The following is a 72089-nucleotide window of genomic DNA, read 5'->3' on the forward strand; positions in this document are numbered from 1 at the left end:
AGAGGACTTCTAATGGGATAGAGACCTTCTCCCATCTAGGCTTCTAGCTGAAATCTTACCCTGGTATATATTAACTAAAGGAAGGAGGGCCAATTTCTAGAGGTCAAGCATGCCCATCACATTCAGCACTAACAGGTAACTCTTGTTGGCATTATCAGCAGAAAAGCTAAGGATCTGAATCATCATGAACTCTCCTATCATCTTTCAGAATAGTTCTTCTCCAGGTAAGGGCTGTGATACAGTGGTGGGGCAATGTGGGGAAAATATACAGCCACTGCCTTGCCACAAAATAAGTATTATGACTCTATCATTATAATTGTAATAAAAATGCACACAAGTCTTTAACATGTTCAAAACTTGCAGCTTTGCGTATTCAGAGTAAAAACATCATATGCAACAAACATCCCTTTGCCTGCTTGTGTCAGATACAGCAAGAAGGAAAAAGTATGCACAATGTAGTAGTTTTTATTTCATTTAATACAAACAGGTCCATAACTGCTATGTGTTTACATTAGAGAAGGCAAGGCTGAAGCAGTGCTTCTTGTACTTGAGAAGGCAGTCAGCTTTGTGGTAGTTCTTAATTCCTAGGGGAGACTTGTTCCACGCTCAGGGACCAGCCTTCAAGAAAGTTGAGTCCACTCAACAGACTATTTTTACCCTTGTGGTAGAAGTTCCATTGTGCCAGAGGAACAGAGATGCCAACCACAGTCCTGATCTTGGAATAGCAAGGAATCTTTTAGAGATCATAGGCTGAGGCCATTGAGTGCCTTGAAGATAAACTCTTATAATTACACAGAAATACCGTGATATATCAGATTGCACAGTGTGGGAACTTGGTAAATGCAGACCTCTTGATGGTGATCACTCTCTTATATAATCTAATTAGCTCAGTCATGTGCAGGATTGTTCCCTATGGTTTCTAATGATTGGTCTGTTTATTTTTAAACACCTCAAATAGTTGAGTTTTCTCCCTTGGAAGACTATTATAGTCTAATATTACTATTAGGAAGTTACTTCCTCTATATTTTATGTTTCTCAGTTAAATCCCATCACTCCTCATTCTACTATACTAAAACAATTCTCATAATTTTGCTCAATACCTTTCAGGGACTTTAGATAGCAGAAAGAAAAAATAATAGCCATAGCTCCAATTTATGTACTATTTAAAAAAAACAAAACTCTCATTTCATTTCACAAATACAGTATTACAGACCTTCTGACCTTCACAGTATCTGAACCCAGATTTAATCATATTAAATTCTCAAATCTTTTAAACCATGAATTAAATTGTATTGGTAGCAGATATAAACAGGCAAAAGTATATGACGTCCTTTAAAAGGTACTGAAAGTCTTGAAGAGGTGGTGTCAGTAGTCTTGGAAAGGCTAATGAACTGTATTAGAAGTTTGTTTTTGAAGGCTTACTAAATTCTGTGCACATATTAGCTCGCCCGTTTGGTTTTTTAAAATTCAAATAGATCCTAGTTGTAGACATGGCAGAACACATTTGAGTAAATTTGAAAGCTGTTAAATATTCATGAGTTTAAAATTCATACACAAACCTGTTCCTTTTAAAAGGTTTTTGATCATGGCTCTTTTTGGCTGCAATCATGCACCACGATTAGGAAGTAAATTCATACTACTGAGCCTGTTAAAAACCAGGAAGCCCCAGCTCATTAGGCAAGAACAGAAGAGTACAGGAATTTAAACATGGATAAGTCTGAAAGCAGGGGTGGGTAGAAAAGGGAAGAGATCTGGAAATAGGTACAAGGTCTGGAAGGAAAATGATGGCATAGAAAAGAAATATACTGAATGTGACTGGAATAGATATGATCGTCTGGAGGAGAGAAAGGGCTTTCCTGTGAAAAAAAATATTATCCTATAACACTGGCAAGAATAGCTTGCAATAATGTTACTACAGTGATATGAACCACCACTGCAGAATAATATCATAATTGAAATAAGGGCAAGAGGGGCACAATTAACAAAAGGCACAAATAACTGAGGGAATGAATAATGTTATTTACTAGGCCTGTCAATTCATCGCAACTAACTCACGCGATTAACTCCAAAAAATTAATTGTGATTAATCGCAATTTTAATCACATGGTTAAACAATAGAATACCAATTGAAATGTATTAAATATTTTGGATGTTTTTCTACATTTTCATGCATATTGTATTCTGTGTTGTAACTGAAATCAAAGTGTATATTCTTTCTAATTACAAATATTTTCACTGTAAACACAATAAACAAAAATACAGTATTTTTCAATACGAGTACTGTAGTGCAAACCCTTTACTGTGAAAGTGCAACTTACAAATGTACATTTTGTTTTGTTACATAACTGCACTCAAAAACAAAACAATGTAAAACTTCAGAGCCTACAAGTCCACTCAGACCTACTTCATGTTCAGCCAATCGCTAAGAAAAACAACTTTGTTTACATTTATAGGAGGTAGTGCTGCCCTCTTCTTGTTTACAGTGTCACCAGAAAGTGAGAACAGGCATTTCTATGGCACTTTTGTAGCTGGCATTGCAAGGTATTTACATGTCAGATATGCTAAACATTCATATGCCCCATCATGCTTCGGCCACCATTCCAGAGGACATGCTTCCATGCTGAAGATACTCATTAAAAAAATAATGCACTAATTAAATTTGTGACTGAACTCCTTGAGGGAGAGTTATATGCCACCTCCTCTGTCTTACCCACATTCTGCCATACATTTCATGTTACAGTAGTCTCAGATGATGACCCAGCACATGTTGTTCATTTTAAGAACACTTTCACTGCAGATTTCACAAAACGCAAAGAAGGTACCAATGTGAGATTTCTAAAGATAGCTACAGAACTCGACCCAAGGTTTAAGAATCTGAAGTGCCTTCCAAAATCTGAGAGGGATGAGGTGTTGAGCATGCTTTCAGAAATTTTAAAAGAGCAACAGTCTGATGCGGAAACTAACAGGTAACAGAACCTGAACCACCAAATAAGAAAATCAACCTTCTGCTGGCGGCATCTGACTCAGATAATGAAAATGAAAAGTCTGCACTGCTTTGGATGGTTATTGAGCAGAACCCATCATCAGCATGGACACATGTCCCCTATAATGGTGGTTGAAGCATAAAGGGACATATGAATCTTTAGCACATCTGGCACGTAAATATCTTGCGATGCCGACTATAACAGTGCAATAAGAACGCCTGTTCTCACTTTCAGGTGATATTTTAAGCAAGAAGCAGGCAGCATTATCACCTGGAAATGTAAACAAATCTATTTGTCTGAGCGATTGGCTGAACAAGAAATAGAACTGAGTGGACTTGCAGGCTCTAAAAGTTTACCTTGTTTTATTTTTGAATGCAGTTTTTTTGTATGTAATTCTACATTTGTAAGTTTAACTTTCATGATAGAGATTGCACTACATCTTGTATTAGGTGAATTGAAAAATACTATTTCTTTTGTTTTTTACAGTGCAAATACTTATAATACAAAATAAATATAAAGTGAGCACTGTACATTTTGTATTCTGTGTTGTAATTGAAATTAATATATTTGAAAATGTAGAAAACATCCAAAATATTTAAATTAATGGTCTTCTATTATTGTTTAACAGTGCAATTAAAAATTTACTCTATTAAGCATGTGATTAATCATGCAATTAATTGTGATTATTTTTTTAATTGCTTCACTGCCCTATTATTTAGATGTACACCTACCTCATTTTTAAATGCAATGTTAGATATTTTCAATGAAATCTGTTGAGCCAAGTGTATATTGTAGTACCACTCCACATGGTCAAAGAAGGTGTGACATTGTGCTGCTGTACAAACACATCTTGAGAGGCAGAAAAGGAAGAGATCTCCATTATAAACTTTAGCCGAGTGGTTAGGGAACATCATGTGAGATATAGGAGGTCCCAGTTCAATTTCCCCTCTTTCTGAGGAGGAAAAGGGATTTGAACAAATTCAGAAGATAAAAACAAAAGAAAAATATTTTCATCTTCTGAATGCAAAACATTTTTTTTTAAATGTCATACGAATGCACTGACACCTTCTTAACAGAAATTTACAGATGACATGCTTTTAAGTAATTGAAAATATATGTATAATTTAGTGATTTTATAATACATGGATACATAACATTACTGTACAATGTTACTAAGTTTTTTTTAAAAAAACAAAGAACACTAAAAAACTTTGTATATTAACTCTGGTTTTGTTTAAAAAAAAATTCTGTTTCTTTCCATCTCTCTGTTTCCCAATGTCCTGTTACATGTGTGACTATCTTTAGGACTAATCCTGCTACACTTATGCACATGGGTAACTTTACTCACATAACTAGTGATATATACAGCAAGTGTTCGCAAGAATCGGTCCCTTACATTGTAATCACTTTGAGGCAGGAACCATCTTTATTTTGGAAGCTGTAGAGCATCAAGCTCATTGCTTTGCTAAAGGAATAAATAACCATGGAAGTATCAGTTCCACAGGGCAAAGAAAGCTATTTTTTGCAAACTTTGACCACTATATTTAAAGGGCATAATTTTGTTGCTTTGGGATTTTCTGCGAGAGACCTGTAATGAAAATAACGGAGTTTAAATGTAAAACAGAGTAGTCTTCTCCTTCCCACTCATAAAACTGTACAAAAGCTAGACAAAATAGACTTTTTGAGCCTCATTGGCCTTATGCTTCTCCTAGGCCTGGTGGTTCCTAAATGAATTATTATATAAACTGGCCTTATTAAACATTTTCACATATTAGAAACTATGTCAGTGAAGTAAATGGGATTCTATAGGAGAACAGAGGTTTGCTTACCATGGCATCAATCTGGAATTTTTACATTAAATTAGGCAACAGGATACAGTGGTATTATATGGTTTGAAGGCATGTATTAGATCTCTGGTGACAGTAATCTACTGCTCAAAATCATAAATAATGAGATCTGTTATATATTATGTTTCATCCACAGATCTCAAAGCATTATTCCAAGATGGGGAAATGGAGGTGACATAGAGACGTAAGTGCACAAGGTCATCCATTAGGCTAGTGGAAGAATTTGGAATAGAACGCAGTCTCCTGAATCCCAGCCCAGTTCTCCTTTCAATAAACAACACTGTCTTCCTGATACACAGTTTAGTTCAACACAGAAGCACACTAAAGTCCTAACAAAGTTATCTTGTAAATCTAGGACTGAGTTTTTAAACAGTTATTGAAAATTCTCCACATTTAGAGGCCAGGCATAAAATGGTATAAATAAGATCCCCTTACATTAACTTAGACTCCCTGACTACCTAAAAACCATACACCACCTTACACTTTCTTCTCCTCCACTGGAAAGCTCAGACTCCCTTATGCATCAAGATGTAGATATAAATAATTCTGAGAAAGTCTGAGTATAAAGGAAGTCATAATTAGAGTAAAGGAACCAAATTTACAGCACCACCTCTGAATTTGGCTCACTATCTGAATCAATGTATAGCCAACAGTAAGTAATATGAATATGTAAAAGTGAAGTCAAAGTATTTTTAGTGTCCAGAGGTATTGTCTTCCATTATTTTTCACAATCCCATGTGCTCTGTATATATCACCACTACTCAAGTGTTTCAGTTACAAGATTAATGAAAATGCTAACATGGTGCGAAGAAATACATAGCAACATTTTACTCTGGCTGCACCTGTATTCTATTTTATGTTGTCTAGTTTAATATAATATGTCCGAGCTGCCACTAGGCAGAACACAATGTAAATAAGCTGTCAAACTTAATTGGACTATTCTGCAAAAAATAGCCTCCATAAATTAAAAAAAAAAAGAAGTTTGTGGAGTATGACAGAAAACAAAATATATTTAATTTTTTTCATGCAAGCAGTTTGGAAATAATCTAAAATGGAAACATTATTTCAGGGGGAAAAAATCAACAGCATCAGTTTCTTTTGATTTGAAAAGGCACCGAGGGTAGTTTACCTGCAGCTGTCAATATTGTTTCTGCCCACAGCATTAGAGAAGGTGAGAGGTCCCAGATTATTGATTTCTAGGACTTGCATACAGCCGGTGAAATTGTAGACAGGTTCAGGCACCTAGAGAGGAAAAAAGAAAACAAAACACACATCTCTCACATTTGCTGTCTTTATAGTTCAGTTTTAAAAGAATCATGTTTCTGCTTAGGATGTGTTATCCATATTGGGCCCAATCCTGAAAGCCTTACTCACACCAAACTCCCAATGCAGTCAATGGGTATTTGGTCTGTGTAAGGATTTCAAGACAGGACTCATACTGTAGCAAAAGGGGATTGTATTCTAGTTCAGTCCATAATTAATATGGCAGAAAAAATTAGTTTAAAAAAATCACATAAAAAACCCCAAAAGAAGTACTTTAGTGGTAGTCAGTTTCTTACTGTGTCTTTTAGAGATATAGGCAGGCTCACAAATACAGGGATACCCTAACATAAGTTAAGTGAGTTTGTCCAGCTCTGATCAGCTATTTATTGGTGGTGGGAGCAGGAGGATGGTGGCTGCAGAGGTCTGGAAATTCCACCCTTTAAATGATCTGTTCCCCAGTTTTAAGATGTTCACTACCATTAATCATATTTAGTACAGTAGTGCCTTGGGACAAACTAAGAATGGGGCCATGGTGTGATAGGCACTATACTCTCTCTCTCTCTCTCTCTCACACACACACATATGCACACAGAGTAGTAGATGTTCCCTACCCATGGCGCTCACAATCAAATAGGCAAGACAGATGCAGGATGGGGAAAGGGATATAATACAAGCAGAGTAACCAATGTGATGGTGGCAAGCATCACGTGAGGGGTTTTTGGGGGTGGGTTTAGTCAGGCGGGGTAAGCTAAAGAAAGAAAAGTAAAGGGAGAGGAGACATGGAAGGGGAGGAGGACAGGGCCTGGCAGAAGAGGGTAAGAGAGGCAGGTGTGCAGTGAAGCTGAGGTGGGAGAGTGCTAGGGAAGAGGAGGAAGTAGGAAAAGGAGGGGGAGAGTCAGGGTTGGAGCAAACAGCCAATCTGCACAAGGCAGAGAAAGTCCAGTCAAAATTGTAGAAATATCTCTGAATGCATAAAGGTCTCTACCTGGTGCCTTCAGCATGCCTTTTTGTAGATCTCCCCTGCTCAATTCTAGGTGGGGGAGGGGGGCAGGAAGGGGTGTGCTGCAGGGAAGAGGTGGTGAATAACTGCCAGGGCATTTTTCCCCCCTTATTTATTTCTGTGGTTTGCATCATCATTTACTAAGTATAGAGGAACAGATTATCTGGAGCTCATCCACTGAGGTATTGCTGGAGGTATTCACTCCACATTAGCACAGACAGTGGTACTGGCACTGCTCCCTTTTGGGTTTGTGCCTTATTTACAGAAGTGCAGATCATCTGCATTTCCTATTGACTTCAATTGGAACTCAGAGACAGCAGTGGAATATTGGATATAAGGATTCCTGAGTTCTGTTCCTAGTTCTGGGAGCACAGTACGGTCAAGCACTTAGGCTAGTGGTTACAGACAGCATAGTCAATGCACAGATTTCGAATATTCATTCGGAAAGATACTCTAGTAAAGTGGATGAGGCTTAGTTCTGTCATATGAGAGAGTGTGGCTGCACTCCCAACTCTGCCTGAGGGCAACCTCTCAGTTATGTAAAATAGAAGGAATGATAGCTGACTACCTGTTAGGGTAGGAGTATGAAGCATACTATTATTAACTATTATTATATACTAAATTATATATATACTATATTAACTACTATTATTATATATTAACACCAGTCAGTTGAAGAAATGAAGCCAAAATTCCTGTTATCTCCTGTCTCCCAGCCCACTGTACCAATGGAATTTCTCTCTCCCTCCTCCACCAACCTCCCAGATATGCAGAAAGGTATGACAGGGCTGCCAGATGTGTGGCATCTGGAAAATCTGCTTCTTTTGCCAATGTCTGCATAGGCGAATGCTGATGTAGACCCTGAGCTGATTGGCTTTTCAGGTTTCACTCTTTACCTTGGCTCACAGATGCTTGTTTTTATATATGTATTCATTTCTAGATATTTAACAAACATATCATTTTAAATGTAATAGGATACATGATATATTATAGTATAAATTTAAGATGGACTGAAATAGAGAGTTATATGCTCATATAACTTGAAGTCTGGTAGTGACATGGGCCCTCATAAAATTATTTCTGTGAGCGGTGAGGTTGTTAATGAATTTGAAAGCTTTATCAATGCTGGTAGGTCTGGCTGCATAATTATATATATTTCCTCTCTTAACCTTCTATATTGTTTCATTGTCTCTTTTGACTACCATTGTTCCAACATCAACTCAGTGGCGGTATTTCAAATTAAATTCTCATTATTTGTACTGTAAAAGAGAAAACAAGAGACACTGATAAAACAGTCAAAGGTCAAATACACTATAGTTATAACATTTACATCAGCTACGGTCTCTAGTTAAGCTCTTTCAGCATGGATAATGTCAAGTTAGTGCAGGCAAAATCATCACCATAGCAACCTACAGTCTATAGTGCACATGGAAGAGCAAATTAACAACTCAGTTTGGGAATAAAAAAAAAATCCGCATTTTTTCCAAAACTGTATTTTTTGTGAATACTTTCTGGTTTATATCACGATTGCCAGAAAACATAAATCTACTGAGTGGGTTCTTCATTACTTCCCTTAGATTTCTGATCATTCCACTTTAATTTAATGCTTTTTTCTTTGTTAGAAATAAAATAGTTATGAACCTCTTCTTCTTTGCCCTAAGCACAACTACATCACAAACATTTCTGTCAAATAACACCCACGTGTGGAGTGCTAAGCCGAATGAACTGCTGGTGTATTTCCAGAGATGTTCATAAATAAGAGCAGTTAATCAGGAGAAAAAAATGGATGGCTCTGACTCTCTTTTTATTAGAGAGAAGATACTGGTTTTCTGTATCAGTTAGCAGAAGGGATTATTAGACTTTACACTTCATAATTATTTGTATTTCATTTCAGTTTTGGATACATATATACTGACACTGTAGAACTTATCACCTGCAAATCAGCTGCAGTAGATCCCAGGGTGTTAATAATTCAACATAATTAACTACACAGCAACTAAAGAGATGTTTTTACAATGCAGAAATGAAGTATAAGCAACCACTTACCCTGACAAAAAAAGATCTGTAAATATGGATAACTATATGGAAGGCAAAAGCCAACAGATTATGTGTACTTGAGTGACTCTGAGGCACAGGGTGCAATACCACAATCCTCTTCTCATACCTGGTGCCCCTTACAGGCTGCCTGCCAACCTTGGAGGGTCTTTCTTCAATGGTTTGGCCCTCCGGCCAAGTCAGAAAATCCAAATCAATCCCTTCTGAGATATTAAAGAGTCCAGTAAATAAAGAGTTTATTTGCCCTCACTAAGGACTTCATCCCTGGCTTTAAATTCAGCCATTTGTTCAGGCTCCCAAATAGTCTCTGTCCCGTTCTTGGTGTTTATGCCACTTTACTTGTGGCTGATATGGGAACCCAGGCATGCCCACTTCTCTGCATTCTAAACCAGGACCCCATAAACAGCAGCTATGTACTGTGTACTTCAATCCTTCACTGCTATTTCCCTGGGTCTCTTCCTACTGGACCCTTTTATTTCCAACCCTATTTCAGCCAGCATCCTCAAGTTCTTCTCTCTGCAATCCCAGCTACGTAAGTTCAGTAAGTCATAAGCTCTTTCTAATTGCTGAGCTCCTTTGGCCAGAGAGGATAACCCTCCTTCACTCCTCGGGTCCCAGCTAGGAATTGAACTGCTAAGGCCAGGCAGCTCCTTTTATCTGGGCCAGCAGGGCCCTGATTGGCTGTTGCTATCTTCTCTAGTTTTTGGAGGACCAGGTATGTCCACACCTTAAATATTGCAAACAGTTCTGATTGCTCTATCTTAAATAAGATATATTAGAATTGGACAAAGTACAGAGAATGGCAGAAAAAATGATAAAGGGTATGGAACAGCTTCCATATGAGGAGCGATTAAAAAGACTGGAACTATTCAGCTTGGAAAAGAGACAACTAAGGAGGAATACAATAGAGGTCTATAAAATCATAAATTGTGTGGAAAAAGTGAATAAAGAAGTGTTATTTACCCCTTCACATAACACAAGAACAAGGGGTCACAATGAAATTAATAGACAGCAAGCTTAAAACAAACAAAATACACTGAATGCACACTCAACCTATGGAACTCATTTCCAGGGGATGTTGTGAAGGCCAAAATTATAACTGGGTTGAAAAAAAAAAATAGGTAAGTTCATGGACGATAGGTCCATCAATGGCTATTAGCTATAATGGTCAGGGATACAACATCATGCTCTGATTACCAGAAACTGGGATTGCACAACAGGGGATGGATTGCTTGATAATTGCCTTGTTCTGTTCCTTCCCTCTAAAGCATCTGGCAGCAGCCACTGGCTAGACAGACCATTGGGCTGACCCAGTATGACCATTCTTATGTCTCCGGGGTTCCCAAAAGGCTGCTCTGGAGAGTCCTCTATAGACAAGCTTAGAGGATCCGCTTTTGCTGCTCTTTTCCTCTCAGCTTGCTGCTTCTTGGGGCAGGGTGTAGTAGGACTGCTAGGTCCCCAGGAGGGAGCCATGAAGGCCAAACAGACCCCATTATATATTCCAAACCATTTTGTTAACATGCCTTATTGATTAGACCAAACCACGGCTGACAAATCATTTTAAAACACTGACAAACTCAAACAAATATCATTCTCAATGTCCTTGATCTTTTTTCATACAAACTGGACATATAGGGTTTGGATATTGGATATATATATTGGATATATTGGATTTTCTTACTTATTCACACCCCAAGGAGCTTTCAATATGCCTTTGTGTTTTGTGTTTGTACAAGGGCTAGCGCAGTGAGCTTCTGGTCAATGATGGGCTCCGATAGGCTCCCACAATACAAATAATAATTTTCAATAGTGTTGGCTGAATATTTTTGAACTCTTCCCCGCTTTTAAGGATTTATTAGATTTCAAACTCTTGTTACAAATAATAAATTATGATGGGATGACTTATATGAGTAAGAACCTGAAGAATTAGGTTTGAATTAATTTGAATTGTTCAGTAGATAATGCTTCATATCTTCATGATTCCTCATATGTGTCAAAATATGAAGTGGATCAGTATTTTCTGGATGCTGTGAAATGGGAATGTAAATTGATCATAATGTGGGATTTCTCGGGTTTCAATATTCAAGCATAGGTAGTACAGCCTACATACAGTGTAACAATGTTATTCTTTACACAGACTAAATTATTCTTGACACTTTCCAAAGATATGCTGAATAGTTGGAAAAATAATTAGTAACTCTTAGGCAATTGTTTCCCTGTCCTAGTTTTAACTTAAACTGGCAATTTGGCTAGTGATTAAGGTCATGTTAAATGTTTGTAGTAATATCTGAAACCAGGCAAGTTTCATTACTCAGATCAGATTTGCCAGAAGGCTCAAAACTCAGGACCAACTTTCTGAATTTTGATTCATTTTAAACCCACCACAGTAGACTCCAGGTCCATCCTCCTACCACAAATCACCAGAGGCTCCTCTGAAGAACACAAACCAACAAAGACATTGACATAATCAACTTCTTCTCAGAGAGGCCTAATTCCTTGGCTTTCTTACCAAAAAAAGAGGAATTCTAACTCAGAATAAGACTGCCCATACCTCTGGGATAGGTACTCAACTAAATAAAATAGACTATTGATTTCTATGTGTTTGATTGCCAGAACTAGCCAAGTAGCCTCTCTAATCTCCTGGGAACACAGAAATGGCTTCAATGCGACAGCAGCCTCCCCTCCCTTTACAGGCCCTCTTATTAATGAAGTGCACCTGCCTGTAATGCAGCATTCTCCCAAATAATCCAGGTATCCAATCTCAACTTTTCTGACTTGAAAGAGGAATGCCTATGGGTATCCCTTTCCTCTGATGCTCTCACAATTAGGCCAAGGACACTTCCCTGTTGAGGAAAGCCAGGATGGATGTGTATTGTAACCAGAGGGCTTCAAAGGGTTTGTATTGCTTGACACACACCTCCTCCTCACTGGTGTGTAAATTTTCACAAAATGGCATTAAAATATTTTGGTAACATTTCAACACACCAACACGCTATGGTTATGCATGGTTTAAATGGGCAGGTTTGATAAAGTCTTTTACTAAATGTGCTAAGTATAACATTAGTTACCTATCTCATGGGTTGGTGTGAGACTCAGTTAAGACCTAACCCTGAGCTCCTGAGACATTTGCGCAGTGAAAGTTCCCATTGAAGCCAAATGGGAATTTGCCTGAGTAGGGAACTCAGGATCAGGCCTAAATTTTATAAAAAACTCTTTGAGATCATGAAGGGCACTATGGCTCAGTTCCACAGAGGGATTTACGAGCCTAAAGCCCAGATTGAGGCAACATGGCAGTCCACAGCTGCCATCTAACACTGTAGGAACCCTAATTTACATAGCTCTTAAATATTTGCTGTAATAGATGCCAAAGCGCCTAACTTCCTGTCTGTGGGCATGTGCATTGCTGCTGGAAGCAGGTATCCAGACACCTATGTCATACCTAAGTTCCAGAGGAATTCTCAAACCTAGTTAAGATTGGTAGGTCCCAGTTCAAGAGGCATGCTCAAAGGCAGCCACTTACTCTGTAATGTTTAGCCTGGGTAAGGTACTCATTCAGGATGTGGGACACCTCCAGTTCAGTTCTCCCCTCTGCCTGATGAGGCAAAGGGATTTGAACAAGGACTTCCCACATTTCAGGTGAATGCCCGAAACCATTGGGCTATGGGATATTCTGAAGTGGGGCTTTCTTAGTTTCTTCTGTTAAAGCAGTTCCACCTTCTACAAATCATTAGATGTACCCTGGGTTAGAGACACGGTATGTCTACAAGGGGGAAAAAAAAAAACACGCAGCAGAGAGTCTCAGAGTCTGGGTCAACTGAGCACTACAGGACTAAAAATAGCCTCAGACATTCCCACCCAGGCTGAGCCTAGGCTCTAAGACCCTCCTGCCTTGCCAGGTTTCACAGCACAAGCTACAGCCTGAGTGGGAACATCTGCACTGCTATTTTTAGCCCCATAGTGTGAGCCTAAGTCAGTTGACCCAAGCTCTGAGGCTCACTGTCACAGGTTTTTGTTTTTTTTTTCTGTGTAGACATACCCAGTGTGACAGTCACCTGATAGTCCAGTGGTTAGGGCACTCCTCCTCTCTCCCCCAGTTGTTTTGTGTGAAGTTAGGCATGTGCTACTGCTGTTCTTGCAAGGAACAACTTAGGAGCCTAAGGTGCCTGACTCCAGGAGAGGGGTTCCCAGGTGTGGAGCCCAGGCAGAGATAGGCCCCATCCTCCAGCCTTGATTTTGGTGCCTAACTTTGTGAGAGGGGTGTGGCTTAAACCTATTTCAAATCTCCCAAATTCTTCAATTCAGATTCTTCAATTCCTGTTTGGCACTCCATACCAAAGATCAACTACCAGTTCTTAGTGATCTTCAGCACCAGTGTTTCCATCTTTTTACTAATAGTGAATTGACTTTATTCATCTTGGTAGTTGAGGATTCTCATTGTGTTCTTTGTCCCATAGCCCAACAGCAGAGGATGTGAGAGAAGAAGCTTTTGTGCAAAGCTAAAGCTAAATTTAGGCCATTCATGATCTGTGGCAAACAAGCCCTTCAAGAACTATTTGATCAGCAGCCTCATTCCAAACTGAGAGCCTGAATTCACCTACTATGTGTACAGTGAGGAGTGAACCTGAAAAATAGCCAAAGAACATACTGCCAAGCGGGCAGGAAGTTTACAATGTTCCAAGAGTAGGAGTCAACTAAGCTGCTGTAATAAAAATAAATAGTCGGTATTAAGAGTGGGGCATCATGGTCATATTCTGTATGTGATTTTTGGTGTATGCCTTAGTGTGCATCACAGAGACAGGAAATGAGAGGAGAAGCAGCAATCATTAGACCTCAAAGTTGTACTGTGTGGGCTTTCTTCAGGTCCTGCATGCGACTTAGGCAGCCAAACTTATATCTTCCCTGGTTTGTGAATCACTCTGGGACTTAAGACAGGAGATAGGCATCTGTATGCCTGGAAGGAGGCAGCTGCCCATGCTACCCCAGATACACTGCTATTTTTAGCACACTAAAGTGTGTGTCTGTTTATCTGCACTGGAAAGCACTCTCCAAGCTGCAGTGTAGAAGTACCCAATGGCATTAACTATATTAAAACTGAGTTATAAGTATAATCTGGATGATGAGTAACTATACTGGACATAATGCAATACATTATTTTTCATACACTTACAAAGATATCTAAATAATCATATGGGCCTAGAGCCACAAGTGACATAGTCCGCAATGCTCAGCATAATTTTTAAGTGCCTGGCCACCCCGTGGAAGCCACAAAACATGAGTTAGGTGCGTAGGCTAGCTATACAGTGCAGGGGGAGAGATAAGCCCCTGAGAATAGGAACAACAAAAGAAGCACGCTAAGCAGGGAGCAGCTGCCTAAACTAGCCAGTAGCAGAGGTTGTAAAGGGTTTGAGAGTGCTTTATAAGTATTTTTGCTGCATCAATATGCACTGATACGTTTAAAGAGAAGCATAAAAATGCAACAGGTGATTGTACTGTATTACCCTATTAAATATATTTGTTCTAGGGAAAAAAGGGAGGCACAGAAAGACATGAATGTTTGACGTGGAAGAACAGATTTGTGCTTAATGCACTGAAAGCATTGTTGAAAGCTTGTTATCTTTGTGAAAACATTATTTCTGAGTTTTTTTGGTGGCAGGAGGCAGCTATTAACTTGAGCAACTGACTGACTTACTAACACGTTATATAATTTTTGCTCATTCAATCATCCATATTACTTATTCTGAGGTTCCTGGTGGAATATACCCTGATGACGTATCCAGAAAGAAAACATGGCTGTTCTCTGGAGCTTCTGCAACAAGAGCTGACAATAAAAAAAATGTCTCAGTCCTGTCTACGCTACAGTCTGCAACACCAATGCAGGTATAACAGGGTAAATAAATCACAGATCCCAAATTTGCCAGTGTAGACATAACCTTATGTGGGAAGCCACAGAGAGGGAGAATGGATAGCCACTTATAGTCACAGATCCATTGGATTTTGGTATACTTTCATGACTCTCATATGTAAACGTGGATTTCAGATTGTGTCTCCTGCCCAGTTGCACTAGCACTGGTTAAATATTTCCATGGAAATTATGCAAAAGAGCTAGCCTCCTCTCAGATACTGTGTGGATTTGGCAGTATTCTTCCCTTTTGTATATTTTCACATAGGTGGAACATAAGAGTTTGCATTAAGTTAGGTGGGTGAGTAATTCATTTTTTTCTTACATGAACATTTCTTACAGATATATAAAAATTATTCCTGAGTTTGCCTCTAAGGTGCCATTAGGACTTTATATCAATCTAGTACGTCATTCTTTTTAACTATGCTACCTTCTCTTACCTCCTGCTATAGGCAACAGAGTATTAAAAAAACCCATACCTTCCGTAGTAACAAAATGAAATCTGAATTTAATTTTCTTCTTAAGTTCACTGAGTGAACTATTTATTTATTCCCCCCCTTATGACTTTTCCTTTCTTTTTTTAAAACTTCATCCCAAGTGAATAAGACAGTAAGTTTCCGTGCTGTCTTTGTCTCATACTACGCATTTACTGAGGGCAAGGTTCAGTTGGCTTGAAGCATCTAGATCATACAGCCATGAGTTCATGCACTGTAAAGTATGAAGCAATTAAAATCCTGTTGAGGAAAATACTGCAATAAAACCAGGGCTGAAGAGATTGCATTTGGACAGGTGCAACAACCATCATCATTTATGCACAGCAGGGGATTCTGCAGCTTTTTTTTTTTTTTTTTTTTGGCTTGAGCTTGGGGTTTGAAAGTTTCAACAGCTTGATTCCCCTTCACAAACAGAAGGGTTGGGATTTTTTAAACCAGTTAAAAGTCTTCTAGAATATCAGCTAGACCTCTCACAACAACTATTTATGTAATAGGATAGCACAAGACTCCAATCCCATTACACAAATAGGAAAAAAGGTGACGGACTGGCCAATCCCTCCATTTTGCTGCCTTCCCAGGGTTTTGAAATGCAAGTCCCTGTTTTTAACTTTCTGATTGAATAGGGCTGCTCCTAGCCAAGTCTTGCTGCACAGTTCGCTGGAGGCTTTGTTCTCCTTGAAGCGCCGATAGCGTTGCTTTCTGCAAGAGCTGAGCACGACAGCATACCATCTCACAGTGTACCATGCTGCCTGTAGCTTCACAAGAAATACGATGAGGTTGGCATCCAGCACTTCTAATCAAATTATATTAGTTACAGTTTTAATCTCACTCACAGTAATCAATTAACTCTGTGGATCGCTGCCATATTTAATATCTAGAATGCATCATTTTTTTTTCTGTTGTCACAATAATGTTAATGGGATTTGTGCAGTTTTCTCTGTGCACCACAGCCATTACGAAAAGGTTCCATTAGCTTGCAATTATGTCTCAGTTTTCCTGAGTGCTTCAGTCAACTTTTCCTTAAAGAAAGATGGGCACAGGAGGGATTTTATTTCCGCACTGATATCAGCGTTTTCTCCCCCCATATAGTTGTGCCACACCAGCACTAAACCCAGCAGTCTTCACAGCAAGGTAGAGAGGTGATATGTGTATAATGGTGAGTGCCTATACCAAGGCATCGCTGCAAATTGGATCAAGAAAAAGAAGTTGAAATCCCTGTAAGTGTGCTATGGCTGTATTGATTGTAAAATAAAAATCAAACGTGCATTTCCACTGCAGCAAGGCATCCTGATTTGGCCGGTAACGTAAGTGTAATTACAAAACCAGAACCTCAGGAAAAAGATACAGTCTTTAATACCACTCCTGTTTTGGTTCAGGGTCAGTAAACTCAATAAGAGCATAGCTAAGATACCCAGTTTATTAATAACTTTACTAAGAGTGGAAAAAAAAAGATGAGAATATTATAGACCAAAGAAAGAGAGAGAGGCAGGAAAAAAAGAAACACAATTTTTATACATGTGCTACCTATACCTGAGAAAAATCCTTTCAAATGATGTTCAGTTTGAATACAGAACTAAACTCCACCCATATGGGTGATACCAAACCATACAGAAGGAAACAAATTCCACAATTTTCCCTTGCAGAATAGCCTCTGCATTTTTCCATTGGGATGGGGATTTCCCTTTATGCATGAAAAAGCAACCGTCTTGCAAACAACCCCCCAATACCCTGAAATCTATGAGATCACTATGAAGGTAGGAGCACAAGAACCCAAGTTCACTGGAGCCATGCTGCCAGGTACAACCCCTAGCTACAGCTGTCCTCAGTCTCATCTTCAAGGGAGATATCCTCACTGTGGAGAGTGGGCAATAGCAATGTAATACAGGTTCTGGCATGTCCCAAGAAATGTCATTTGGGCCCAGGGGGATGATCTGAGCCCTTTGGCCTACACTCTACTTACTATCCCACCAAGTATGGATTCATAGGCCTCTGAAACCAGGGGTTTAAGGAAACAGTGGTGTGCCACTACCCCATCGTTTCTGTAGGAGGAGGAGGAGAAGGAGATTCATGTACGATAGATAGATAGATCGATCAGAGGCTATCTATCTATGTGTGTGAAATTCTCATCAACATGCCAGTCCCTTTATGAGGGGCAAGAGGGCCAGAGTGGCATCAAGGAGGTCTAAAAGTCCTGGTTCTGGAAGTGGGAGGGTTCCCATGCGCAGGTATTGTGGAAGAGAGCTGCAAAGCTGCCCTCTGAGGACCAGCTGACAAGCCCTGGCATATGAGGTGTGCTGGGATGAGAGAGGTATATCAGAAGGGAGTCTGCAGCATGCAGCACTGTGGAATGCTGCAGCCCTCAGGGCAGCCTTGAAAAGATGCTGTAACTTAAGCTCCCAGTGTTGACACTGGAGGACAAAAGCCAGCTTAGCCCTCCTTTCCACTGGGCTGCAAGTTCTGTGCTGCACCTCAAAGACACAGGAGGGAATCTAACCTCATGATCTGCCCCACAGTTCTCTTAGGAAGATGAACCTGCACCACTGAAATCAATCTGAGTTTTACCATTAACTTCAGAGGTCTGTTTCTCCAGTGCCTTGCTCTTTGTTTAGTCATTTACTGTACGTGCAATGTGGGTGCAAATGATAACCAAGTCAGAATGATAGCATTTTGCAGACATTTTGCAGAGGTATAGGTAATTATCCGGGGTGCAAGACAGTGGATAACGAAGACCACTGGGAGAGGATCACGGCCAATATTGGGAAATGGAGATAACCCCATTGAACGGGATCCTTGAGAGTCATCAGTAATCCATTGTGCCTCACACCGTTTTTGTAAATTAAGAGGGTATAACCAGTTGAAAATTATTCTGTAAACTGTCTATTTAATTTCAGAAAATCACATCAGATTAAATAATTTAAAAAACCAAAACTGGCTGCAAGAACTAGACACAGCCCTGAACTCTCTGGATTTCACTTTTATTTAACCAATAAAGATATTAATTAGCAGAGGGTTATTAGCAGAGGGTTAGTTTAATCTTTTGTGAAAATACTGCAAAAAGATAGAAGAAACAGATTTTAAGTGTGAAATTTTGTTTTTCAAGGCCCAGGGTACTTGGTTGCTTTGGCTGCAATATCAGAACTCTATTGATTCTCACAGATTAGTTGGTTGGCTAAAATTACTAGACATTACATAGCTAGAAAGGCTTAAAAAAAGGGGAGGCGGGATTATAAAAAGTCTCTTCAAATTCAGAGAAAAAAATATAAGAAGCCTGGTATTGTAAATTTCAAGAATGTTTCTTCCAACTACATTTCTGAGAAAAAAAAAAATTAAATGTAATCTCTTCCTAGAAAAATCCCCAATTAACAATCTCTGTATATGAAGTGGGCTACAAGGAAAATAGTCCAAAAAATTTGATCTTAAGAAATGTTGGGTCTGATTTTTTTAAAAAAATGTCTGCCAGTTTGCTTTTGACATATTTATTTTCTCAGTAAAAACCAAGGAATTTACTAGACATGCTAGAAAGATTTCTTGTGCACATATTGATTAAAATGTTCCATATTTATATTTAATAATAATAATAATCAGTAGCATCACAAAGCCCTTTGCAGACTGTATAGCTGTGGTTTATTCTCCTGGCTTCTGGGATGGAAAATGATTGCTGTTCTGTTCCGTCAATAATTCACATCTGTTTCAAGTGAAGAAATGAATAACAAATTTTTCAATAAAATTACAGAGCAAATTTTTGGTATTTGGAATGTAATTAGTCAATTGAGAATATAGCTAAAACAGAGATTTAATACCCCTACTCTGCAAAAAAATGCCTTGGGGTCTTTAATGACCGAAGATAGTCCAGACCTCACTTTTAAGGCTCACCCAAAAGATGGCATGTCAAACAATGCAGTGTCCAATAACATTATGTTAGGACATTGCTTCATACTGACTTGAAGGGAAGGGAACTGATTGCTAAGACTGAATCATCAGTACAATTTAGATTTTCCTTGACGGTATCTCTTCCCAGTACAGCTTAGTTTATGAGATCTGAAAAGATCACAGCCCAAGGTGTTAGAGGGTAAGAATTGAAATAAGGTGTCCTTGTGCTGAATAGTGAGATGATCTTAACAGAAAAGCCTTGTTACTCATGCTTCCAGAATCAGCTATAAGGCATTATCAGTGCCCTGTATTTATATCCACGCCCATGGGATTAAGTGAAACTGTACAATACCATGTTATGAAATGATTGCAATAATGACATAATTAGAGTTACTACTGAATTTTCATTACAAACCCAATTTTGCCCTTTACCCCCCAAAATCCACAAAAACATTTATATCATATTCAAAATCGGTAGACTGCACCTGAGACCAAGGTGAATATTTTATGGATAACATATAGTGAATCAGACAAGTATTCCTCATTATGACACTCTACTTATTGAGAAGCTCACCACAGTTCCTTCCAAAGAGTGTTGGTTGTTGGGTATTTTTTTGGCCACTTTGAAACAAAAAACTCCAAATCAAAACTGAAACAAAGAGAAAGTGCTAGTAAAATGGGTTTTGCCTGTTAGCTGAAATCTAATACTAAGGACCAAACTGTATTTGAGTAATGTGAAATTACAGACATATCAACATTTTCTTTAAGAACCAGGGAACTAAGGAACCAGGGTTCTGGTGACCATTGTATAGCACATAACAGGACTGTTGCAAACATAAATATTATTTATTAAAATAAATATATAAATCTCTACTCTTTTTCTATGCAGAAATGGAGCTCAACAATGTAACCTAATCACTAGCATGGCTTGTCAATGGAAGAGAAAATTATTTTTCATATACAAAAGTTCACAAGGGATTCTCCACCCCACAGTATATCTGCAACACTCTGAGAAACCAAGGTGAATATGCAAAAGGTCAGTTAAGAATTAGTTGAAAATTGGGCTAATGAAATGCTGACTTGTTGGAGAAACCCAATCCTTGCAGATCTAATAAACCATCTGACTGCCTGAAGGTCAGTGGAAGATTTGCCATTAACTTGAAAGAGAGCTGGAGGGTGTGCAACAAGACCACAGCTTTATAATCTTGCTCTTAGTCTGAAAATAACATTTAAGGGTGACAGAAGTGTCAGTGTGACTCTCTGTTAGTGATGATTAAACTTACTCGTGGCCAGCAGCGGATCATCACATAGCCCCATCACATAGCCCCTGGCCAATTTGGGGGCCCCCGCAGGAGTGCCAGAACCTGGGTAGAAATGGGGGGGCCCACCAGTGCGGGAACTGTGACCCTGCTCCTCCTCTTCCCCCCCCAGCCCTTTCAGATGGGGGGGTGAGGGGGAAGAGGAGGAGCCGTGGGTGGCATCCCATGGTGAGATAGGTGCGGTGGGGGAGTAGGGGGCAAATCCTTTTGTATTCAAGGCCCCAATAAATCTTAATCTGCCTCTGCTCTTGGCTTTCAAGCTTGGACAGATTTTTAGAAAAGTGCGCAAAACTTTATCTTTCATTATGTTTGGATGCTGTACTTCATCTTATTTTTAGGAAACACACCATTTATATATGGTAATATATTCTAAATATAATTATGCAAATAAGATTCACTGACAATTTTTTTTTAAACAAATGCAAACTTTCAGCAAAAGATCAAATCCTTCATATTTCTTTCCATTTCCTCCTCTGCCCTTTGTTGTTGCTTGGTGTAGCACAAACTCAATGGAGAATTAGGAGATGATATTTTGAAATTGAAAGGATAACAAATTTATTCTTCTCCCATATGGTTATAATGAGATAAACAGCTGAAGTTTTACCACTTAAAAGGCCAGAAGAAAAAATATATAAGATGTAGTTACCTTGATTTATATACACTTGTGTTTATTAATAATCAAATTAATCTCAATGTCATTTGTGAAAGAAACCCTAATCCCATTTACATGGAATTATAGACATTTATTTAGAAAGAAACCTTTAGAAGTTGGTATTTTAATAAAGAAATAAAGAGGACACACATATATAACTGTAACATTTCTATAAATTGTTTCCTAGAGTAGACTGAGAGGATCTAGCTCAGGTGTCAGAACATTAGAAATTTTGGATTATATTCCAGCTCTGCCACTAATAAAGCACATTACCTTGGAAAAGTCACTTTACCTCCCTGCCTCTCATTTTCTTCCTCTGTATAATTCTCATAATGATCTCACAAAGGTGATAAAAGCACTATGTAAATACAAATTAATGTTATAAAGAATTATGGGGCAGACCCTTAGAAGGCATAAACTGTCATAGCTCCACCATGGAAGTCCATCAGTGAAGGGGAATGCCATATGACAAAATACAAATGGTATGCACAGAATGTGATAGATTCAGCAGCACTGTCCAGTTGCTTTGTGCCACTCCAGCAAGGAAAAGAGGCCAGGACATACGCTAAACTTAACCAGTCAGTCAAAGTGGAATTACAACTGCTGTGTGTCACTGAAGCACTACAAACAGACACAATGTATGGCAAATGTAACCCATTTCTGAATTAAGGGTCTGATTTCGCACTCCGTTTCCCTAGTTTTATTTGGTCTTAACTCCACTGAATCCAATAGAGTTAAAGCAGAGTAAAACCAGTGTAGAAGGACGAAGAAGGTGGCCCTATATATTTTAACAATTTGGCATAAGGGAGTATGCTCAAAGTATATTTTTAAATGGCCATAGGGAAATTTATTAGAATTCTCTGAAATTTCATGGGTAGTTTTACAGCAACATATAGTTGTGATATTACAGTATATTTCCTTCACTGTTAAAAACATATCCATCAATATATTGCACGCCATATGCAGATACAGACACCTATACTACAGTCTAATCTAGTTCTGACCAAAGGATTAAGAACCAAAAATGCTTGAGTTCTAATCTTAGCTGTGACACCAACACTCTCTGTAGTCTTGGAAAAGTCATTTATATTCTGTCTCAGTTTCCCCATCTGTAAACCGGGATAACAACACTTCCCTACACACTTCCCATTTTATATTTTCTCCTCATTTTGTTTGGAAAGTTGCTCCTCTGGCACCTAAATATTTCTTTCTTATTAAAGCTTTATGTATTTGGCGCTTATGAAGTTTAACAACACTGAGCTTTTATGCAGAGAAGGAATCTGAAGTAATGACAGTTAAGATCTTCAATGTTATAATAATAGTAAACCCACAAACATAAATCACTGCAGCAATTATAGCCGCACAAATAACATGATTAATGCAATCAACTCTTAGTGTGAGTATTTGACAACGACATTTAATCCCCTTCAAATGTACTGATCTTGAATTCTCTGCAATTGAACACAGTATAGTAAACTAGTAAAGATACTTAATATAGCATGGAAGTAATTACACCAAAACATATCCTCAGATTTCAGAAATAATATGATATTAATTTCAACCTCTGATTCAAAATATCATTTTTCTGTGTGCAGTTTTGTTTGTATTCCCAAACTGATTTTTGTAACGGTCATGAAACAGCCTTCATGACCAGCTGAAAAATCTAACATAGAAATAAAGGTATTTAAACCATACATTATCTATCTTTTGAAGGCATGATAAACCTACACCAAGGACCAGGTCCTATAATCCTAGCTCAGGGGAAAAAAAAAAAGAAATCCAGTGAAATGAATGGGAGTTTTGTCTGAGTAAGGACAGCAGGATGAGGCCCTTAGAGTCAGCTATTTATAAGCTTCCCGCTTTGCCTTTTCTCTGGCACCTCAGCTATATGTTCTTGCATTAGCATAAGAACCAATACAAGTTTAGTAAGGGCAGCATAAGAGGGAGCCATGACCATATATAATTTGCCAGTTTGTGAGAAATAATCCCAAATTGTAGGACTACAGTTTTACTAAACCACAGGGTTCTAACACCTACTTCTGCTGTCAAGCCTTCTGTCCACCTCTCCATATCACCGAAGGGTATTTACTACAATTCTCTCTCTCTCTCTCTCTCTGCTGCTCATCTTTCGATCAATTTGTTAACTCTAGTTTAAGATTGGTGAGATATGTGACTAACAAAGCTACCGATAAAAAGCAAGGAGCTAAGCAGTTAAATCATTCAAACCCTGCCACCTGTGCTAAATTCATCAGTTCCCCTTCTGCACATTAACTGTCTCCCTTCCACACCTCACATTATCTTTACTCTCATTTGGCATAACCAAGAAAGAAGAGAGTCAATTAAATAAATGAGAATCTGATTCACCCTACATTGATGACAAATTGCAGCTGCGTTTCAAGGAAGAGCCATGCACTAACATTGACACAACTTTTGCTCTGGATAATCGTTCACAGGTAATACTTGTTATCTCTGAGTAATTGGTTAGATTAATACCTTTATTAGGAGGGTAAACAAAAGTTGTAATGCACTTTCAAGATTAAGAGTAACACAGTTTAATTCCTGAAAAGTAGATCTTTTAGTACCTTAATTCCAGCACCCAATTTAAAGTACTGTGAACCAATTTGTGTTGTGTCCTTGACTAGGATGGAGCCCTGCCTGTATTTTTAAATTAGTATGACACCATTTCTTTCTTACCTTTCAAATACTAATGATGCAGTAGTTAATTTGTATTAAAATCCCAGTAAACAAAGGATTTTGTTAGATCTTGTCTCATAAAAAAGACACAGAAGTGTCCACATGGTATAAGATTTGTACCGAGCATTATTCACCTGGTTTAAAAGATTAAAGCATCATTGATGACTTTTTCCAAACAGTTCCATTTAAATTCTGGGTAGTAGATTTGAATATCTTACTTTATAAAAGAATATCTTTACAACCCCTATAACCTGAGAATCTATTTTTACTGGTAGATAGAGAGTGCAAGTCCTGGCTCTACCACACACACTCCAGTAGAATGAACGCTGGGTGTGACGAACGGTATTTACGTTGAACAAAAAAGTAAAATTAGTATAAACGCTACCAAAACTGTTCATTTGCTCATAGTTAAAGTTAATGAACTTGTCCAGTATTTCCCTGAGAAATTCACTCAGAAAAAATCCTCCATAGCAAGAAATAAGTGCACATTTCCCTTGTGTCAGAACCTGGCAGTAGTGACACCAACATTTTTCAAGTGTACTTTTATGAATAATGTACTCTCCTAAAAGTGTGCTTACACAACAGTGTTTGGTTTTAGATTTTAAAAATATGGTCACCTTTTCGATAGGAATGGGTCAGTAGCAAACAAGGTGTTCCAGGGAACAATGCAGTCTCCTGGAGTTCCACTGCAAAAATAGTGTTTAACCCATGCTGTGTATGTGTTTAGAATTACTCCTCACAAGACAGTAAATTACAGTCTCCCTTAAAAAAAGAAAAGAAAAATGAGAGAGAGAAAGAGAATACCTGTTTTTTTGCGTAGCGATGAGGCAAACCACCTATAAATATAGGACCTGTCTCAAGCCAAACTGAACTTGACCAGAGATCGGTAGGCATGCTTATCTTCGTAGAAATACCCAGGACAGACATTTCAGCACCACATGGTATCATGTCTTGCCTGCATAAATTTAGAAATAGCAAGATTTTACAACCATACCATACTTCACATTACTGCCTGTCTGACAAATTAATTAGGCTATTACTAAATCAAAGAAATAGCACATCTTATATTAAAGCCAATAAACATAATAGAAGACTTTTGATCAACAAGCTATAAACTGGCATATCTTTAGAGTCTGAGCTCCATAAAAAATGAAGTTTTATTGTAAAACTCAATTGTATAATTGGTCAGGGTGGAGGGAAGGGGCAGATGAAACTAATTGAAATTAATGAATAACAAATCATTTTTTTTAACAGTAACAAGTAAGATTTAGTGTGGGGGAAAAAATGATTATCTCTTGACCTACTACTATGTTTTAAACAATAAATTTCCTGGGATGTGTGTGTGTGTGTGTGGGGGGGGGGGGAGATACAAGACCAAAAAGCCAACAAAAATAGGTTTCTTTGAAGGACTTTGTGCCCAGTCCTGTAATATTTACTGACAGGAACACCTTTCTCATGTATTAAAGCTGCAAGATGAGGCCCTGTAATTGCTAAATATAGGCTTAATATCATTGCAAGATGTATATCAGTGAAGCATTCGGTGCTGACTTCAATTTAGATAAGAGGCAGAGTCAGGAACAAATTGTTAACTGTAAATACTTAAAAGAAAAACTAAGTATTGCACTTTCTTTTAATAATAGAACATTAATTTATGTTCCTTTAACCAACCAGCAGCAAACACTCTGCCTTCCTTTTCTCTGCACAGCAGGAACGTAGAGTCTGTTTAAGAGCCAGACCAAAGCACTAAAGTTTGGCCAGCTGGCTGATTAATATGATTCAAGGATCTTCATATTGCAGCTGTAACAGGAAGGTATGCCGCAAATGAACAAAATCAAAAGCAGAGGCTACCTATCTAATGTAACTAGGATACTGTGGATAAATACATGAATTCAGTTAATCTTAGGTAACACAGAGCTAGCTGCAGAAGCCTTGATTGGTGACACATAGCTCATGAAAGCCAGTCTTTTTTTATTTTCTTCCTTCTCCCAACCACTGACACGCAAAATGAATTCTCCAAGAAGTGTCTTACTTTGCCAATTATTTCAGTGGGAGCAAAAGCAGACCTACATTAGCAACATTTGTAGATAGTGGTATATGTTTATTTTCTGCATAATTTGTTTGTACTCCTTTCATGAAATCTTTAATCATGCCAACACACTTATTGCATTTAAACAGAAGGGACTACATTCTAAACACTTTCACAAGCAAAATACTTTTTCCACACTATGTAAATGTCCTTTAGAATGTAGCAGGATGAAAACAATAAGGTCTCAGGTTTAACAGAGAATGATATACTTTCTAGTTTGTATGTTCTGCCCATAAAGTCAACTTGTTGACTAGAATTAGATAGGAGAGATATCATTCTTTGTTAAATTCTCTGAAATATTTTTAAAAAATGGTGGAAAGGATGCCATCCTCATGAAATTATTATTTAAGACATTTCCATGAAATTTAGCTTTTTTCTGTTATTCTGGTGAAATACAATTAAAGCTTGTACTGCATAGTCAAAATATGACATTTTAAATCTTCTCATATTTTCATTTTTTAAAGAATGGAATGGTTTAATTATTCCAGCAGGATTTGTGCCATTTACCTGAATATGTGGGTTCAAACTATAGTTCCCTGATAAAAACTGGTAGAACACTTATTAGATTGAATCTCAGAATGTCTTCCTTAGCATTGTAAAGGTGCAGAAGGCATACACTTTTTAATTTAATTTTATTTTCATTATACAATAATTATTTTGCATTTAGAAACAATAAGTTATAAGAATCGTGTGGCTTGTTCCTGCTCCTGTATATCAATGGGGAAATGAATACAGCAGCACATTCTTTGTAGAAGATCATATCTGTATTAATTGTGTTGGACAAGCCTAGCGTTAACAAGATTACACATTATGTAATTATCCCCATTAAAATATTCAAATAGGACCCAGGATGGCATTTCTTTAGAGGTTGAAAGGAAAAAATGCTGCTATAATTCTTTGTTTCAATTTCACTGCATAGGTTTTGCCTTCAGACTCTTCTAATCAAATATTAGAAGCATTCTAATAGCCAAAATTAAGGAAAAGAGGAAGGAGAAAATTGTTGTCAAAGGTATTAAGTGAAAGAAGATTTTTGCAGAGATTCTATAGGGATTTTGTACACACATGTGCACAAGGACACACACACACACCATACTAATCACTTGCATACTACAAAGTCTGCTGGCAGTGTTTCTTGCTTATGCACTATGATAGTTTTGCTAACAGTTCCAAGTGACCGTGTTGCTCTGTGTAGCTTGAAAGTTGTCTCTCTCACCACCAGAAGTTGGTCCAATAAAATATATTACCTCACCCACCTTGTCTCTCTTGTCAACATTCAAGTATTTCTATTAGGTTTAAACCCAATGTGGCATTTTGGATGTGTGTCCCAGAACAGGGATCTGTAGAGATAATTTTTTAAGAGAATCTGATACTTAGATGTCTAAAACTTTTCCCTTTCTTCAGGGATGAAAGTAACATTAAGCACTTACCAGTATGGGGGCCGGTTCCGACCCTGGGAAGGGGCGGGGCCTCGGGCGGAAGGGGCGGGGCTGGGGGTCAGTATCCCTCAGTCATCTCATCCGCACTCCCTGGCCAGTGCCGCCTGGGGCTCCAGCGGCACTGGCCACAGCCGTGCTTTAACATCAGCTGAGTACGGGCTGGTACCGATGGCAACTTTTTACTGGTACGCCGTACTGGCCCATACCAGCTTACTTTCACCCCTGCCTTTCTTTGATAATGGGAAGCATTTTTCCTGCAATATATGAAACCTAATTTATTAGGGTTTTTTATTCATCCACAGCTGCGCTGAAGGAATGGAAGCTGCCCATATAACTTGTTTATGAAAGTTACTAAGGAATATTCATTCCTTCACATATTTTTGAGCAGCAACTCTAGAATTAATAACATGTACATATGTAGACTTATATTAAAATTGTAAATAGCATGCACAGCTGATATGCTTCATAATAGTCTATACATGCACTTGTGTGCCAATCAACAATGTATTTATATAAGTAGAGATATTGTTTTTGCATATGCAAATATCATATTTTGAAACTTGCCCAGTACTTTATATTAAGAGACCAAGCTCTTGCAATTCAACACTGTGCACTTGTTTCACCTTATGCTTATTAGTGTTCCAGCCATGTACCTTTTGATTGTGCTTGATTGAATCTTATACGGACTGACCAGATTAGACTAACAACCTTAAAACATTATTGTTTAGCATTTGTGGATGATACAATTGCCTGACAGTACATGCACTGTATAAATTTTCCATCAAGCATTTAAAATACTTTTTCTACAATCAGCACATACGGTGCTTTAAAGGTCAAGGGAGAAGATGAGGATTTTTGCATAATTATAAATGTAGAAATGCATACAGAAAAGTACTTCTGGTGGTGAAACTACTGGTAATTGTGCCTCAGCCCAAAATAGCAGTAATTGTTCAGATTCATAATTTGTGCTTGCATAAATGTAATCATTAAATACTGACCTATTAATTATAACCTTGAAGATGAGTTATGTCTATGTAGAATTAAATCCATTGCCCAAAGCCATTCAGGGTGGAAGGATGGAAAGGTCAGACAACTATTTGATATACCACAGGGATAAGGGTTCCTTAACATTACAATAACATTTGCATGAATTCTATATCTCTGCATGTGGTGTCCCCATACTTCTTGGCATTTATTAGTGATGATTAAATAAAGTGCATTGGATTGTGGCAATATGGTAAAAAGCAATAAAGCAAACATATTTCATTTTTCTAGATTTATCAAATGTCAGTAAGGCTGGGAATCAGGATTCTCTCAAGTATCTGGTCTTCCTGAATGAAAGGAAAACCACTGATCCAAAAAGAAGACTGAAACTTAACTTGTCTCCAACAATTTCACTTTCGATTTGATCATTATAAACGATCTCCTTGTTGAATATTTACTGTAAGCATAAAATTTTAAGTTGGAAAGTTAAGATTCCTTCTATAGAGCAAGAATAACAATAAGAGTTGCAACTGCTATATCCAAGTATGATTATATATCAGAGTGTAAATTACAGTAATAAAGGGACACTCATGTTAAAATCCATATATATATTTTAAACAACAACTTCCTTAACTATGTTACAAGCAGCATCTTAGATTCTTGAAGCTGATTGTGGGGAGCGGGGTAGGTACTTTGTTTTACCTTCACTATGTGAAATGTTCCCTTTTTGCATTTCTTAGACTGAATTGTGAAAAAGACTAGTCAATTTTACTTTACTCAGGCTATGTCTACACTACTGCAGGATCAACGCTTCTGCGATCGATGCACTGGGGATCGATTTAGCGGGTCTAATGAAGACTTGCTAAATCGATGGCAGAGCGCTCTGGGGTTGACTCCGGTGCTCCACTGGGAACGAGAGGAGAGTGTCTCCTGTCGACCCAGCATGGTGTAGACACCACAGTAAGTCGACCTAGGCTTTCACTGTCTGTTTTCATGCAGGAGCATCTTGTTGCAACCATTGCATGGCAATATTTTTCATTTTAAAAAAATCCCATGAAAATATTTACATAATGGAAACAAATTTGATCCAACAGTATGCTTCTACAAAGCTTTGAGTTTCTGATAGGACCTCGACCCTTTATTCAGCCTCTTGATTCTGGCTCCACACAGAGTTGCAGGATCAAGAAACAAGGCAGTAAAATTTAGAGAATAAGGCAAAACCTCACACAGTTTATCAGTAAGTTTATGTAGGTGAGGAACATCTACCTCTGTCTCCTAGTCATGAAGTATTTGCTATGTAGCTTCATCATCTTACACGTATTATAGCTGCTGGTGCTGATTTCCCCCCATTGGGTCTAACAGAAAGCACACAAGCTAATGTTGCTGAGGAACTAAGGAGTCAAAAACTTACTGTTTCTTACTGCTACATGCAGTAGTCCTGTCCATTCAGGTATGGGGGCTGATTTCTTCCCTAGCTTGTTTTTTTTTTTCCTTTTATTGTGAGGCACTGTCAACTATCCCATAGAGCAGGGGTTCCCAAACTTGGTTCGCGGCTTGTTCAGGGTAAGCCCCTGGTGGGCCGAAGACACACTGTTTACTTAAGCATCTGCAGGTACGGCTGCTCGCAGCTCCCAGTGGCCGTGGTTTGCCATTCCCGGCTAATGGGAGCTGTAGAAAGCGGCGCGGGCTGGGCCACCACTTCCCGCAGCTCCCATTGGCTGGGAATGGTGAACCGCAGCCACTGGGAGCTGCAAGCAGTTGTACCTGTGGACGCTCAGGTAAACAAAGCGTGTCACAGCCCACCAGGGGCTTACTCTGAATAAGCCGTGAACCAAATTTGGGAACCCCTGCCATAGAGTGTTAACCATAAGTTGTCACACACAAAACATTATAGAAGGGGACAGGAAGGAGATTGCTTTTGTTTTTTTATTCCCAGGAATGACTACATATGTTAATATTCTTGTGTTTGTCCCAAGAAAGCCATTTTGTGCCTTGAGAAATAATTGCATACCTACCTCAAACAGTAAACTAAAAGCGGTGAGTTTTCCAATGGTTGATGTCCTAATACACTGAATATTTATGGCATTTGAAAAATAAATAAATAAAACCAAGGAAAAGATCCTAAATTTCAATGAATTCAGACAATGTTTCGCCTCTGAAATTTAAGAAAAAGTCTTATTTGCAGTAGAGTTGAACACAGTTGAAACCCTGAACTCAAACATGCCTGAGCATTGGCAAAATTCAGATCCAGCTTTGAACTTCAAACCTGGCACCTTTTCTGTAAAAGGTGGAAGTAAGAATAGATTACTCACCTTGTACAGTAACTGGAGTTCTTCAAGATGTGTCCCCCTGTGGGTGCTCCATTTTGAGCGTGCCTGTGCCCTGCTCCTGTGATCAAAGATTTTTCACAGTGGTGCCCATTCAGTCCATGCATAGACTCCACACATCCTCATGCCTCACACCTAGGCTATATGGGGTTGCATGGGTAAACTGTGCTCAGGTCCTTCTCCACCACAAAGCCCCATAAAGGTGATTTCAAAGCAGAGAGGAAGGAGGGCAGGCAGTGAAGCTCCCACATCATCACACATCTTGAAGAACTCCAGTGACTGCCCAAGGCAAATAACCTCTCTTTCTTCTTTAAGTAGTGTCCCTGTTGTTGCTCCACTTCAGGTGACTTCCAAGCAGTACTCTCCTAACATGGGAGGTTTGGAGCAGAGTTCAATACAGAAGAGAGAATTGGGTTGCCCACAGCTGCATCTGATCTTGCCACAGACACCAGGGTGTAATCATTAAACTGTTGTCATAGATAAATCTAATAATGAGCATGGAGCTAGTGGCTCAACTGCATGTTTCATAAAGCAATTAAGGACAATATTCACCTAGGAGTAGGCTCTCTTATTTGTGGGGAGATATTTGACAAAGCTTTCAGGAATCTTGCCTTAGTTGGGTGAGCAAAGAGGAAAAATAAAACCATGGGTGTATCTGACTGCCTGAAAAACAAACAAACAGGGAGCTCAAAACTTCAACTCCTCATGACAGAGAACTCGCTGCACCTGGCCTCTGACCTAAGGGTGTGTGAACGTCTGTTACTACTGCTAAATGAACTCTAATAGAATTCATAGAAAGGCACAACGTCTTGTATTCCAACAGGTAAGAAAGAAAGAAAGAAAGAAAGAAAGAAAGAAAGACTAAAAGGTAAGTAACTATAAACTAACTCTCTGCCTTAATGCTCAACAGAGAACAGGCGCACTTTGCAGACTCCCTCTCAGGCCAGAGGCAGTTGAGAAGGACTGAGGGCGGTTCAACCGTGCAGCTCCATCTAGCCTCTGTGCAGGGCATGAGGATGTGTGGGGTGTATGCATAGGACAAATGGGCACTACTACCGAAAATCTCTGATCAAAAGTGCAGGGCATAGGTGCACCTGAAGTGGAGCACCCACAGAGATGCTTGAAGAAGCAAAGGAGTACTTGTGGCACCTTAGAGACTAACCAATTTATTTGAGCATAAGCTTTCGTGAGCTACAGCTCACTTCATCGGATGCATGTAGCTCACGAAAGCTTATGCTCAAATAAATTGGTTAGTCTCTAAGGTGTCACAAGTACTCCTTTTCTTTTTGTGAATACAGACTAACACGGCTGCTACTCTGATACTTGAAGAAGAAAGATTGACCTGAAGCTATTAAAACTTTGCGAATGTTGCAATCTGGAACAACACTACAGCTCAAACCTAACTCTTTTCTGTATTCTCTGTCCCTTCCATGCTCTCTTCAATGTCACTTTCATGCTTGTGACTTCTGTGGCCACACCAGCTGTGGCACCTTGAGTCCACTGTCTGTGTTATGATCAAATATCCTGACATCTCCTCCAAAAGGTGACATTTTTGAACAAAGCCTGAGGTTAGGCATGCATGAGCAATCCCGTTTTATTAATGTGTGACTTTTTATTTTATGCTCTCTTTCTTGTGACAGACTTTCATAGGAACAAAAATATAGAATGTTCAGTCATTCTCAAATGAGGGAATGAAAGAAAGAATCCTTTCAGAGACTCAAAGTTAAGTTTTGTAACAATGATGGAAAATTATTCAAAAAGATTCAGTTCCTATAGTTGAAGATTCTGAACAGGATCAGAATTATACACTGAGGATTTGTTCTTGTGGTGATCCTATATTTTCAATTCTAAACTTCTCCTTTGATGCCACAGATTTGAAAAGATTTATTACGTGATTTGTGTTGAAAATCTGGCATAATAATCTAATTAAGCTATTATCTTAAAGAGGCTATAAAACAACAGTTAGTATCAAACTAATTGGTATTATTAAGTTGTTAATAACTACTATTATGATCAATTAAGTATAATTAAATCCATCTTGCTCAATTAAAATTTTAGAAAAAAAACACTAGCTTATTCTTCCTCAACTAATATGAAAAAAAAACAATCATTACTCATGGGAAATAAAAAACATATGCCACTTATTGAGCTTTGATTTAATGACTGGTTATAATTCTAATTCAGATACTTTAAAAAATTATACTGATGCAAAATATAGAAAAAAACAGTGAGATGCTGTGAAAAAACAGTTAGATGCTCCCTAGTGGGGAGCCAGCTGTGGTCACTCAATTAGGGTGAACTGCAAAGAATGGAGCAGACAATCCCCGTAAAGCTGGTGGATATTCCAATACTTAGATTCACCAAGCCAGCATAAAACAGCTTCTTTTGACCTTACTGGTTATTCAGAAGTCCAAACAACACGGTTCCCCTAAAGAGATCCAGCCTCAGGCCTCCATCCAGGTACCCATGTCAAATATGATTAAAATGTCTGTAAATTTCATCATATAAAAGAAAAGGCTCTACCAATCCCAAAGGATCGGACACATTACTGCCCAGGTTAATGAATGTTTCAGATCTTACTCAAATACATGCGACAGCCAATTCTTATTAACTAAACTAAAATTTATTAAAAGAGAAAGAGTCTGGTTAAAAGATCAATATACATACAGACATGAGTTCAATTCATTGAGGCGCAGATTCAAAGCAGAGATGGTGAGCTCTGTAGTTGCAAAGAGTTCTTTCAGAAATAGTTCATAGGTTATAGTCCGATGTCCAAATATCATATTCAGGGCATACCAGCATAACTGGGACCTCAGTCTTGCAACTCAAACTTCCCCTGGTGAATTCTAAACAGAGCTGAGATGACAGAATCAGGACCCAAGGATCTTTTAAACAATTTCATGTCTTTTGACAAGTTGGGAGTTCAAAAGGTAATTAGCATGACTTTGAAGGAGATCCATCACCGGTTCTTGTCTATACGAACTAACATAAGGCCATTTGCTTGTTCCTCCACCATTCACAGTACTTTTCAAAGAGAGAGGAATACCAAGCTATCCCATGTTTACAATTCATTTAAATGCTAGGATCTTCTTTTGATCTCTGAACTAACAGAATACAGCATAGACAGGGACTGTTGATTAGATTGTGAACCCTACTCATACATATGCAAATACACAAAAACATAAACATTATCTCTCCACATGTCTTTTGAGGGTTATTTATTTTGCAGGATTTTTAACCGTTTCTAGCTGTGCGTCACAGATGCAAAACAACATTTAACATTAAAAAACCCTAAACCTTGGTTTTCAGACTTAGGGCTTGACCTTTCAAGAGCTTTTATTGGAATTAATGGGAGTTATATGTTTTCAGGGTTTGCCAGTTCAGGTCCTTGCAAAATAGTAACAAGCATTTTGCTTTCATTTAATAGAAAATGCAGTAGGTGAATTTAGTACTCATGAAAGGTACCTGATTGGCAGCCTTGGAGAATGTACTTCTCCATTTATTTACAGAACAAATAGAGAAGAAACTGCAGCAAAGATTGGGAAAATATACACAGCATAATGTATTAATTCTGCCTAGCATCTAGTCCATTTAAATTTCAATTTTCTCTTTCATTGCAAAATCTAAAAATACGCAGGATATCCTGCTCGCTAGGACCCCAGTTCAGCAGTTCATCCCTCTTCATTAAAGTACGTTAGCACATGCTTAACTTTTGACACACGCTCCCAAGTAACATTGACTTTAATGTACCATAAGCATGTTCTTAAGCTTTTTGCTGATTAGGAATGTATTTAAGCATATGCTTAAATGTTCTGCTGCACGGGGACCTAGTTTAATGTGTGCAAACAAACATGGTGTTTGGTTCTGTTTATTCACAGACCTTAAGATTTTTTTAAAAAAAATCCTCAGTATTTTAATTTCTACTGTTCACCCTTAAGGAAAAAGTTCTACACAGTTGAATAAGGATGAAACCAACAGGATTCTATAGAAATTACTTAACAAATAGCTAAATATTTGACAGAGTGATATCCTGTCTATAGGTTTTTTGAACCATCCTATAGAATTGCGTAACAGGGCTATAACGGTCTATGAATTTTTACAGGATGGTTTAATAAACCTATAGTAAGGATGACATGTTCAATTAATTTCATTAGGAGTTTTCCATAAAAGCCATACATAGAGATGGACAAACTGATCCTGAAAAATATGAGAGCACTCCCACAATCACATTTAGGGATCCTGAAATGTTTACTCTTCAGATCTCTTTCTCTTGTAGAGGAAAACAAGAAGTTCCACCAAAATTACTTTGTCCTCCCATTCCCTCACTCCCTACCCACTCTTATTTAGATTTAGCCCTGAATGTAGCATCTTCAGGGTTTACAAATAGCACAAGGTATTTTGGGATTTCTAGCTATGGAGTGGTCTTTGTTTTAAATGGTCCATATAAGCAATGGAACCCAGTGGGAAGAAGCTGTTATACCAGGATCTTTGCTCCCCACTATCCCTTGCAATATTGGGACTGGGGATTCAGACCGCTTTTATTAAAAAAAAAAAAAAAAAAGGACAGGGAAGGGATGGAGGAAATCCTACTGGAAGCTCTCAGAAGATTTTTCAAAAGGGCTCTTGGCCACACCCAGAAGATAGAGGTAAAAACTGTGACCAGTTAATGAGACAGTCATGCAAGCCATGCCCTTCTCCCCCTGTGCCAGCTACCCATATCATTAGTAGCAGCAGAGGTGTGGAAACTGGCTCCACAGTGTTGTGATATCCACTCCCCATGCAGGTGTGTGGAAGTGTTCAGGAAGTGGTCAGATCCTTGGTTTTGCATCCCTGTCCTGCACCCATGGTGTACCTACACTGGGGAACTCCCAAACTGGAACATATGCACAACAGAAGGTGCACAACAATACAATACCCAGCATTCAGGGTGGATCATAAACTCATGATCTAGCCCCTAGAGAGGAGTCTCTGGGCTTCGCATGAAGGAAGGAAATATGAGATGGAAAGGAGCCCAGTCAAGCTGAGAAAGGAGGAGAAGGAAGGTCATAGGTCCTGTTGGAAGAGGGAGGCCATATGCAGAAACGACAATCTAGGAATGCTCCATAGGTTCAAATAAACACCTTATACTTTACGATACATGAACTGAACCATTGTATGTTGCTCCAATAATTTAATTCCATCTACCTTAGATACTGATATGACCCCCATTGTTATAATATCTGAACGCTGTAATTTAATGTATTTATCCCCACAACACCCACTGGGGGAGAGAAATGCTATTATTAAATAAATGAAAAACTTGCTCCCCTGAAGCTTCTTTTATGGTGCCTGCTCCCCTTGCTCTGTCTCAATATATATGTATTGTGCAAAAATATTAGGGTCAAAAGAATGCTTTGTGAGAAATAAGAAAATCTCTCCAGTAAATTAGTAGTTGAAGGGCTCAGCACACTGAACTTTATTTCCAGTTTAATGGAGGATTAAGCGAAGTTATTAAATTATGTGTATTATGTAAATTCCTCATGTTTTATGGAACAAAGAGTTTCAGAAACAGGATACTATTATTTTCTGTTCTTTTCCTCTATCAAATATTACTTTATAGTGACTAAGAAGACAGCCTTATTACTGTGCCCACTTTATTTTGTATTGAAAAAACTAACGTTGGTCTGGACTATCCTAACTACAGTTTTGGAAAATTAATTATTTGGAAAACTGATTTAATAACTCCTTGTAGATCACTTGGATGTGGCAGTATTTATATAGTTATATAAATATACTTACAATAAAGAACCACTTAATGATGTATCCTGAGGAAAGGCCTCAGGAAAATAAATATGTTGTTGACAATATCTTTAGAAAATATGGAGTTTATGGATATGTAGTAATCAGAGGGTGTTTTTATTTCACCAAGTGTGTGTGTGGGCAGGGGGAGGGGATGGAAGGGATTAAAAAAAGGAAACCAAAAAAACTAACTTGCTTGGGAAGTAAAAAAAGTTTATCTTCTTTAGTTTTCGTTCCAGTAATGATGAAAGTTTAAACTATAATGGAGAAGCTACACTTGGCAAAGCAGTTCTACCACTAAACTAGAAGTTGTTGTTCTCCTTGTAGAAAGAATCTTAGTACTAAACTGATAGGAGCATTGTATATATTTAACATAAATGCAAGACAGCATAAGAAACAGATTTCTGGTATTTTGTGCACGCAAATAACTTTGGTCTGGTGGTAGAAATCAGTTTTCCTTAAATAAGAAACTAGGAACGTGTAAAATCATGGAGCTTACTAGCTTGAGTCTCAGAGTAGCAGCCGTGTTAGTCTGTATCCACAAAAAGAAAAAGGAGTACGTGTGGCACCTTAGAAACTAACAAATATATTTGAGCATAAGCTTTCGTGAGCTACAGCTCACTTCACTGGATGCATCCGATGAAGTGAGCTGTAGCTCACGAAAGCTTATGCTCAAATAAATTTGTTAGTCTCTAAGGTGCCACACATACTCCTTTTCTTTTAGCTTGAATCTGTGATTTTATTAGTAGCAAATACTGTTACAGTCAAATTAATTTCTAGTATCTGGCCCACATACCTCCAATTTATGTACACTGTGACAATTATTGTGGTCAGGATTGAGCACTTAAATTCAGATGTTCAGAAATGTATCCATATAGTGATTCAGTTCTAGCATCAGTAAACTCATTATTGCTGCAGTGCTGCCAAGCCTTGAAAAGGGAGGATTAGGTACTAGTAGAAAATTCGTGTCATCTGAAAACATTGTTTGGCTTGAAATTTTATTGCTTCGAAGCCCCATTCCTTTATTTTGAACACTTGACCCCCAAATAAAAAGATTACATTTAGACTATCAAATTTTTGACATGTACTAATATGGGATATTACCCCCAGGCGGGGACCTTATTAGTCTAACTGCTTCTCTATTTATCTGTGGAAATACTGGCATCTGAGTTGGATTAAATGTCATGCTTTGCTGCTGTGCATAATAGTGTCACTGTACAGCAGAAGTACTCATCTTGTGCTGTAATTTAATGGATCACATTTTGTGGTTGCAAAGTGTGAGTGGATTTCCTGCTAGGAGATTCTGCTGGAGAATCAAACACTGGTAGGGCCAACCCTATGGTACCTTAAGTAGGATCAGGGACCTGACCATGTAACAAGCCCAATTTCCCATCCAATCTTCTAGTGATGTAACCTGGCTAACCTACATGGGTAGCAAATAGGTACAGGCTGTCTAGGTGCTTACTTAAGGCAAGAAACCAACAAAATGAGCAAGATCACTGCACACCTGCCATCTAAAGAGCAAGATCTCTGTCCTATGTCAATCAGGTAATATAACAATGCTTTTTTTAATAATATCCCGTTTCCCTGATATTTGTTAAGAAATTTGAATTTCTCAGAAAGCTTTTCCTTTTCTTTATGAAAGCCCTTATGTACCCCTAAACAGTGATGAATTGTTTCTTCTACCTTAATAGTCCATCTTTGTGTCTCTTGATTTGAAAAAGATTTTTGTTTATGCCATAATGGCCAGATAGTATTCTAAACAAAAGCACTTCATTAGTCCTATCCAGGCCCTGAAGTATGTCATTATTCTCAACTCTAGAGTACAATTCAAAAAATCTTCTTCCTCTTTTTTCATGAATCAAAATGTCTTGCCATTTTTCTTTCAAAATTTTCTGTACTAAGCGTTTGAATTCCTCTTTACTCAAGGGTATTTGTATGTCAATCCTTCCTCCTTTTCTTTTTTCATAACAGATTTGTTGGTCATTTCATTCCCTGTTACTCCAATATGCTGGGATCCAAGTTAATGCTACATGAATCCACATCTGTACTAACTCTGTTATATAATTTCACTGATTAAATCACTTCTACCTACTGAGACACCCTTATTTATCGCCATGAGGCTTGAGATTGAATAAAAAAAAATGACTTCTGCTGCTGGGCATACATCCCAGATCCAATTTAATACTGTCATTATTGCTACTAGCTTGGGTATCATGACAGATACATAACTGGTTATTCTTTTAGAAGTACTAATTCCCAATTTTGATATACAATATGCAGCTCCTACTCTTTCTGTTTTTGTTTTTGTTTGTTTTTTGGACTTATATATATATATATATATTTGTCAGAAAAACCTCCACTTTTCATCAGTATACTAGTATACTTCATTTTTTATACCTACTGTATGTTTTTTACCCTTAATTTTATAAAATAAATCTAAATTCATGTTTGGGCATGTGACTCTCCATCCCTAATTAATTTTCCCATGACGAAAAGTTTTGACTTTGTTCAGCTTTTCCTTGTCTTTCAACTCCAGCATCCACACTTTATCTCCAACAGCATGTTGAGTTCTAAAATTGTGTGGTATAGGTCACCTATCAAATTTCTTAACAATCCTCATCTCTTTGTTTGGTACTTTCATCATTGCAGTTCCCATTCACTGTGGCCCAGAAAGTGAGGTCTAGTAGTGTAATCGGCATTTCACTAAAAGGTACTAGTGGTACGCATGTATGTGTTGTAATAAATGCACCATACACAATTTGTAGTGCCTGGGCTTGTATTAAATCTGATTTTTAAGTTCTGATTGTTATACTGCCCCAAAAGTGTGGCAGTCAAAGTCAATAACAGGTCTGATTAAGGCTATGTATACCATCAACAGTGTTTTAGCATTCTTCACTGTTTCTTGTAGCTCTGAGATTTTTAATTTTCCACATCGGTTACAGATATTATAAATCCTTAAAGAAATATTTCTTTTCTGCATTGGGATCTCAAAAGCATTATTTTATAGGCTTACTTCTTTATTCTCTACTGCTATGTAGTTTAATCTTTCGCTTATGAAAGTACAAAAGCTTTCTCCTCTTCCCTAGTTTTCAGTTATGCCTAAAGGCAATATACCCTGGAATTTTAAAAGCAAGATTTTTAACTAATCTTGTTTCCTGAATACATATGATGTCTTGTTTAGTTTTCATTTCCAGGATATTTTCTTTCAGTTCTTGACCATTTGCTATCAGACTGCACATGTTCCAATAAAAGATTGTGATCACCATACTAATCATATTTCACCATTAATCTCATTCAAAACTGCATGAATATAGTCCATTGACAATCTGCTAATATACAAGTATATTTCCACTGCCCTTGCTATGTTTCACTTTTTCTGATTTTTCCTCTTTGTGATGTACAATTTGTCACTTCTATCATAAATGAAATAAACCTACTAATATAGCATCATCTATTCTTTCTGTAGTATTTATCATCGTCTTTATAGAATGAGGCTTTTTCTGCAGTTCCCCTTTTCCTGTGCTGATTGTCTCTTCCTTCTCCACCTTATGCTTTGAGTCTCCTTACAGCTTCCTCATAAGATATGTTATAACAATTTTTGTCTTTTGTATCTCTTTATCTTATCTTGCCACAATACATCCTCTAAATCAGTGGTTCTCAAAGCCGGTCCGCTGCTTGTTCAGGGAAAGCCCCTGGTGGGCCGGACCGGTTTGTTTACCTGCTGCATCTGCAGGTTCGGCTGATTGCGGCTCCCACTGGCTGCGGTTCACTGCTCCAGGCCAACTGGGGCTGCGGGAAGGGTGGCCAGCATGTCCGTTGGCCCACGCCGCTTCCTGCAGCCCCCATTGGCCTGGAGCGGCGAACCGCGGCCAGTGGGAGCCATGATCAGCCACACCTGCAGACGCGGCAGGTAAACAAACTGGTCTGGCCCGCCTGGGGCTTTTCCTGAACAAGCGGCGGAACTGGCTTTGAGAACCATTGCTTTAGATGATAGACAGTGATTACCATCACTGATATAAAAATTTTATTAAAGTTAATGTTTAAAATCAAATTTACATTTGACATCTGTCCCTTCTATACAATTTTCACAGTAATGCTCTCCCCCACATTTACTGCATCTCCTTTTGCCTTTACAAACAGTTCCTACAGGTCCATACCATCTGCACTTACAATACCTTAGGGGAGGAGGGACATATGGCTTTGTTGTGAATATCTGAAACCCTGGTTTCAGAGTAGCAGCCGTGTTAGTCTGTATTCGCAAAAAGAAAAGGAGTACTTGTGGCACCTTAGAGACTAACAAATTTATTTGAGCATAAGCTTTTGTGAGCAACAGCTCACTTCATCGGATGCATTCAGTGGAAAATGCATTTATACGCTTTATACAGGGTAAAACAGATTTATTTGGGGTTTAGACTCCATTGGGAACTGGGTATCTGAGTGCTGGAGTCAGGAGCACTTCTTAATATGTTTTCAGTTAAGCCTGCAGCTTGTGGGGGACATGGTTCAGATTTGGATCTGTGTTTGCAGCAGGCAAGTGTGTCTGGCTCAAACAAGGCAACGTACTGAAGTCCCAAGATGGCAGGGAAAACAGGCTAAGAGGTAGCCTAGGCACATCAGGTGGCAGTCCAAAAGGGTTTCTGTGATCCAACCTGTCACACCAGTCATCTACTTTCACAGGGTTATCACTACCTGCTTTTATTTTTTTTTGGCTAGGGATCTTGCAACTATAACATTTTGGTTTTTCCTCTATTTGCTTTATTTGCTGATATTATCATCATTTGTTTCTACTCTCTCCCTTCCCCACGCACCTAATTTATATCCATTCTCCCTCTCCAATAGACTCTTCTCCAGTTTCCAGAGTCACTTCATTTGTGGTCAGAAAATGAAAATCATAATAATCTTAATCCCAATCCTCCTCCAAACCAGAGTTTTTCTCCTGCTTCTCCCATGTATATATCCTCCCATCTACTGAGCCAATTGAGTCATTAGCCCTGTAATTACCACCAAGTGCCAGTAATCCCGACTAGAAACAGGTTAACTGGCTCTGATTAAGCCTGCAGCCTTATCTCTGCTACTGCTAACACTGTCTCGCCTTTGCTTGATTTTGATATACATCAAAAATATCTCAGCTTTCATTTCTTTATCTTCTACAACAACTGTCAGAAATATAAAGGGAAGGGTAACCACCTTTCTGTATACACAACTATAAAATCCCTCCTGGCCAGAGGTAAAACCCTTTCACCTGTAAAGGGTTAAGAAGCTAAGATAACCTCGCTGGCACCTGACCAAAATGACCAATGAGGAGACAAGATACTTTCAAAGCTGGAGGGTGGGGGGAACAAAGGGTCTGTCTGTCTGTGTGATGCTTTTACCTGGAACAGATCAGGAACGCTCTTCAGAACTCCTGTAAAAAGTTAGTAAGCAATCTAGCTAGAAATGCGTTAGATTTCCTTTTGTTGAATGACTGGTAAAATAGGTTGTGCTGAATGGAATGTATATTCCTGTTTTTGTGTCTTTTTGTAACTTAAGGTTTTGCCAGGAGGGATTCTCTATGTTTTGAATCTGATTACCCTGTAAGGTATTTACCATCCTGATTTTACAGAGGTGATTCTTTTACTTTTTCTTTAATTAAAATTCTTCTTTTAAGAACCTGATTGCTTTTTCATTACTCTTAAGATCCAAGGGTTTGGGTCTGTGTTCACCTATGCAAATTGGTGAGGATTTTTATCAAGGCTTCTCCAGGAAAGGGGGTGTGGGGTTTGGGGGGATTTTGGGGAAAAAGACATTTCCAAGTGGGCTCTTTCCCTGTTATATTTGTTAGACGCTTGGTGGTGGCAGCAAAAAAGTCCAGGGACAAAAGGTAAAATAGTTTGTACCTTGGGAAAGTTTTAACCTAAGCTGGTAAGAATAAGCTTAGGGGGTCTTTCATGCAGGTCCCCACATCTATACCATAGAGTGCAGAGTGGGGAAGGAACCTTGACATAGTGGCAGACTGGTGGGATCATTTTGCCTGGAGACAAAGGATTTTTCTGTAGGCTGAGAATAGCTATCAGAAAACATAGGTATCACATTACAGCACGAAAATTTTACAAGCCTGTTTTTTGTTTTTTTTTTAACTCTCGGATGTAAAGTTAGTTTAAAACAGAGAGGCTAAGATGACAGAACCCAAGGCAGAAAAAGCCAAAGAGGCTGCCCACAGGAGAGAAACGGACGTAAAGGAAAAAGAATGGAAGTATGCTGAGGAGGAAAAAGAGGCTGCCCACTGGAGAGAAATGGAGAAAAAGGAAAAAGAAAGGGAGGTAAAGGAAAAAAAGAGTGGAAGCATGCACTGGAGATGGAGAAGTCAAAGGCTCAGCAGAATAGCAATCCTTCTCCAGGTACCACGTCACATCCCAGGAAGTTCCCCACCTACAAGGCAGGCGATGATACCGAGGCCTTCTTAGAAAACTTCGAAAGGGCCTGCCTTGGGTACAGCATCTCTACAGACCAATACATGGTAGAGCTGAGGCCGCAGCTCCGTAGACCCTTAGCCGAGGTGGCGGCTGAAATGCCTAAGGGACACATGAACAAGTATGAACTGTTTCAAACCCAGGCGAAAGTCAGAATGGGGCTAACACCCAAGCATTCCCGTTGGCAGTTCAGAGCCCTAAGGTGGAAACCAGACGTATCATTTACCCAGCATGCCTACCACATTGTGAAACATTGGGATGCCTGGATATCAGGAGCAAGTGTTAAATCTCCAGAAGAGTTGCCCTTCCTAATGCAAATGAAGCAGTTCTTAGAGGGTGTTCCTGAGGAAATAGAAGGATACATCCTAGATGGGAAGCCCAAAACTGTAAATCGAGGTGGGGGAGATTGGAGCCAAATGGGTGGAGGTGGCAGAAAAGAAAAAAACTGATCGCAGTTGGAGCGGATACCAGAAGGGACAACCTCAGACCAAACCCTACTACCGAGACAGCCCAAAGCCCCAACTACACACCAAGGAACACTCCAGACACCTTATCGGCCTGCCACACTGTTCTCCAGCAACCCACCTCACCCCAGTGACCCGTCAGCTGGACGATGTTTTAAATGTAACGAGCCGGGGCATGTAAAGGCCAACTGCCTCAAGAACCCTAGCAGATTACACTTCATTGCACCGGAATCACACCAGAGGTCCTCAGGCCCAGATGCCTCCCAGATACCCTCAGAGTGGAGGGAAACTGTGAGTGTGAGAGTAAAGAAGGTCACCGCATGGAGGAACACCGGAACGCAAGTGTCGGCTATCCATGCTTCCTTAGTGGACCCCAATTTAATCAACCCAGAGATCCAAGTAACAATTCAACCCTTCAAGTCCAACTCTCAATTTTTCTACAGCCAACTTGCCTGTCCAGTACAACAGCTGGTCAGGAATATGGACTTTTGCAGTCTATGATGATTATCCCATCCACATGCTGTTAGGGAAAGACTTGGCCAATCATGTGAAGCTAGCCAAGAGGATGGGAATGGTCACTCGCAGCCAGGCTAAGCAAGCTGTCACGCCTAGCTCTGTTCTGGAAACTTCTACCAGGACCCGGTCAGAGGTAATTGAACCGGACCCCATGCCAACGTCTGCAACAGCAGTAGTGGATCCAGTCACAGAGACCCAGACAGAGCCAGTCTCAGAACCGGAACCAGCAGAACAACCAGCACCAGAACCATTGCCAGCAATAAATCCAGTACTTGCAACCCCAACACCAGAGGGCCTCACCAAACCTGCACTGGCAGCAGCAGATAACCCTACACAAGAGGCTTAGCCGGAGCCTGAACCCCAACATATTGCACCAGCGGAAAGCGGTTCACAGTCAACGGAAACAGCCCCATCCCCTACATCACTTCCAGAGGGACTAAGCCCAGATCCACAATCCAATGAGGAACTGATGTCTCCAGCCTCAAGTGAACAGTCCAGACCGAACAGGAAGCAGATGAAAGCCTCTAAGGAGCTTGGACGGCGGCACGGAGCAACCCGCCGCCTCTCAGCTCTTCTAATTGATCCAGGTTTGTTGTAGAAAGAGGACTTTTGTACAAGGAAACTCTTTCTGGTGGACACCAGGAAGATTGGCATCCTCAGAGACAGTTGGTAGTTCCAACTAAGTACTGGGAAAAGCTCTTGAGCTAAGCCGACGATCATCCTAGTGGCCATGCTGGGGTGAACAGGACCAAAGACCATTTGGGGAGGTCATCCCACTGGGAGGGAATGGGCAAGGATGTTTCTACCTATGTCTGGTCTTGTGAGGTATGCCAAAGAGTGGGAAATCCCCAAGACCAGGTCAAAGCCCCTCTCCAGCCACTCCCCATCATTAAGGTTCCATTTCAGCTAGTAGCTGTGGATATTCTGGGTCCTTTTATGAAAAAGACACCCAGAGGAAAGCAGTACATACTGACTTTCATGCATTTTGCCACCCGGTGGCCGGAAGCAATAGCTCTATGCAAAACTAGGGCTAAAAGTGGGTGCCAGGCACTAACAGACATTTTTGCCAGGGTCGGTTGGCCCTCTGACATCCTCACAGATGCAGGAACTAATTTCCTGGCAGGAACTATGGAAAGCCTTTGGGAAGCTCATGGGGTAAATCACTTGGTTGCCACTCCTTACCACCATCAAACAAATGGCCTGGTGGAGAAATTTAATGGGACTTTGAGGGCCATGATACAAAAATTCATAAATGAACACTCCAATAATTGGGACCTAGTGTTGCAGCAGTTGCTTTTTGCCTACAAAGCTGTACCACATCCCAGTTTTGGGTTTTCACCATTTGAACTTGTATATGGCCGTGAGGTTAAGGGGCCATTACAGCTGGTGAAGCAGCAATGGGAGGGGTTTACACCTTCTCCAGGAACTAACAGTCTGGACTTTGTAACCAACCTACAAAACACCCTCCAAACCTCTTTAGCCCTTGCTAAAGAAAACTTACAGGATGCTCAAAAAGAGCAAAAGGCCTGGTATGATAAACATGCCAGAGAACATTCCTTCAAAGTAGGGGACCAGGTCATGGTCTTAAAGGCGCTCCAGGCCCATAAAATGGAAGTGTCGTGGGAAGGGCCATTCACAGTCCAAGAGCGCCTGGGAGCTGTTAATTATCTCATAGCATTCCCCACCTCCAACCGAAAGCCTAAGGTGTACCATATTAATTCTCTAAAGCCCTTTTATTCCAGAGAATTAAAGGTTTGTCAGTTTACAACCCAGGGAGGAGATGACCTTGAGTGGCCTGAAGGTGTCTACTATGAAGGGAAAAGTGCTGGTGGCGTGGAAGAGGTGAACCTCTCCACGACCCTTGGGCATATACAGCAACAGCAGATCAAGGAGCTGTGCACTAGCTATGCGCCAACGTTCTCAGCCACCCCAGGACTGACTGAACGGGCATACCACTCCATTGACACAGGTAATGCTCACCAATTAAAGTCCAACCTTACCGGGTATCTCCTCAAGCTAAAACTGCTATAGAATGGGAGATCCAGGATATGCTGCAGATAGGTGTAATCCGCCCCTCTGGCAGTGCATGGGCATCTCCAGTGGTTCTAGTTCCCAAACCAGATGGGGAGATACATTTTTGCGTGGACTACCGTAAGCTAAATGGTGTAACTCACCCCAAACCAAAAAGGAAAAAGACTCCCACTCCAGCCACCAACTTCCCTTCCCTCCCAGAAAGCCTGTGGGAAAAGACATCTCCATAGCATGCCCTGAAGACTAATATATACAGGCTATTTTGAACTGAGGAGGTGCACATTCCAGTGTCTCGGACCCCACAGGGAAAAGGACTATAAGGTTGTAGACCAGTGGTGAGCAACCTGCGGCTCATCAGGATAATCTGATTGTGGGCCACAAGACGTTATGCCGACATTGACTGTCCACAAGACAGCCCCCTGCAGCTCCCAGTGGCCGTGGATAGCTATTATGTGTGCAGAAGAAAGACCTTCTAAATATTGGATTTCCCTCTCTAATGTGGAAAGGGGATTCAACTATCTTTGAAGTATCATTTCCTCCTTCCAGTTCTTTGGACTTTTCTGGGGGTTATCTGTTGTTCCAGGGATCTGCAAAACGAGAGGATGGAGAATAGGTAGGCTGAGGAAGATGCGTATGATCCCCATCAGTAGTCCCATGGAATTCTTGGAAGGCCCTGCGGGAGCCCTGTTAATGTGGTGAACAGGAACCATGCAGACAGGGAGTGAGTGGAGGATGCAGAGCCTTTGTGTGCCTATCCCTGCCTTGCTTGTGGAAAATCTAAATAAATTCTTTGCATCAGTTTTCACTGTAGAGGACATGAGGGAGATTACCACACCTGAGCCATTTTTGTATGTGACAAATCTGAAGAACCGTCCCAAGTTGAGCTGTCTATAGAAGTTTTAGAACAAATAGATAAATTAAACAGTAATAAGTCACCAGGATGAGACAGTATTCATCCAAGTGTTCTGAAGGAACTCAAATATGAAATTGAAGAACTACTCACTGTGATATGTAACCTAGCGCTTAAATGAACCACTGTACCAGATGACTGGAGTATAGCTAATGTAACACCGATTTTTTTCAAAAAGTCTTCAGATATGAAGCCTAAATTCAGTACCAGGCAAATTGGTCAAAACTAGTAAAGAACAAAGTTATCAGACTCACAGATGAACACAGTATGTTGGGGAAGAGTCAACATGGCTTTTGTAAAGAGAAATAATGCCTAGCCAATCTATTAGAATGCTTTGAGCAGTTCAACAAGCATGTGGATAAGAGTGATCCAGTGGATATAGTGTACCTGTATTTTCAGAAAGCCTTTGACAAGATCCCTCATCAAAGGCTCTTAAGCAAAGTAGACAGTCATGGGATAAGAGGGAAGATACTTTTTCATGAATCAGTAACTGGTTAAAAGATAGTAAATAAAGGATAGCAATAAACAGTCAATTGTCAAAATGGAAATAGGTAAATAGCAGGGTCCCCCCAGGATCTGCACTGGGACAAGTCCTGTTCATTATATTTACAAATGATCTGGAAAAGGGAAAGCAGTGAGATGGCAAAGTTCACAGATGATACTAAATTACTCAAGATAGTTAAGTCTGAAGCTGACTGCGAAGAGTTACAATGGGATCTCACAAAACTGGGTGACTGGGCTAGAAAATGGAAGATGAAATTCAATGTTGAGAAATTTAAAGAAATATACATTGGAAAACATGATCCCAACAATACATACAAAATGATAGGGTCTAAATTAGCTGTTACCACTCAAGAAAGATCTTGGAGTTATCATGGATAGTTCTCTGAAAACATCTGCTCAGAACCTGTGCAATGGCAGGCAGAAAAGCTAACAATGTTAGGAGCCATTAGGAAAGGGATAGAAAATAAAACAGAAAATATCATAATGTCACTATATAAATCCATGGTACATTCACACCTTGAATACTTATGCAGCTCAGGTTGCCCCATCTCAAAAAAAGATATATTAGAATTGGAAAAAGTACAGAGAAAAGCAACAAAAATGATTAGGGAGTATGGAACAACTTCCATATAAGGAAAGATTGAGACTGTTCAGTTTAGACAGGAAATGACTAAGTGGAGATTTAATAGAGGTCTATACAATCATGAGTGGTGTGGAAAGAGAGAATAATAAAGTGTTATTTACCCCTTCACATAATACACAAACTAGGGGTCACTCAACAAAATTAATAGGCAGCAAGTTTAAAACAAAGAAAAGGAAGTACTTCTTCATACAGCATATAGTCAACCCCTGGCAATGAGTTCCATGGGCTATTGTGAAGGTCAGAAATACAACTGGGTTCAAAAAAAGAATTAGATAAATTCATGGAGGATAGCTTCATCAATGGCTATTAAACAAACTGTCAGGGATGGAACTCACATGCTCTGGGGGTCCCTAAATCTTTGAGTGCCAGAAGCTTTGGACTGGACATCCTGCGATGGGTCATTCGCTAATTGCCCTTTTTGTTCATTCCCTCTGAAGCATCTGGCACTGGCCACTGTCAGCGACCGGATACTGAGCTAGATGGCCCAATGGTCTGATAGAGTGTGATCAGTCTTCTGCTCTAATGCGAATTGTGGGCAGGCCCTGCAACCTTTTCCATGTGTTAACTTCACATGCGTTATTTTCATGGATGGATATAAGCTGTTCAGGAAGGGCAGAAAAGGTGGGGGAGTTGCACTGTATGTAAGGGAGCAGTATGACTGCTCAGAGCTCAAGTATGAAACTGCAGAAAAACCTGAGAGTCTCTGGATTAAGTTTAGAAGTGTGAGCAACAAGGGTGATGTCGTGGTGGGAGTCTGCTATAGACCACCAGACCAGGGGGATGAGGTGGACGAGGCTTTCTTCCGGCAACTCGCAGAAGTTACTAGATCGCAGGCCCTGGTTCTCATGGGAGACTTCAGTCACTGTGATATCTGCTGGGAGAGCAATACAGCGGTGCACAGGCAATCCAGCAAGCTTTTGGAAAATGTAGGGGACAATTTCCTGGTGCAAGTGCTGGAGCAACCAACTAGGGGCAGAGCTCTTTTTGACCTGCTGCTCACAAACTGGGAAGAATTAGTAAGGGAAGCAAAAGTGGATGGGAACCTGGGAGGCAGTGACCATGAAATGGTCGAGTTCAGGATCCTAACACAAGGAAGAAAGGAGAGCAGCAGAATACAGATCCTGGACTTCAGAAAAGTAGACTTTGACTCCCTCAGGGAACTGATGGGCAAGATCCCCTGGGAGAATAACATGAGGGGCAAAGGAGTCCAGGAGAGCTGGCTGTATTTTAAAGAATCCTTATTGAGGTTACAGGGACAAACCATCCCGATGTGTAGAAAGAATAGTAAATATGGCAGGCGACCAGCTTGGCTTAACAGTGAAATAGTTGCTGCTCTTAAATACAAAAAAGAAGCTTACAAGAAGTGGAAGATTGGACAAATGACCAGGGATGAGTATAAAAATATTGCTCGGGCTTGCAGGAGTGAAATCAGGAAAGCCAAATCACACCTGGAGTTGCAGCCAGCAAGAGATGTTAAGAGTAACAAGAAGGGTTTCTTCAGGTATGTTAACAACAAGAAAATCAAGGAAAGTGTGGGCCCCTTACTGAATGAGGGAGGCAACGTCGTGACAGAGGATGTGGAAAAAGCTAATATACTCAATGCTTTTTTTGCCTCTGTCTTCACGAACAAGGTCAGCTCCCAGATTACTGCACTGGGCAGCACAGCATGGGGAGGAGGTGACCAGCCCTCTGTGGAGAAAGAAGTGGTTCGGGACTATTTAGAAAAGCTGGACAAGCACAAGTCCATGGGGCCAGATGCATTGCATCCGAGAGTGCTAAAGGATTTGGCGGATGTGACTGCAGAGCCATTGGCCATTATCTTTCAAAACTCATGGCGATCGGGGGGAGGTCCCAGATGACTGGAAAAAGGCTAATATAGTGCCCATCTTTAAAAAAGGGAAGAAGGAGGATCCTGGGAACTACAGGCCAGTCAGCCTCACCTCAGTCCCTGGAAAAATCATGGAGCAGGTCCTCAAGGAATCAATTCTGAAGCACTTAGAGGAGAGGAAAGTGATCAGGAACAGTCAGCATGGATTCACCAAGGGCAAGTCATGCCTGACTAATCTAATTGCCTTCTATGACGAGATAACTGGCTTTGTGGATGAAGGGAAAGCAGTGGACGTGTTGTTCCTTGACTTTAGCAAAGCTTTTGACATGGTCTCCCACAGTATTCTTGCCAGCAAGTTAAAGAAGTATGGGCTGGATGAATGGACTATATGGTAGATAGAAAGCTGGCTAGATTGTCGGGCTCAACGGGTAGTGATCAATGGCTCCATGTCTAGTTGGCAGCCGGTATCAAGTGGAGTGCCCCAAGGGTCGGTCCTGGGGCCAGTTTTGTTCAATATCTTCATAAATGATCTGGAGGATGGTGTGGATTGCACCCTCAGCAAGTTTGCAGATGACACTAAACTGGGATAGGATACAGAGGGAGCTAGACAAATTGGAGGATTGGGCCAAAAGAAATTTGATGAGGTTCAACAAGGACAAGTGCAGAGTCCTGCACTTAGGACGGAAGAATCCAATGCACCGCTACAGACTAGGGACCGAATGGCTCAGCAGCAGTTCTGCAGAAAAGGACCTAGGGGTTACAGTGGACGAGAAGTTGGATATGAGTCAACAGTGTGCCCTTGTTGCCAAGAAGGCCAATGGCATTTTGGGCTGTATAAGTAGGGGCATTGCCAGCAGATCAAGGGACGTGATCGTTCCCCTCTATTTGACATTGGTGAGGCCTCATCTGGAGTACTGTGTCCAGTTTTGGGCCCCACACTACAAGAAGGATGTGGAAAAATTGGAAAGAGTCCAGCGGAGGGCAACAAAAATGATTAGGGGACTGGAACACATGACTTATGAAGAGAGGCTGAGGGAACTGGGGATGTTTAGCCTTCAGAAGAAAAGAATGAGGGGGGATTTGATAGCTGCTTTCAACTACCTGAGAGGTGGTTCCAGAGAAGATGGTTCTAGACTATTCTCAGTGGTAGAAGAGGACAGGACAAGGAGTAATGGTCTCAAGTTGCAGTGGGGGAGATTTAGGTTGGATATTAGGAAAAACTTTTTCACGACGAGGGTGGTGAAACACTGGAATGCGTTATCTAGGGAGGTGGTGGAATCTCCTTCCCTAGAAGTTTTTAAGATCAGGCTTGACAAAGCCCTGGCTGGGATGATTTGATTGGGGATTGGTCCTGCTTTGAGCAGGGGGTTGGACTAGATGACCTCCTGAGGTCCCTTCCAACCCTGATATTCCATGATTCTATGATATATAGACAGATAGATAGATAGATATTCTTATAAATAAAAACCTCCATGACTACAATTAAGTTAAGGACATAAAATAGGATGGATGCATCCTGAAATGTGGAAAATGTAGGCATGTGCTTTGTCTGAACGAGAAACAAATATATTCATAGCTGGAATGTACTCGAAAATTAAGCATGACTGTCTCTTTTGCTGCATTTCCACAGCAGTAACAAAATTCAGCAGCAGAGAGAAAATTCTTTAATAGAACTTCCTGATGTTTACACTGCCCCACTGACATAGCTAAAGCCTCCTCTGAAATTTAAAATACTGGGGTTAATGTTTTTATCTTGTGTCTGTTGGGTTGCTGGGAATTTTTGTTAGTGACTGTAATAGAACTGATGTTTTATTTAGCATTATGATTTTTGTAGAGCTGTATGGTAAAAACAAGTAAATGTTATTGTTGCCTCTTTGTTGAGTGGTAGTAGATTTGGAGGATTTGCAGAGGGTCAGTTCTCCACTGAGGACACAGACGCTGGGGGCCTTCTAATATAATTTATTTATATTCAAAAAGTACAAGTCCTGTTTATCTTGAAAAAGGTGGCCAAAACTATGCGCAGACAATTCTGTTTTCAGCCACCCTAGGTAAGTCCCCTTGTTGACAAGAAACAGTTCCTCTCTTACCCTTGCTCTCTGTCTCTTGACTATCATACAGGCTCCACTTCTCATCCGCCTTCCTCAAACCACACAGGCTAGAGTTACCAGGAGCATTAACCCTCCTTTTTTGTAGCTGCTCCACAGCTGGTAAAAGCACTCTTTTGTGTGGATGCAGATTTGGAGAAGAGCCAACTTGCGGACATTAAATATAATCAAACTTGGTGGTAGTTCCCAAAGACTGTTTTACTTGCATAGTTTCCCAAATGAATGTTCATGTAAGATTGCTTTAGGCAGCCATCCTGGGGTTCCTGGTTAACCCTTTCCAAGCTCAGTTTTATACTGATTATTTACATCAGTAATTAAATAACATGCATTTCATAACTGCGATTGCCATTACAATACTATAAAAGGAAATTAAGCATCATTTGGGGTCAGAGGGCATGGAAAAACAACCATTCCATCTCATTCTCTTTCTACTCCTATCCTCCTTCAGATGCAATTATTCATCTCCTCCACACCTATAGTATGCTGCTGTGATTATCAAGTTAGTAAAGGACAGGAAAAAGGCCAGGAGTCATGTTATAGCTTCTGCTGGCTAATATCTTGACACATAGGAAAATCTCACACCTGTACTGTCTGGAGTATGATGCGCCCTGTTTTTGCTGGACATTGGCAGATAGCTTTGAGCCTGGAGTAGTATTATTTTCTTGTTAGAATGTTTGTGTTTGACCAAATAGGTTGTTGATAAAAGGACTTAGAGAAAAAATAAAATTATTTCCTGTGAGTACATCCTTGGTATCTCAGAGAGGGACTATGGGGGCTGTTTAATGATAGTATATTTTAAATTTTTGCAAATAATTCATAATTTATTATTATTAAATCATAGCACCTGGGACCCCATGTCATGGATCAGGACCTGATTGTGCTAGGCACTTTACAAGCACAGAACAAAAAAAGACAGCCTCAGTCCCAAAGAACTGAAAGTCTAAATACAATAACATGTTGATTTACCGGTACATATGAAGATATAATTAATAAGTTACAAGATGCACAATACATTGAAACTCATATGCTGGCCAAACCAGTTGACCTTTCAGTCAGTCAGTTATGAACACTGAGGTTTGAAAAATAAAACTTACCTAATGTGAACTCTATACTTGTGTCCATCATCCACTCTAATAGTAGTATTGATGCTTCTAACTTCTGCTGCCCCGTCACATATAAATTGGTACTAAAAAGGAAAACATGTTACAACATTTATCATAATTACATAGCTACAGATTGGAAACTTGAAATTGAAAGTGGTAAATGTTTAAATAAAAACTGAAAGAAGACTGTGTGCATCCAGAAAAATTCACATTACGTTTACAGGTCCAAATCAAGAAATCTAACTGCTACATTAAAAAAGTATTATATAGTTCTTCCAAGTCTATGTGCACTTTTAAGTCTACGTATCTTGTATTTTCACACAGTCTGATTTTCAGAGGAACTAACCACTAACAATTCCAGCTGAAGTTAATATTGGCTGCAGAAGATCTTTACTTGCAAGTCTATACCCTTTCTTACTTTCAGACTTTCACAGTAGCATATGAGCTGGAACATTTGGGAGCACCATGCACTTTCCTAAACTAATGTGAATTCGCACTTGATTTCATAGTTTGTGTACTTGTAATCATTGCTGTATTGTATACATGGAACCATTGTACATTGGGTTTTAAATCTACATTTAATTGAACAGTTTTGTCAGTGACTAAAAGGGAATTGAATTAGTTTTAACATGGCTCATTGGGACATCTGGTAACCACACTGTGAAGGTTATTAATAACAAAGCTTTTGAATACATTTTTGTCAATTAAATCTTTTTGAAACTAATACTTGTCTAAAAATACACAAATGTCTATGTCAAGGTTCCTTCCCCTCTCTGAACTCTAGGGTACAGATGTGGGAACCTGCATGAAAACCTCCTAAGCTTACTTTTACCAGCTTAGGTTAAAACTTCCCCAAGGTACAAACTATTTTACCCTTTGCCCTTGGACTTCCACTGCCACCACCAAACTTTATCTGGGTTTCTGAGAAACCGTTGTTTGGAAACGTCTTTCCCCCCCAAATCCTCCCAACCCTTGCACCCCACTTCCTGGGGAAGGTTTGGTAAAAATCCTCACCAATTTGCATAGGTGACCACAGACCCAAACCCTTGGATCTGAGAACAATGAAAAAACATTCAGTTTCCTTACAAGAAGACTTTTAATAGAAGTAAAAAAGAATCACCTCTGTAAAATCAGGATGGTAAATACCTTACAGGGTAATTAGATTTAAAACATAGAGAATCCCTCTAGGCAAAACCTTAAGTTACAGAAAAGACACACAGACAGGAATATTCATTCTATTCAGCACAGCTATTTTCTCAGCCATTTAAAGAAATCATAATCTAACACATACCTAGCTAGATTACTTACTAAGTTCTAAGACTCCATTCCTGTTCTGTCCCTGGTAAAAGCATCACAAGACAGACACAGACCCTTTGTTTTTCTCCCTCCTCCCAGCTTTTGAAAGTATCTTGTCTCCTCATTGGTCATTTTGGTCAGGTGCCAGCAAGGCTACATTTAGCTTCTTAACCCTTTACAGGTGAGAGGATTTTTCCTCTGGCCAGGAGGGATTTTAAAGGGATTTACCCTTCCCTTTATATTTATGACAGTCTATTTTTTTCTGCATCAGTACTTTACAGTAAGAAAAACTAACCTTGTCTTAATGTTATCAGAGTTTGCTAAACCTTGTGTAACTTCTTGCCCCATGCCAACCTATTGGATAAGTAGTCAGTCATTGAAACATCACTATTTTACACCTAAGCTGTTCATCTTCCAATACAAAACCATAGTGTTAAATCTTCTCTTGTATGTGGCTGTGTATTTAATTCAAACTAGCCTCCATATTCAAGGACAGCTTTGTTTTTACATCTATTACTAATATTCAACATTCCCCTCAGAGCAGTACAATTTGGGTAACTTATGCATAGCAATTTATGATAGTAATGAGGGATGTGCAGGAAGTTAAAGGCACTAGACTTTTAAATATTCTTCTAAAATATCTCATAATTATGCTTACCAGACTCTTTACTAAAACAATCTTGACAAAACATTACTGAATATTTTGACAAGAATAAATTGTACTGCAGTATAAACTTCACTACTTCAAATTTATAAATAAATGTAATCATATTTATTTTGTCCTGAAATACCAAACATTAACTAGTTTGATGTGATCCAGTGGAATTCTGCATGAGTATCTTTAGCTTAAGTGAACAGGTCCTGATCAGGACTACGAGTGAATGAGTTGTTTTCTCTATTTGCAAGTTCTTCTCTAAAATCAATAAAACAACTTCACTGATTCATTCCCCATGAAATACTAATCACTTCAATGAAGTTGCACATGGTGCAAAATGTGGCCCCACATACAAAAAGTAAGGTTAGTGCCTTTATTTCAATAGGTCCCAGGGGATACATCAATTTTTTCTCCTTGTCTCTATATAAAAAACTTCCACAGCTTTTTAGGTGAAAAACAAACACCTTGAAATCCACCTGCTCTGGAGTAGATTCAAATTATTCTGCCTATTTTAGCTATTAATGTGTGCATTTTGTGAGGTAGAATTTTATTATGTTTCCATATCATTTTCCATTTCTATCACCATTAATATTAATATCATCTGTCATGATGATCATAAGCAGCAGAATTCTGAAAAATGACAATTTAAGCAACTATTTCACTTGAAATACTGGGAAATCCACAAGATGCTCAACAGTATACATTGTCTACTACAGCTGAAAGCTGAATAAACCATTAGTTATTACAAAAGCCCAAACTCTTTTATTTTTTCTAAAAGAGAAAAAATGATACCCTACCTGTAAGGTACCATGTTTGATGAAGAGTTGAATAAAGAATTGTCCCATTGCTGCTGGGCTCTGTTCAATGTACAGAAGGAGTCCTTGGCAGCTATAGGTCTGAAATTCTAGATGGATGTTGTTTTGTGGTTTCAACTGCAAACCTTGAAATTCCAGATAAGAATCTCCATGGTACTGAGCATAGTTGAAATCTATGAATGAAGATAGACAGAAAATCAAATGTAAAAAGATTTTTTTTTCTGACCTGCTCATTGTTTTCTGTGCTGACACCAGAACAGATGAGGGGCATTCCTCTTCATCTATTACCAGACAGCTTCTAACTGGGAGACAGATTTAATACCAAAACATTCATCCTTTTCTCTGCTCCCAACAGGCTGACTAGCAGAGAACTTTTAAAGCTGTAAATAAATATTTAAGCATTTTTGTATTAAAAATGACACAAATTGCCTCAACCAAGTCCTACACCAGAAGAAGAGTGAGCTGGGAAGGTGACTTCCATAGTGTTACCAGGCCTTGGAAAACAACTATGAAGAAAGAAAAATATATTTTGTAAAATCCTGGCTCCAATGAAGTTAATGGCAATTTTGTCATTGACTTAAATGAGGCCAAGATTTCACTCATTGTTTCCTCATGGTATGGCTTCCAGGAATGAAAATATGTACCATTAACTCTAGATGATGAAAAGGCTGAAATGAAGGAAGGCAGGACTGTGAAGAAAAAATATGAAGCATACCCTGGGTTGAGGAATCTTTCCCTACGGGAAGCCCTAAGGATTGTCCTCAAAACTTGTCATCCAAATGCCACATCATCTGAGCTGGTTAGATTCAGGCAGTAGTGTTTGGTGACAGTATGGATGGATTGCCAGACTGCAGTTCTATAAAGAAGTGGTTACTGTTCTAATGGTGTGATCCTAAAGTTAGACAAAGCATGAAAGACTATTTTATAAGTAAAAAGTTTTGATGCAGAACAGAATACATCAGAAAAGAACACATCTAGAAGTCTTTATAGGGACCTTCCTAAAGAACAAAGAGGGAGAGAGACTGTCAACTCCTTAATATTGGACATAGTGCACCAACCTAAGGTGTCAGCAAATTCTTGCTTAAGGCGAAGGAAATAACTTGGGAGCCCAATGGGAGAAGAGCAAAAGGAGGGGATGACCATGAACATTCTATTTCATGATTCGATTTCACGTCTAATTAACTGATTAATGAGGACAAACACCTATTATCTTCAATGGTGTCACTACAGCACAGGCCTTTACAGTGTTTACACTGTAAAAACCAATATGGGGTGTGTGTGAATTGTTTAAAGTATGTGCACTAAACTGAGTAAGGGACTTTCTTTGATTCCTCCCCCTCTGATTTACACATTTGCAAACACTGGTTTTAACATGCCTATAGTTATTTGTTCAAGCACATATACCAAAGAGTTTGTCTGCATGAAAGTCAGGGCAGGGTACACAAAAACACATGCATACTTTTGAAAATATGGTCCTTGATTTCCCAGTGTTTATACCATGATAATGTTAATTTAAAAGTCCACATGGCTAAAAGTAGAACAGCCTGTGACCAGTACATGGAATTGCTTATAAACAAGTCCAATTTTGCTTTCTCTGTTCCTTTTCTTGCACAGTGATTTTTCCCCTTAGCACAATTACAGTATTTATGGTTTGCTCAAGCAGAAATACATTCTCTCCTTACTTGAAAAACAACAGAGTGACAATAATTTATGCCTTATCAAATAAAAAGTTGAGAGGTAATTTAAAGAAAGGGTAATGACAACTCACCTGTTTTATTGTTAAAAAAAATCAGTGCAGTAGCTCAAACCTAAATTTCACCTCTCAGTATGGTACATATAAAAAAGAATAAATAAAAGATCATATTTTTTTGGCTGATTTTAACTTAGTCATTGAGGGTATGATGCTGACATTTGAATGGCTTTTGAAGGTCACAGGTCCTATTTCAATATTTTTTTTAAAAGCCAAAAGAGTCAGCCCACTTTGTTTCTAATATCAAATTCCATGGCAGAGTTTTAACCATAGATGTTTGATTTCTGGGAGCTAACGTAAAAAGGATATCTGAGCAAGTTATGCACAGTTACTATTGACCTTCCTGCAGCGTAACTCCTTGTTGAAGTACAGACCACAATTCTGCCTTTTTAGGACTTTTCAGAAAGCACTATGCAGTGTCAGACTCAGTCACTGTATTCAAATTCTGAATGTAGATCTTATTAATATCTCCCAAGAACATTCAAAAAGAAAATACCACACAGTAAATTAGTGTATACACATATTTACTTTTAATAAAAGAAACTAAACATTTTTAAGACGTCGTAAAGTGTAAACTTTGCCAATCCCATGAATTCAAAAAATATCAGACCATAAAAAGAAAAATAAATCATAAGTGACTTGAAAATCATGAGGAATTTATGGTTTTAAATTCATATTTCTTTTTGGTTTCATTTTCTGAACTTTGATCTTCAGGGGAATCACCCTTTTCATGTGCGTGAATTTCAGGAAACTGAACCTGAAATGTACACACAAATTGGGGAAACTTCGCCTTTTTACTTCACATTGATAGATAGGGCACTTCCCCAACAATATAATCTGATCCTTCCCCTGGAATATCCCCTGATCCCTCTCCCAATATTTATCCCTTGTTCAATTCCCTGCATGTCCCTTTCTCCAATGGGCACTACCTCCTGACTGGTCCCTTACCCTTCCCCGGATATTTGCCCTGCTCAGCTTCCTCCCAAGCACACTGTCTAGTGCTTAGCTCCTCCTCTCAGAACACTGCCTCCCTTGCTCAGCTATGCCACCCACACTCCGTAGATACTTCCTTTTGATCAACACCTTTTCTTCTCCCTATATAGGAACACAGCAGCAGTGGGGGTTGTTGGAGGACAGTGCAGATCTGCTGGAGCTCACTCCCAGCAGGCTAGAGATGAGTGTTCGTGGGCATAGGTTTCTGAACCCCAATTTGAGCTTTGACTGGCTGATGTTCTGGACTGAGGGTATACTGAAACATGTGGATCGGCCTGCAGTGGTGATTCCCACACTGCCTTCACAAACATACCAAACATGCTCATTAACTACTGCCACACTATCTTCTGAGTGAGAGGAGTTTCTTTCTCTGGGCACTTGTAGTTCTAACCCCTGCTCTGCGGTTTGCACAGGTTCAGCCACATGGAGGATTCCAAGACATAACTTTGTCTATCCTACTTTTGCACTCCTTTTATTACTTAAAATCTTCTGCTGCAGTATACAAACATTCCTTTTCAGAGATGTCTTTTTTTTTTCCTTTTTGAAATATGGAATTGCAGACTAAGACACTTGACTGTGTACAATGGACACAGCTTTCATATATATGAGTAGGAGGTGTACTTTGAACATCAAGAATTTATATACTCGTTCTGAAGTCTGGAAGGAGGTGAGAGGCTAGAGATAGAAAGTCTCTGGATGATGATAAAAGAGGAAAAAACAGGGGTGATGTCATGGTAGGTGTCTACTATAGACTGACAAATAAGGAAGAGGACTTGAAAGATGCATTCTACAACAAATAACAGAAATACTCAAAACACAAAACCTGCTAGTAATAGGGAACTTTAACTACTCAGATAGCAGTTGAAAAGAAAAATGGCAAAACACAAAATGTCCAATAGGTTTGTGGAACGTGTTGGGGATAGCTTCTTGTTTCAGAAGGTGTAAGTAACTGGGTGGTGGTGGGGAGCCATTTATAGATTTGATTTTAACGGGGAGGAATTGGTTGCAAATGTAAAGTTACAATGGGTGAAAGTGATCATGAAATGACAGAGTTCATGATTTTAAGGAAAGGAAGACATGTGAGCAGCAGAATAAGGAAATGGACTTCAAAAAAGCAGATTTAACAAATTCAGGGAACAGGCAGGGAACATCCCATGGGAAGCAAATTTAAGGAAAAAAGGAATTCCAGAGTATTGGCAGTTTCTCAAAGAGACAATATTAAAGGCAAAACAGAAGACTATGCCAATGAGGAGGATAGATAGGAAAAATATTAAGAGACTAATGTGGCTCTCTCACGAGCTCTTTAATTACCTTATTTTTTTTAAAAACAGATATAAAAGTAGAAACATGGACAAATTGCTATGGATGAGTACAAAAGAATTGCAAAAGCATGTGGGGACAGAATCAGGCAGGCTAAACTACAACATGAGTTACAATAACAAAGGACATAAAAGGAAAGAAGAAGAGGTTCTATAAATACATTGGGAGCAAGAAAAAGATTAAGGAAAATGCAGATCCACTACTTAGTGGTGAAGGATAATTAATAATAAATGAATCCAGGATCGCTGAGCCGTTTAATATCTATTTTGCTTAAATCTTCACTAAAATGGTTAATTGTGACCATGTGCTTTACAACAATTAATATTAACAACTAGGGGGAAGGAACACAAACCAGAATAGGGAAAGAACAGTTAAAAGAATATTTAGATAAATTAAAGGTATTCAAGTCAGCAGGGCCTAATGAAATCCACCCTACAATATTTAAGGAACTAGATAAAGCAATCTCCAAACCATTAGTGATTATCTTCAGGAACAAATGAAGGATGGATGCCTAACTTAAAAGGATAAACAAAAATAATCCATGGCAATTGTGACCCATTCATCCTAACTTTGGTACCTGGAAAGATATTGGAACAAATTGATTAATCAATTTGTAAGCACCTAAAGGATAATAGAATGATAAGTATTAGCCAGTATGGATCTGTCAAGAACAAATCAAGCCAAGCCAACCTGATTTTCTTCTTTGATAGGATCACTGGACTAGTGAAGAAGAGCAAAGCAGTAGACATGATATATTTTTATTTTAGTGACAGAGCACTATAGGCCATTTTCATATACAAATTAGGAAGATGTGGTTTAAATACAATTACTCTCAAGTGGGTACACAACTGTTGAAAGCCTTACTCAAAGAATAGTTATCAATGTTTTGCTGTCAAACTGGAGGGACATATCTAGTAGAATCCTATTCAATATTTTCATTTATGACTGAAATGACAGAGTGGAGAGTACACTTATAAAATCTGCAGATGACACAAAGCTGGAAGAGCTAATGACACCAAGTGCTTTGGAGGACAGGATTAGAATTCAAAACAACCTTGACAAATCATAGAATTGGTCTGAAATCAACAAGATTAAATTAATGAAGATGATGAAAAAATACTAAACTTAGAAAAGAAAAATAATTTGCAGAAATACAAAATAGGAAATGGCTAGGAAATAGTACTTCTGAAAAGGATCTTGGGGTTATAATGGATAACAAATTGAATATGAGTCAACAATGCAATGCCATTGTAAAAAAGGCAAATATCATTTTGGGATGTATTAACAGGAGTGTCATATGTAATACACGGGAAATAATTGTTCAGCTCTACTACTTGGCTGATGAGATCTCACCTGGAGGACAGTGTATAGTTTTGGGCACCACACTTTAAGAAAAATGTGCAGAAAATGGGGAGACTTCAGAGGACAGTAACAAAAATTATAAGAGGTTTGGAAAAAATGATCTATGAGGAAAAGTGGAAAGAATTGTGCATAACAGTCCACATATATGTAAAAGGTTGTTATAAAGAGGATGGTGATCTATTGTTCCTCATGTCTGAAGGTAGTATAAGTAATCAGCTTCATCTGCAGTTAGAGAGATTTAGATTAGATAGTAAGAAAACCTTTCCAGCTATAAACATAGTTAAGTACTGGAATAGGTTACCAATGGAGGCTGTGGAATCCTCATCATTGGAGGGTTTAAAGTACAAGTAAACAAATATCTGTCAGGGATGGCTATACACATTTGGTCCTGCCTCAGTGCAGGAGATGGACTCAATGTCTTCTTGAGGTCCCTTCCAGCTCTACATTTTTATGATCCTATGTACAGGATTGTAAAGAGGTTTTACTAACGAGCGTGCTTTTAAATAGAAGCAAGCACCTTTCAAACAGATTTCATAACCATTTATCCTGTGTTGACATACATTCAAACAAAAGCACAGATCCTTTAAGAATGAATACATTATTAAAGGATTTAATCACGAAACATATGAACAATGAATTCCTTATTTCAACATTTTAATTTTCTTTTGCTAGTTAAAGGCAGGAAAGTTTTGTTTGTTGGGTGGTTAATAAAAGCATATAGATAGTAGCCACCGAAGTAGCACTAAATAGAATTTCACAGTACATTAAATGTTAAAAAATGTGGTGGTGTTTATTTGAACAGATTACAAATGTAAACAGGAAAGAGATCTGTTTGTTCAAACCAGACAGAAAAAAACATTCTCAGAAAGGTGAAATGAAAGTCTTTCAGTACCATGGAAACCTACCTTTTGTTGCTGTCGTTTAAAGAAAGAAAAAAAGAAATGAGGTGACTATCGTGATTGATAAAATTTGCAGATGACACAAAGATTGGGGGAGTGGCAAATAATGAAGAGGGCAGGTCAATGATACAGAGTGGTCTGGATTGCTTTGTAAGCTGGGCACAAGCACACAATATGCGTTTTGGTATGGCAAAATGTAAGGTCATACATCTAGGAACAAAAAAATCAGGCTATATTTATGGGATGGGAGACTACCCTGGAAAGCAGCAAGTCCAGAATAGACTTGGAGATTGGGAAAATAATCAGCTGAACATGAGCTCCCAGTACAACACTGTGCCCAAAAGTCTAATGTATAAACAGGGGAACATCAAGTAGCTGAGAGGGTATAATACCTTTGTCTCTGGCATTGATACAAGTCTTCTGGCACATTGTGTCTAGTTCCAGTCATACTTCAAGAAGGATATTGGAAAGGGTTCAGAAAAGAGCCACAAGAAGGATAAAAGAAATGGAAACCATGCCTTATAGTGAAAGATCCATGGAGTTTCATCAATTTATCTTATCACAGAGAAGGTTTACGGATGACTTGATTACAGATAAAATTATTTAGATGTGGAACTTAATTTGATAGAGGAATCTTTTATCAAGCCAACAAAGGTATAACAAGATCCAAGGTTGGTAGATGAAGCTAGAGAAATTAAGATGCAAAATAAGACACTTAAAAAAAACAAACCAGTGAGGGGTAATTAACCACTGGAAAAACTTACTATGGGTTGTGGAGAATTTTTCATTACTGGACATTTTAAAATAAAGATTGGATTTTTTTCCTAAATGATATGTTCTACTTTGAACAGGAATTAATTCAAGGAAGGACTGTGGCCTGTGTTATAAAGACTTTAGACTAGACGATCACAACATTTTATTCTCCCCTTATAATCTATGAATCTTTAAACATCTACCCATATTGTTATTGGTTAAAAACTGAATAACGTCACAAGAAGGATGAGATAAAATATTTAATAAATCACTTTTGATTTTAATTGTTTCATCTTCCTAGCTTTAAATTGAAACATACTATTTGTTTTTAAATGAATGGAGTTCAGCATTTTGTCTTTTATGTGCTTAATTGCCATTGAGATCACTTATTGGACTGGATTCTCTCTACTTAGCCCACTGTAAATCAATGTATAGTAACTGTACTGAAGTTAATGGAGTTAGACTGGTATAAATTAGAAGGAAATGAAGCACCTAAACAAATTTTGCATGCAAAAAGTTGTAGAGCTCTTTAGAACAGGGACATTCTTTTTATTTTGCAATTGTACAGTGACTAGCACAATGGGGTCCAGGTCCATGACTATGGCTCCTAGGTGCTACAGTAATAAATAAATAAATAAAATAATGACTGGGGTCCTGATTTCTAGTAACTGGAGCAAATCTGCTCTCAATTATATGGTGTAATTCCTGTTGATTTCAATGGGAGGTACAGCTACATACCTGGGAGAACAATAGACCCAGAAGTGTGATGACTTATATCTCATGCAATCCCACTGAAAACAAAGGGGTTACACAAATTGTAAATTAATGTTGATTTTACCCCTGATGGCATATGTTGCTTCGGGAAGAGATGCTCATTGTTTGACCACTAAATCTCTCTGTGAAGAAAAGGCATTTCAACAATGACAGAGCTGTACACGTGCTACAAAACAGTAATAACCACCAGTCAGTCAATCAAATAAACCTCTAATATGCTTTAATAGGATTCACAGAACTTATTTTCTATGAACGTTCCTATACTTGGGTCTTTTTGTTCACAGGAATGTTGGAAGAAATTAGAAGTTTGACAAATACTCTTGCAATGTATTTTTGCTGAATGTTCATACACACTGTGGTATGTAGCCCATCACATAAGACAAATGACTGGAGGATATTATATTGATGCCAATTTTTTAAAAAAGCTCCAGAGGCAATACTGGCAATTACAGCCCAGTAAGTCTAGCTTCGATATGAGGCAAATAGGTTGAAATGATAGTAAAGAACAGAATTATCAGACACACAGATTAACACAATATGTTGAGGGAAGAGTCAACACGGCTTTTGTAAAAGGGAAATAATGCCTCACTAAGCGATTAGAATTCTTTGAGAAGGTCAACAAACATGTGGATAAGGGTGATCCAGTTAGTACAGTGTACATGAACTTTAGAAAGACTTTGGTAAGGTCCATCACCAAAGGATCTTATGCAAAGTAAGCAGTCATCGATCAGTAACTGGTTAAAAGACAGAAAACCAAGGGTAGGAATAAATGGTCAGTTTTTAGAATGGAGAGAGGTAAATAGCAGGCCCCCCCAGGAATATATACTGGGACCAGTGTGATTCAATATATTCATAAATGATCTGGAAAAAGAGGTAAACACTGAGGTGGCAAAGTTTGCAGGTCATTCAAAATTACTCAAGACAGTTAAAACCAAAAAGGCTGCAAAGTATTACAAAGGGATCTTACAAAACTGGGTGACTGGGCAACAAAATGCCAAATGAAATTCAATACTGATAGATGCAAAGTAATTCACATTGGAAAACATAATCACAACTATACATACACAATGGTGGGGGTCTAAATTAGCTGTTACCACCCAAGAAAGATATATTGGATTCATTGTAGATAATTTTCTGAAAACATCCGCTCAATGTATAGCGGCAGTCAAAAAAGCTAACAGAATGTTAGGAACTATTAGGAAAGAGCTAGATAATAAGACAGAAAATATCAACATCTCACTATATTAATCCATAATAAACCCACACGTTGAAAACTTGTCATCCCATCTCAAAAAGGATATGTTAGAAATGTAAAAGGTACAGAGAAGAGCAACAAATATGGGGCATGGGGAACAGCTTCCCTATGAGGAGAGATTAAAAAGACTGGGACTATTCAGCTTAGAAAAGAGATGACTAAGGGGCGGATATGATAGAGGTCTACAAAATCATGAATGGTGTGGAGAAAGTGAGTAAGAAAGTGTTATTTACCCCTTCACATAACACAAGAACCCGGGGTCAGCCAATGAAATTAATAAACAGCAGGTTTAAAACAAAGAAAAGGATGTACTTTTTCACATAAGGCACAGTCAACCTGCGGAACGCATTGCCAGGGAATGTTGTGAAGGCCAAAAGTATAATTGAATTAAAAAAACAATTAGATAAGTAGATGGAGATCAGGTCCATCAATAGTTATTAGCCAAGATGGTCTAGGATGCAACCCCATACTCTTGGTGTCCCTAGGCCTCTGACTGCCAGATGCTGGGACTGGATGACAGGGGATGGATCACTTGACAGTTCTGTTCATTCCTTTTGAAACATCTGGCATTAGCCTTTGTTGGAAGACATGATATTTGCCCAGATGGACCATTGGTCTGACTCAATATGGCCATTCTTATGCTCTTATGTATGTAGCCATCTTTAAATTTCTTTGATTTCGTTCCAATTTATAAACTTTTCAGTCATTTTACCAGGAGAAAATACCATATGGCACAAATAATGAATAGTACATATACCAAGTAAATGTCAATGAGCAACCCTTAGCTGAAATAGGCTCATGACCATTGTAACACATTTCTAAAAAAAAACAATCTTTTAACATATTGGGAAACAAAAAAAGGGCTGAATTTATATAGTGAGATTCACAGCCCTGATCCAGTCCCTATTCCATGTAAAGAGGCAAGAGTCCTGTAAAAAGACTCTAGAAGCCCGAGATCAAGTCAGGAGAGAATTCCCCTGGTGCAGCAATAGTAATTATTTTTAATGGGAGTTGTATGTCTAGATTCCCTAGCTGGCATTGAAAACCTCAACCATAATATTTCCCCATCAATCCCCAAATAAAACTCAGTTTCCTACTTCTTGGATGAATTTAATATCCCAGACCCTGTAGGAAAAAAAATAAAATATGTTGAATGAACATTCCCAATTTAATTATGAAGTAGAGTCTGATAGAGTAAGCAGAAAATTCCTAAGGCCCATCTGCTTAAATATCTAAGAAGGGAACACAGAGATTTATCAAAAGCATCAGAGGCAGTTAATGTCCCAACTCCAGAGAATTTTAATGGAGTTAGGTGCCTTGCTGTAATTTGTGCCTTTGAAAATCTCCTCTAGAGTGTCGAACATTAATGTTTTATTAAACAATCTATCTATTGCTAACTGCAGTAAATGCCCTACAGCGTATCAGACTTTATGTACATGTCTTAAAATAAGTTCAGTCAAACTCTTAAATGCTGACATTACTACAAGCCTCATTCAGTTGTAACTCTTCTTTTGTTTAGACCCATGCTTTCACCTTGGTCTTCTTTGGCACTGGAAATTCAGTACTTCCTAGCAAATGCCACCCCCTCAAGCTGCCAATATCTACTTAGAATTTTTTGCTATCTGACCTGAATGCACCTCAACTCCTCCCGAACAGGCTCATTCCCCACTTGATAGCAGAAGCGTTCTAACAAATAAGGCTGACTGCCAACACAAGACAAGGGTCCAACTGTTCTTCTTGAGCAATATTATTTTGAAACCCCTCCTTGTTGGCTTCTAATATGTCCTCCTGCTCTTTCCCATTATCCTTATCACACATTCTACATGTTTGGCCATTCACTAACTTCAAGAGCCACCGTTAGGTGACACAACACCATCACCAGAAGCAGGCATAAGGATCATCTCTGTTGATCAAGTTGTCATAGTAAATCCACTATTTCACTGTCAGAGATTTGGGTCCAGGTTAATTTTTAAATGCAGCAGCTCACTGATATTTGCTAGTGGAATTGCCTACTTGAAATGTAGACAATGCTGTGGAAGTTATGCTGCCCTTCCTGAGTACATCCCCTTGGAAATAAAATACTGCCTTGTTCTGAAGATTACATCACAAGCTGGATTCTCAGATGCCTTGAAGTTTGTGTAGTTATTTATATCTGCAAAGTGTGAAAAACACAACCACTTTCACAGATATAAATGTCTGCACATGATGCAAAGCAATGGAATCAGGTGGTGTTTTGGGGGTTTTAGTGGTTTCTCTGCTACTGTTGCTGTTCCTGTATTTTAATGACAAATTTGTTATGAACAATATCTAGGTAAGATTTAGATTCTTCGTAACAATCAAATACATGGTACTTAGAGATGGAATTAGTACTACTGTACTAATTGTATTTAATTGTATTTAATATCTAGATACGACTTAGATAATTGATAATAAATACTTTGCACTCAGAGATAGGATTAGTGTTACTAAAATGTCAGAAGCAGAATGTTAACCACCCTCTGCTTACCTCAGGCACTCCCTTGATTCCTTGTCAGCATCCCTAATCACACAAAAATAGAAGACTTCCCCCTCCCCCCCACCTGCAGTGCTTCTGCAAAGTGGAATTACAGAACTCATCTAAAGACAGCCTCCTGCAGGGGACACATTCCTGCTGTGCCTTCCCTAATGGGTGTGCAGCATTCGTTGCTCTCTGTGGCTGGAGAGCTTTGTTGGTGGTCTAGAAATATGGAGTGGATAGGAGCATGGGCATACCTCTCTGCCTCATTAGGGCATACTAACACCTCAGAGGATTCTAAACAAGTATCAGTCCCAGCAATCAAGAATTACTGTTCGGCAGAAACCTTAACTTTTCAATTTCCTCCCACTTTTGTGCTTGATTTCACAAAACTGCATCTACTTGAGTTTTTACATTTAATCACTAACATTTCTCCCTCTCTTTAACATTCTCAAATAGGGAGGCAGGGGAAAGGGGGCATTTTACAGAGCTCCAGAAGACCATCATGGCAAAGTGCTTTTTATGCTCTATTCTTTATAAACCCCTCATTTAATTCTGGTTATTTTTCTTCTATTAGTAATTGCTATTTTAAGGCTTAGGTTGTTTTCAAACTAATATCATGTTCTTCCTTGAGTTTTACCTATAGCCTTTCCAACTAAATTGCCTTAAAGAGAACACAGCACTGATTTTCAGCCATTATTTCTATTTCCAGATGCAGTGCTATTATGCTGCAATAATCCTCACCTTTAGTTCCACACAATGAATTCACTGTTAAAGAGAATCTATGTTTTATTCTGTCAGTGAGGTTTGTGCTGCATGACTAGCTGAGAATTATAGTCATGTTTTTCTCCCAAAGTTGAAATGTCCTCTAATATGGCATACTATACAACAATAAAGTGTGGTTAACATCCAGAACTGTTTCCAGTGTAGCCCATAAGGAGCTCTCAAGCAAAGAAAACAACAGTTATGAATAAACTCTCTTTAGTGTTCCCTTCGTCACCACTACAAGGGGCCATGGACTTTGATAGACTGCATAATTCTTCCAGATTAAGTAAGAATGTAGCTAGTTCAGTTTGCTATACTTCACAATTTAACACTACATAAAATAGTTCATGCTCACATATGCAATCAAATTCACATTTAAATATTCTTCATTAAGAGTATTTAAATGATGGTATACTTGAGTATACTTATGTGGAAAATGAGGGAGTTTTCTATATTATTTGTTATGAATATCATATGCACCTCAGTGTACGAGCTTGGTATTATCGTATCTGCCTGCATGGAGCTAAATGACAGGAGTCTATTAGGGGAAAACAAACAGGAAACAAAACAAAAGTAGATATACCTAGGGGAAACAACTTCAAGGGAACAGTGGCTAGACCATTATTTGGAAAGATGCTGTTACAAGCTCATAGAGTCATAGACCTTAAGGTCAGAAGGGACCATCGTGATCATATAGTCTAACCTCCTGCACATTGCAGGCCACAGAATCTCACCCTCTCTTGAAATAGACCCCTCTGGCTAAATTACTGACATCCTCAAATCATGGTTTAAAGACTTCAAGTTACAGAAAATTCACCATTTACACTAATTTAAACTTGCAAGTGACCCATGCCCCATGCTGTAGAGGAAGACAAAAGACCCCCGGGATCTCAGTCAATCTGACCTGGGAGAAAATTACTTCCCGACCACAAATATGGTGATCAGTTAGACACTGAGCATGTGGACAAGACCCACCAGGCAGATTCCTGGCAAACAATTCTCTGTAGTAACTCAGAGCCCTCTTCCTCTAATGTCTAATCTCCAGCAGTTGGGGATTTTTGCTACTGGTAGTTGCCAATGGGCCACGTGCCACATAGGTAGTCCCATCATACCATCTGCTCCATAAACATCTCAGGTTCAGTCTTGAAGCTGGTTAGGTTTTTTTCCCTCCACTGCTTCCCTTGGAAGGCTGTTCTAGAACTTCACTCCTCTGATAATTAGAAACCTCTGTCTAACTTCAAGCCTAAACCTGCTGATGGCCAGTTTATAACAAATTTGTTCTTGTGTCCACATTGGCACTTAACTTAAATAACTCCTCTACCCTCACCCCTCACTGGTATTTATCCCTCTCATGTATTTATAGAGAGCAATCATATTTCCCCTCAGCCTTCTTTTGGTTAGGCTAAACAAGCCAAGCTCTTTGAGTCTCCTCTAGTAATGTAGGTTTTCCATTCCTCAGATCAGCCCTTCTCTGCACCTGTGTTACCTGGGATTTTCATAACACGCAATAGGGGCAACTTAACTATATCATTTCAGGCACTGTAAGGAATAAATCAATAGGAACACAGCCATTCCATCACAGATTCATGCAACTAAGCGTGCTCTATTTAAAACTGCAGTTTATTAGATTTAAGCACATACAAACATAAGCAATAGGTTCAGAACATTCCAGATATTTACCTAACATCTGTAACTGTTTTGAGTAAGTAACAGAAGGTTCGCAGTGGCCAGTTGCTCATCCACCGGGGAGAAAGGGTGTCAGGAAAAACATCTCTTAAGATGACTTCAGAGGACTGCTCCAAAGTACACCTTATTAGCTATTTTTTTTATAACTAACTTTTACAAAACACATAGGTTATAATAGCCCTGTCTATAATAATACTTTTAAAACTTTTAATATTAAAGGTGTCTAGACTCAAGGTTTTTTAAACCACCAAGGTTTTCAGTCTCACTTGTTTATTTGTTTGTTCCCTCCTCCCAATCTAATTAGCAAAAACTGTAGCTGGTTTTTGACCTTGCTCCTAAAAGACTGTCTCCAAATTAACCCTTAACTATGCGGTGTTCTATTTCATTAATTCAGGGTGGCTAAATGCACATAATATTGTTGCAAATAGCTTAATCACATTCAGGGGTATACAAAAATCCAGGGCAACACCTGCTCCAGTTTGAATTCATCTTTCTAAAACATTTGAGACCACAATTGCACACAAGGTTCCAGATGAGGTCTTACCAGCGCCTTGTATAAAGGTATTAACACTTCCCTGTCTCTATTGGAAATACTTTGCCTGATGCATCCTAGGCCTGCATTAGCCTGGTTTGTCAAGGCCAGAGACTAGATATTAAAAAGGACCATAAACAGTTAGGAATGCCTGCCTCAAGGAGAAAGGTAAGGGTGAGCAAGCAGCAGCTTCTAGAGGTGAGACTAAGAGTAGGTAGCAGTGCAGTCTGCTTCTTCATCTCAGAAATGGATATGCCTGGGCTAACTAGAGCTTACCAAAATGTGCAAAGAAGGGAAGACTCATGCATATAAGCCTTTTGTTGTTTTACCTCTTTTCTCTGCCTGCTATGTACCTTTGGGTGAATAAATACTTCCTTTTGAAGAAGCTGTCTTTGAGTCACTTTCATCAAGTAATGGTCACAGGTAGAGTTGGATGATTTTTTTTAAAGCAAAGACTTTATTGGATGAAAATTGCAGCATGAGTTGACCCAAAACAACTTGCAATTTATGTTGAGTTTGCTGCATTATTTTGATTGAACTGAAAAATCTAAATGGCTTGGTAATGTTGAACTGTTTCATTTTGACATTACCAAACCATTACAATATTTTAGGCTGGATTCACAAACAGCTGGAAGAGAAATAGCAGGGGTTCTCCTTACAACTTTAGCCGAGTGGTTAGCGCCCTGACCTGGGAGACGCAGGATCAATTCCCCCCTCTGTTTGAGGCAGAAAAGGGATTTTAACTTGCATCTCCCACATTGTATGAGAGTGGCCTGGTCTCTGGGATGTAGGATACTCTGCTGTAGATTTTTCTCAGTCTCTTCTGTTGAAGTTTGTCCATACCATTCACAGATTTATAGACCTTTATCATATTCCCATTTAGTCATCACTTTTCTAAGTTGAACAGTTCCAGTCTTTTTAATCTCTCTTTACATGGAAAATGGTATACCCCTAATCATTTTAGTTGCCCTTCTCTGAACCTTTTCCAATTCTAGTATCTTTTTTGAGATAGGGCAACCAGAACTGCATTCAGTATTCAAGGTGTAGGCATACCATGGATTTATATAGTGGTATTATGATATTTCTGTTTTATTATCTATCCCTTTCCTAGTGTTCCTTATCATTGATCACTGCTGCAGATGTTTTCAGAGAGCTATACACAATAACACCAAGATCTCTTTTTTGAGTGGTAATAGCTAATTTAGATCTCACCATTTTGTATGCATAGTTGGGATGATTTTTTCCAGCATGCATTACTTTACACTTGTTAATATTGAATGTCATCTGCCATTTTGTAGCGAGTTCCCTTTATAACTCTTTGCAATCAGCTTTGGACTTAACTATCTTAAGTAATTTTGTACTGTCTCCAGATTTTGCCACCTCACTGTTCACCCCCTTTTCCAGACCATTTATAAATATGATGACCAGCACAGGGGCCAATACAGAGCTTGGGGGACCCTGTTATTTACCTCTCTCCATTGTGAAAACTGACCATT

General features: G+C 39.0%; 1 protein-coding gene across 1 annotated transcript; it reads right to left on the reverse strand.

The window, feature by feature from the left end:
* Positions 1 to 24387: 24387 nt before the first annotated feature.
* Positions 24388 to 56140, reverse strand: LOC122464968 (protein eyes shut homolog). Its single transcript, XM_043542445.1, has 3 exons — positions 55993 to 56140; positions 53236 to 53327; positions 24388 to 25032 (listed from the first exon to the last, which is right to left on the reverse strand). The coding sequence occupies exons 1-3, from the start codon at positions 56038 to 56040 to the stop codon at positions 24807 to 24809; spliced, it is 366 nt and encodes a 121-aa protein (XP_043398380.1). The 5' UTR covers positions 56041 to 56140; the 3' UTR covers positions 24388 to 24806.
* Between the last annotated feature and the right edge of the window lie 15949 nt (positions 56141 to 72089).

Source organism: Chelonia mydas, chromosome 3 (assembly GCF_015237465.2).
Source record: "Chelonia mydas isolate rCheMyd1 chromosome 3, rCheMyd1.pri.v2, whole genome shotgun sequence".
Taxonomy (NCBI): Eukaryota; Metazoa; Chordata; order Testudines; family Cheloniidae; genus Chelonia; species Chelonia mydas.

Bases quoted from the DNA above. Each gene is read 5' to 3' on its own strand.
- LOC122464968 (XM_043542445.1), bottom strand. From the start codon at position 56,040: ATGGGACAATTCTTTATTCAACTCTTCATCAAACATGGTACCTTACAG. The intron at 53,328-55,992 runs GTAGGGTATCAT...TTTCCTTTTTAG, and splicing joins TCAAACATGGTACCTTACAG to TACCAATTTATATGTGACGG. The intron at 25,033-53,235 runs GTAAGTTTTATT...AAATTTATGCAG, and splicing joins AAGTATAGAGTTCACATTAG to GCAAGACATGATACCATGTG.